The 69,460-nt window shown below is 33.6% G+C and overlaps 8 protein-coding genes and 1 pseudogene across 13 annotated transcripts; 5 read left to right on the forward strand and 4 right to left on the reverse strand.

Moving 5' to 3' along the window:
• Positions 1-725: 725 nt before the first annotated feature.
• On the forward strand, positions 726-1,992 carry LOC118052990 (calmodulin-binding protein 25). Its single transcript, XM_035064099.2, has one exon. The coding sequence runs from the start codon at positions 1,002-1,004 to the stop codon at positions 1,773-1,775; it is 774 nt and encodes a 257-aa protein (XP_034919990.1). The 5' UTR covers positions 726-1,001; the 3' UTR covers positions 1,776-1,992.
• Positions 1,993-8,579: 6,587 nt separating this feature from the next.
• Positions 8,580-15,786, reverse strand: LOC118052991 (protein sym-1). 4 transcript variants are annotated; one of them, XM_035064102.2, is made up of 8 exons: positions 15,128-15,786; positions 14,616-14,703; positions 13,793-13,887; positions 13,328-13,400; positions 13,136-13,228; positions 12,923-13,009; positions 12,414-12,494; positions 8,580-8,827 (listed from the first exon to the last, which is right to left on the reverse strand). In XM_035064102.2, exons 1-7 carry the CDS (start codon positions 15,499-15,501, stop codon positions 12,414-12,416), a joined length of 891 nt encoding a protein of 296 aa, XP_034919993.1. In that variant the 5' UTR covers positions 15,502-15,786; the 3' UTR covers positions 8,580-8,827. The 4 variants fall into 4 exon arrangements, with proteins under 4 accessions (XP_034919993.1, XP_034919992.1, XP_034919991.1 ...); XM_035064101.2 differs by lacking the exon at positions 8,580-8,827 and adding an exon at positions 11,349-11,614; XM_035064100.2 differs by lacking the exon at positions 8,580-8,827 and adding an exon at positions 11,349-11,840.
• A 2,765-nt stretch (positions 15,787-18,551) lies between these two features.
• LOC118052992 (syntaxin-52-like) lies at positions 18,552-21,303 on the forward strand. The gene is made up of 6 exons (XM_035064104.2): positions 18,552-18,798; positions 19,039-19,261; positions 20,158-20,366; positions 20,457-20,557; positions 20,680-20,724; positions 20,934-21,303. Exons 2-6 carry the CDS (start codon positions 19,044-19,046, stop codon positions 21,057-21,059), a joined length of 699 nt encoding a protein of 232 aa, XP_034919995.1. The 5' UTR covers positions 18,552-18,798; positions 19,039-19,043; the 3' UTR covers positions 21,060-21,303.
• Positions 21,304-22,577: 1,274 nt separating this feature from the next.
• Positions 22,578-25,064, forward strand: LOC118052993 (syntaxin-52-like). The gene is made up of 6 exons (XM_073409715.1): positions 22,578-22,790; positions 22,999-23,222; positions 23,911-24,116; positions 24,226-24,326; positions 24,450-24,494; positions 24,706-25,064. Exons 2-6 carry the CDS (start codon positions 23,005-23,007, stop codon positions 24,829-24,831), a joined length of 696 nt encoding a protein of 231 aa, XP_073265816.1. The 5' UTR covers positions 22,578-22,790; positions 22,999-23,004; the 3' UTR covers positions 24,832-25,064.
• An 8,465-nt stretch (positions 25,065-33,529) lies between these two features.
• On the forward strand, positions 33,530-35,578 carry LOC118052994 (probable LRR receptor-like serine/threonine-protein kinase At3g47570). Of its 2 annotated transcripts, XM_035064108.1 has the most exons (3): positions 33,530-34,712; positions 34,799-35,176; positions 35,265-35,578. In XM_035064108.1, the coding sequence occupies exons 1-2, from the start codon at positions 33,941-33,943 to the stop codon at positions 35,158-35,160; spliced, it is 1,134 nt and encodes a 377-aa protein (XP_034919999.1). In that variant the 5' UTR covers positions 33,530-33,940; the 3' UTR covers positions 35,161-35,176; positions 35,265-35,578. The 2 variants fall into 2 exon arrangements, with proteins under 2 accessions (XP_034919999.1, XP_034919998.1); XM_035064107.1 differs by having other exon boundaries at positions 34,799-35,578.
• Positions 35,579-42,376: 6,798 nt separating this feature from the next.
• LOC118052997 (cysteine proteinase inhibitor 6-like) lies at positions 42,377-43,978 on the forward strand (annotated as a pseudogene).
• On the reverse strand, positions 43,425-47,325 carry LOC118052995 (cytochrome P450 98A2). Of its 2 annotated transcripts, XR_012170145.1 has the most exons (4): positions 46,780-47,325; positions 45,438-45,835; positions 44,541-45,316; positions 43,425-44,464 (listed from the first exon to the last, which is right to left on the reverse strand). XR_012170145.1 is itself a non-coding variant. In XM_035064109.2 (3 exons), exons 1-3 carry the CDS (start codon positions 47,261-47,263, stop codon positions 44,672-44,674), a joined length of 1,527 nt encoding a protein of 508 aa, XP_034920000.1. In that variant the 5' UTR covers positions 47,264-47,325; the 3' UTR covers positions 44,456-44,671. The 2 variants fall into 2 exon arrangements, 1 of the variants encoding a protein (XP_034920000.1); XM_035064109.2 differs by having other exon boundaries at positions 44,456-45,316.
• Positions 47,326-49,705: 2,380 nt separating this feature from the next.
• LOC118052998 (70 kDa peptidyl-prolyl isomerase-like) lies at positions 49,706-53,452 on the reverse strand. The gene is made up of 12 exons (XM_035064110.2): positions 53,196-53,452; positions 52,918-53,004; positions 52,565-52,825; positions 52,365-52,442; positions 51,435-51,515; positions 51,118-51,312; positions 50,948-51,034; positions 50,687-50,850; positions 50,473-50,595; positions 50,231-50,377; positions 50,018-50,145; positions 49,706-49,938 (listed from the first exon to the last, which is right to left on the reverse strand). The coding sequence occupies exons 1-12, from the start codon at positions 53,350-53,352 to the stop codon at positions 49,839-49,841; spliced, it is 1,608 nt and encodes a 535-aa protein (XP_034920001.1). The 5' UTR covers positions 53,353-53,452; the 3' UTR covers positions 49,706-49,838.
• A 4,003-nt stretch (positions 53,453-57,455) lies between these two features.
• LOC118052999 (WAT1-related protein At5g07050) lies at positions 57,456-59,670 on the reverse strand. Its single transcript, XM_035064112.2, has 7 exons — positions 59,336-59,670; positions 59,172-59,234; positions 58,942-59,058; positions 58,559-58,811; positions 58,311-58,469; positions 58,054-58,205; positions 57,456-57,957 (listed from the first exon to the last, which is right to left on the reverse strand). Exons 1-7 carry the CDS (start codon positions 59,536-59,538, stop codon positions 57,684-57,686), a joined length of 1,221 nt encoding a protein of 406 aa, XP_034920003.1. The 5' UTR covers positions 59,539-59,670; the 3' UTR covers positions 57,456-57,683.
• Positions 59,671-69,460: the final 9,790 nt, after the last annotated feature.

The following is a 69,460-nucleotide window of genomic DNA, read 5'->3' on the forward strand; positions in this document are numbered from 1 at the left end:
GATTTTATTTTTATAAATATATACAAAACAAACTTTTTATATTTATAAACAAGTTAATTGATAATTTTTTTTTTTTTTAATCTTATCACATGCATTGTTTAGCAAGGATTACCATACCATCAACTTACTACTGATATCAAATCATATTATGTGCCACGACAGATAAAATCATGGAAATTTGATGATTTTTGTATTTTATTTTGTGTTTTTGTCAAGTAAAGAGTAGTCACCATTACGCTCATCATCAATTACAATTAGGATTGGCCTATTTATTTTTGTGTTTTAAAAATATTTTAAAAAAATTATTTTTTTTTTTTTTTTTTTTGTTTTTAAATTAATATTTTCAAGTAAAAAATACTCTTAAAATCACAAAATCCAATAGGATGTCAAGGTTGGTACTTGCATGACCCTAAAAGAAAAGAAAAAGTCGAAACATGCCCTTAAACTATAGAATTTTGTAAAACGTTTTAGACGGTGCCAATGAGAGAAAGGATAATATTGATAATAATTAAAAGTTATGGACCAAAATGAAACTTGTTTTATAGTTGAGCGACTGCCAGGTGAATTCCCCAACAGTAAATCTGCTAGCATAACCATGGTTAATCTTCAAGCTCCCTCAACACTCGAAAGAGTCTAACCTTCCGTACTTAACAATGGACGCGTGTCCCCCCTACCAACGCGGTTTCTCCTTCTCCACCGTCCTATTTATATCGCTCTACTCCCTGCGTTCTTACTCCCTCCCTCCCATCTCTCCAACATAACAAAAACTCTCTCCGCCTCACGACACAAAGACCTTGCTTCTCACGGTCACCGCTTCTTGGTTGCCGGCCAAACCAAATCCCTTCTTAACTGCGTTCCTCCCATCCCTTCTGTCAACCCAACAATAGATATTTACTTCTTGCTAAAAAATGTGTTGAAAACACCTCAAAGTTGGTTTCTTTTGCAAATTTACATTGTTTTCTTTAAAATTTAAGGTTTCTAAATTAGATACTGCTAGCAATATGGCATCATCAGAGAACTTGGCAAGTCTTGAACCATGGAATATGATGTTTAGGCCAAATTTTCCTGATTTTTGGCTTCCTGAAGCCTATGCTCGCGACACAGAAACTCTAACAAAAGCCCTTCAAAAATCCCTCTTTAACAACATAGATGACACTCCTACAGACACAAACACCGATGATAACAGCACTAACTCTTTCTCCATGAACGAAACTTTTTCTTCAAATTCATTCAACCCGTTTACCAGCCTAATCGAGACGGCACCCCCGACTCCGACGGCCTCGAACGTTTCTGGGTCGGACCCAGAAACGGCTGGAGCCACCAAACGCCAGAGAAACTTGGTCCCGGGTGCTACTGGGAAGGTTTCGAAACGGAAGACACGAGCTTCCAAAAGGTCTCAGACAACGTTTATAACAGCGGATCCGGCTAATTTTAGACAGATGGTGCAACAGGTTACCGGTGTTAGATTCGGCAACCCACAGGTTTCAATGGTTCCTGTTTTGAAACCTGAGCCACAGAGGCCTGGTGGCCGGTTGCTAGGGGGTAGCGGGTACTTGCCAACGCTTGATACGTCGGCGTTTTTGCTTGATCATCATCAACAACATCATGTGGTCACGGGGTCAACTTCTGGATCTAGTACCGGGCCTGAGTTTGGGCCTGGACCGATTTTGTTTACCCAGCCCATGGCGGGGGATGTTGGTGTTCGTTCTAGTAGTGGTTTAGATTTCGACGCTTTCTCTAGCTTTCCCACTCTAGAGTCATGGAAGGTTGTGTGATAATTAATAAATTTAGGGTTTTTGTTTCCCCCCACCTTTTTCTTGGTATGTTGGGAGGCAAGTAAGGTGAAGGATTATGTGTAGTATGTGTTTATAATTTTGGGACACCTTGGTTTAGACTATACTTCTTCATAGCCTTGTTTATTTTGTATTTCTGTTTATGTAATGTAAAACTTCATCCAATGCATTAGTATATAGTTATTAATGATTTATGCTACTTCATCCTCGCTTCATTTATGTCTTGAGATAATAAGGTGCCATTCAAGTGTTTTGGTAATGTTTCAGGAAAAAAAACCAGATATAAAAGAATAAAAATAAATATATATTTTGTTGAAGAAATAAATATAAAATGAAAGTGTAAACATGTTATTTCTATCTCTATTTTTATTTTTTTTATTAACATTTTTGTCTTGATTTTTATGATAACTTGAATGCCTTATTCTCCTTGCTAAAAAAAATAATAAATCTTTTAAAAAAGTTTAAATCAATTCTTCCTACCGCCCGACATGTCTGGCTAGTGGCCATATTTCTTACGTAAACTTACTTTCATCAAGAGGTAAGAACTTGGAACTCTTGCTGATCAATTTTTTATTTTATTTTATTACAAGCAGTAACTTGAACTCGAAACTTTTCAATATATCTATTGATTGTTTTCGGGTGGTTGTGTTAGGTGATTAGGTCTTATCAATTCGTAAAGTTTATTTAATTTTCCAAAGTTTTGCTAGTAGCCATAGGATTAGGTAACCCTAGCAAATCTTGGTGACAATTGTCGTTTTGCATACCTCAAGAATACTCGGATTACGCATGAGGGAGCAGCAAAGAGTCCCGGCTAGCTACATACAGGACAGCAATGCCTCTCCGATTCGGAGACAGGCGCAGCTAAATCATGAAACGGACATTGGAGAGTGTTTTTACGAAATAATTATATTTTACGAGCGATGGTGTTTTTGTTCTTGCTAATCAAAGCTTAATTTATCAAATATCAACACCAATAACGTCTCTATGGGAATAAGAATCAAGAATAGGGATTTTGAGGTGTTGGAGATAGTTGGCAAAATTTGGAGTTGAGAGAGAATCCTTGAGAGTGATCCAATATCTTGATCGTTATCAATTGAATTTCCCATCATGTTTTTGTCACTTTGAGGATCCACTTGACTTGGGTCTATTGCTCCACAGAAAAAATAAGATTCCTAAACCTGCCTTTCCTTCGAGATGAATCAAAGCCATATAGGTGATGTTGAACTTAGGTCGATGACAGAAATTTATGATGGGATAACAAAGTTCAATTTATTTTCATGGTTTTGTCACTTAAGAAATAAGGTAAGAAATTAAGTTGCGTTTGTTTTATGTCCCGAGTATTGTTTTAAGACCTTACTTAACCTGGCTGGTTCACTCGTGACCCAGAACTAAAACCAAACCAACATAAAATTTAGGGTTTTAAGATGATCCATAACATGACCGGCTTTCAAAAGACCCAATCAAAACCCATCAAATAATGTCATTTTATTTTTTCATAAAATATAAAAAAATAAATTAGTTTGGGTCAACCTGATTCGTGACTTGTAACTTGTATTGAGTTTAAAAACTATAATTTCAAGATAAAAAAATAGATATAAAAAGAATAAAAATGTGTTTAGTTATAAGGACTAGGACAAATATATAAAAATAAATATATCTATATAATAATTTTACAGTTAAATTCTTATCCTCCAAAACAAACAAACAAAAACATAGATTTCTCTTCACTAATTGTCTTTATCTATTTCAACCATGTAAGTTAACTTGGAGAAGGGATATCTTCCTTACCTTTTTATCCTATTTTTCTATTGAATTTAAATTCATATTATTTATAATATAAAAAAACAAATTTATTTATCCACCAAACTAAGCGATAAGAACAAGAGGATAATATAAAATCTTAACACCAAACTTTGCATGAAAGATTATTACGTCTAGAATCCAACCAAAACAATAAGATATTTAATTAACAAACTTCACTATTCATGCTCTTTGACGTTTTTGACAAGACAGTGAAAGCGACATCGTCTAAACCAATCAACCCATTATCCTCAAAAACTTTTATCAAGAAAGAAAGATTTAGGGTTATTTATAGTGTGTTTGATATTGCAGTAGCTGTTGTGGTTGTGGTTTAAAAAAAGTTGTTTTATAAAAAGTACTTTTAGTTGAGGTTGGTTTAAAAAAATAGGTGTTTGGTTAAAACTGTGGTTGAAATTGAGGTTGAAGAAAAAGTAGTTAAATGTGTTTGGTTATAATACTTTTGAAATTGAGGTTATAAAATAATTTTTTTAAAAATATATTAATATTGATGGTTTTAAATTTAAATATTGTAAAATTAATTACTCCTATTACATCATGAAAAAAATAATACTTTATATAAAATATTTTTTATTATTCCATTAAACTATTTATAATTTCATTACGTACAAAATTCATCCGATAAAAACTACAAAATTGATATTACTGTGCGAGTGAATTTAATTCACTCTATACTAGTTTTTCGAGAAAAAATTTCAAGAAAAAAAATATTGTTCACGTCACAAACGAATTTAATTCTGCAAACTAGTTTTTTTTTTTTTTTTTTTAAATATAATACAATTAACACATAAAAAAAAAAAAACCCTGCGGACAGTGCAAGTGAATTGCACTGTTCACATGAACAGTGCAATTCCTTGTGAAATTGCACTGTTCCTTAGTTTTTTTTATTAGCCGCAGAGAACGAAAAGCATGTTTATGTTGCTTTTCCGTTTCAGCGTTTTAAACGCAAAATTTATGTGGGTCCCATGCACAGTAAATCACTTTTATTTATTACTAAACGGCTGCGGACTGCGTTTTAAATAAAACGCAGCCGCGTAGACAAACGGACTCTTAACCTCGTCTCGTTAGATAAAGCTTTATTTTTAACAAAAAAAAAATTAAAAATATATTAGTGCAAACATTTACTCAAGTCAGAAGGTTCAATAAAATAAATAAACAGTCCACTATAACGTGTTAGGTAGCATCATAGGCTTGACTTGGGTCTTGTATTTTATTTTTTTTCCAAAATTAATTTCATTTAAAATATAATGAAGTTGTTCAGGTGATGCAACTTGTTGAGATACTTACTGAAATTTAGTTTATTAAACATATTTTTTTAAAAAATTATATTTCATTTTCCTTGTCACGTCAAATTAATCTAAAATTAGGACGAGGACTTGACATGATCAAACTCCTTAATAAATGGCTTAATCATCTAAGCAGATAGCGCTGCGAGAAGAGTGGAAATGGATTTGTTGTGTCACTCTCAGCTTGATAGAGAAGTTTAACCCATATATTTGGCATTTTAAGAATAACATAAATAATATTTTATTGAATTGAAATGATTTTTTAATATAATATCAAAGTCTTAATGATTAAATGATCATGAGTTCAAATCTCATCATTTTTATTTATTTGATAAAAATTAAGCACAAGGTAGTGCAAGTTTAAAGTTCAAATGACTTTCACTTGAGAGGGTGTGTTAGAGAATAATATAAATCATATAGGGTCTCATTTGTTAGAGAATAATATAAATCATATACTGGGATCTCACCTAACAGTTTAAGCTATTGGGTTTGAGTTGGTTCTTCGACATGATATCAGAGCTTTAATAACTAAACGGTCACGAGTTCGAATCTCACCATCCCCATTTATTTGATAAAATTAAGCACAAGATAATGTGGGTCTATGCAAGTTTCATGCCCAAAAGGCTTTCATTTGAGGGGGTGTGTTAGAGAATAATATAAATCATATCCTGAGACCTCACCTAACAGCTTAAGCTTTTGGGTTGAATTAGTTCTTTAACATCACCTAATATTTTAAATTATTAGATTGAGATAGTTTTTTAACATATATTTTATAATATCAATATCTAAATTTAATTAGTCTTGGTTAATTACAAGTTCTTATAAATGTATATAATTAAATTCGATGAGACAATCTCATGTTTTTTTTTTTTGTTCATTAGATTCTCACCCTCCTAATGGATTGAATCTCTCCACTATCCTTTTGCATGTTCCGGAGAAGTAAAATTTGGTCAAGAATTTCTCATTTTTATTTTTTTATTTAATACTTTTATTTTTATGTTTTAAAAATATTTTTTAAAAAAATTAATTTTTTATTTTATATTAATTTTTTTTAGTATTTTCATATCATTTTGATATGCTAATATCAAAAATATTATTTTAAAAAATAAAAAAAATATTATTTTAATATATTTTTAAATAAAAAATAATTACAACCATACTTTCAAAGAGGCTCTAAAACTTCTCTAAATTTAAAATTTTGAATTTAATAAGGTTGTGTTTATGTTTAGTAAGTATCACATAACACATTCATAAATAATAGAAATCGTGTTTGTTTGCAACAACGGATACAAAAATATAAAAATAAATATATTTCCAGGTGGCTTATAAATAGCAACCTAAATTTCCATGAGAAAACTCAGCCCAGTCAATCAAAATTAATTTCACAACATCTATCAATTTTGCCACGTCCCTCTTAGTTTCTAATTTAAGACTAAGAACTTATTAACAGGCCATTATCTTTTTTTCCTTCACTTGATATATTGGAAAAGTCATTAGATACCAATTCTTCTTTTCCTATAAAAATTTCCACTTAGATTTTTGATCTCCTGTCAACCCAAATATGTATAATTTACGCAATAGAACGAGGCACTATGACTCGAGAAACATGCTTAAACCATCTAACTTAAAAACTGGGTTAAAAAGAGGGAAAGATCCACTTTCCTGAGTTTTGCGTAGCTGGGTTTTTCGAAATCATAAAAATCTCTGGTTAGAAAGAGATTTCAACTCAAAACCTTTTAAAATGTCAAGAAAACATCATCTGTTATGTCGAGGACAAGAAATGAAAAGAGACCTGCAAGAAATCGAGAAGGATTATCAGTCACATAGATACAACGAAACAATCTGAGAGTAGCAGAAGAACCCAACAGCTTACCATGGAGGATTTGACTTGTTCCTTGCGCATCTGTGGAGGGGACTAATTTCAGAAAACAAACAACTCAATGACGTTGGCAATGGTGCAATATAGACTAGTGGTTATGGAGGCAAGCACTGTTGACATGTGTTTTGGGTCAATGTCAAGACGTTCAATGGAAACGAATAATTCCATTGCAGAGAAAGAATGAGATGATCCATGCTCTCACGTAAGCATTTGAAAGCTATTTTGGGCCATGTTTGATGGTATTTGTTTGATTTTTAGCGAAAAAGAAAATAAGATTTGGTATTCCGGGCTGAAAAAGGCAGATTTTATATTGCTTCACCCTTTTTTCTTTTTATGTTTCAGGAGTGTTTTTTTAAAAAATTAATTTTTTTTATTTTTTATTATTTTAAATTAATATTTTTTTATATTTTATAATCATTTTAATGTTCTGATGTTAAAAATAATTTTAAAAAATAAAAAAATATATTATTTTGATATATTTTTAAGTAAAAACTACTTTAAAAAATAACTATAACTACAGTCTCAAACAGTCGATTAACTATTCAAGAGAAGCCATTATGATTGTCTATTTTCTTTTTATTGGTTTTTATATAGTGGAATTGGCATATAAGGAAGCCTTTTTTATTGCCGTGGTTTCAAAGAAATTTAATTTTTTAAAATTTAATTTTTATCCCTTTAAGTTGTTTTGTCATGTTTGGTATTAAAAATAATTTTTTAAAAATAAAAAAATATATTATTTTAATATATTTTTAAACAAAAAACACTTTAAAATTTAATAATTATTACCTAAACTATTTGCAACATGCTCGATTAACATGCTTATCTTTTATTTTTAAAATTTGAATCAACATATATACTTCCTCTCCCACCTTAACATGGGTCTCAGTTAAAAAAAAAAAATGATTGTATAAGCAAATTGTTTGAGCCAATTAACTATAGTTCAATTATCATTCACATCTCCTTTCATTCTGAAAATAATAATTTAAATAGAAGATCCTTATTTCTTTTAAAGAAACAAGATTAATTAGTAGCTAAACCCTCGTTAGTCTTAGAAAGATTCCAATGTACAACAGTTGGTTTCCCTTTTGTTGATGCCGGAGATAGGAATTTTAGTTTGGAAGGTCAAATAATAATAATAATAAAAATCCTTGCAGAGCTCCGCCTCGCTAACCCCCCTATTTCTGCCTTTGAGTGAGCTTCTCAATCTTACAAGTTTTGTTTTTATTTTATTTTATTTTATAATATATATATTCGGATCAGTACTTTGATTAATTTTCCAAGCTCTAAAATTAATAATTATATAAAGTTTTCAGTAGCCTTGATGTTTATAAGACTCAAACGGGTAACCTCTTGAAAACAAACTTAGAGTTTGACCAGTTGAATTACATTCATTAGAATTATCTTACAAGTATTAAAATACAAGAACATAATTTCCAATTATTTGCTAACATTTCTATTATTATCATCATGAATTTGAAATTGATCATACATATGCTGTTGGAATTAGAAAATTTATAAAAAAATCTATGAATTAATCTAAAGTTTGAACCCTATAACATATACAAAGAGAGTATATTTTAAACCACAATTTCCAAGCTGATTTAGTGCCTGGATTATTATAGCGTCAGATCAATTTGTGGGTTATCATATCAATTTAAGTTAATTATTTTTATCCAATTTTTTTAATTTTTTTTTAAAGTTAATATAATCATATCTTGCATAAATTTAACCAAGTCATTAGTAAATCAGACTAAATATAACACCATAAAAATATGGTAGAGAACGGTCAGCAGTGGAGGGCTGTACTTGATTGTACAATCTTGTTCTTTTCTTCTTTGACTGCCATGATTATCCTCTACGTCCCCACCACATCAAAGACTCTTGACTCTTTTTGCCTTGTCGTATAAGTGGCCAACCACGTGTCCTCATCTTCACCTTCTAGCTAGTCCTCCACCGTCAGATGAAATCAAACCGTTGACAGATATTGTTGACCGGCACCTGGAATGAGGTACAGAGGATAGAGTTGTGCTGCCCTCATGGTCTGATGGGGGCTGCATTAATTACCAATGTAGAAATTAGAGATATTAATATTATATTTATTATTTATTCAGCAAGAGACTTAAATATAAAATATTATATTTTATTCATTAAATCTTTAGTGATTATTTTTATATTTAATATATAATATAAAATAACACATACTAGTAGACTATAATAACTATTAAAAAAACACACTTTATCATTTTAATTATGATAGCAAGAGGAGGCTAGTATCTTATTTACCAGGAATTTTAGCAGAATATTTATACTATATTTTTGTTTTATTTACAAAATAAGCTTGCATACTAATTAATATTAAATATTTTAAATTTTTTATCTGATGGATTAGTTTCTAAAAAAATTAAAATTAAATATATTTATGAAAATTGAAAATAATCTAGTCTATTCAAGAGAATAATTTCTCCTTTGAATAGCCTTGTTATTGTAACAGGAAAGAGGAGGAAGCAGGCAAGTGGGAGAAGTTGTTGACCAAAAAGCAGGAGTCACTTTTTATTGTTTACCAAAGACTGACGTGTCCGTTGACTTTGGTCTGTCCCTGTCAGTTTGCAGTGGTAATAAAATACAGGTGCATCTGTCTGTCTTTCCTTTTTATTAATTCATTGTTTCCTATTTTTTACTACTTCATCCCTTACCTCATGCTCGCCTCTGCATTTCGTCACACTTGTTTTTTACCACCAAATTTGGTTTGCTCTTCAAGATTTTTAGAGTTTGATTTCATCTGAGGTCTCAGTTGAGTTTGAACAAAAAAAACATACCTTATAAGTTTATAATGATTTAATTATCCTGGCAAATTAGATCAACACTAAAAATACATAAAAAATAAAACACTTGTTTTAATAAAAATAATTGATTATATATATAAGCAATTATTTTTATTAAAAGTTCTCTTGAACTTGGTGCCGACACTTTTCCATGATGGTGTACAATTTTTTTATACAAAAAATAATGTTCAAGTACCACAAGGGTTTTTATTTGTTTAAATAAAAATTCATGACTTGAATTATAAACTTAACTAGATCAAATAAATTGATTTTATCTTAGTAAGATAAAAAAGGCAATGACAATAGATTAATAATTTTTTTTTAAAATGATTGCAATAGCATGAGAAAAATATATATATTTTTAAAAATAATAAATAATATTACTCAATTCACAACCAACCCATTAACACATAAATGGATGAAATGGGGCAAAAAAAATAAAAAAACCTAAAAAAGATAGCCTTGGTCAACTTGAGTTGGCATGATATGCTTGTAATTCGGTAATCAGGTCAAGCTAACTCGATAAATCCAATCAAATCCGCGATCCAAACCATGATACTATAATAATTAAATAAAAAAAATAATGAGTTATAAAGCATAATTTTTTTTTTATAAAAATATTAATCTATATTAATCTTTTAAATTTGTAATTTATGTCATTAAACCAAAAAAACCTACCTAAAAAAACTATGAAACACAATTTCTAATTAATTATTTTGATTAAAAATGTTCTTGAATTTGGTGCTCATGCTCTTTCACGAGGCTAGATAATTTTTTCTGTATAAAAAAACATTACTACCCCTCCACTACGAGTTTGATGAATTTTGATTGAAGAATAATCAAGGTTATAAAATTGAAGAAAACACATATTCTCAATCATTATTTAATAACTAATCACTCGTGTGAAAGAAGACATTTGTTTTGTGCTCGGAAGGGCAGAGATGCCTTGCGACGATGAGTATGTATCTACTTGTTTTTCAAGCCACAATTAGCTTTGGTTAACAATAATAATAATAAATAAATAAATAAATAAGGGAATGTTGATGTGATTTTTGGTGCATCGAGCACCGTGCATGCTTAGGCCAAAGAAGAAGAAGAAGAAGAAGAAGAAGTGCGAGGATTTTTTATATCAGAAAGATGCATCCGCGATCACAAACTACAAATTTCACATGTGAGAGAAATTACATAGGTATATAATATTGTATAAGCGATATAGAGTTGGAATATTCGACAACATAGAATCATGTGATGAAACTATTCAGCTATTTTGGTTTTTTTTTAGTACCATTTTTCTTATATAATAATGTATGAGCGAGAGAGAGAGACTTGGAATATTCGGCAATATATATACACATATTATTTTGAATTATATAATAAGACCATTCAACTATTTTTATGTCAATACCATTTTTCTTATACATAACATTTTGAGCTATTTTTATGTTTTACTTATGCTAATGAAAACTTAATCTATTATAAAAAATAATTTTAATTTTTTTAGGTCAAGAAGCATTTTTTTTCCACAAATATTAAGTACTAACAAAATTACATAATTACAAAAAAAACAGAAAATAATTTGGATTGATCCCAAATTTTGTTAGGGGCTAAGAAAATTATACACAATTATCTACTTGGTTTTAGTATGATTCATAAAATAAAAAATCATACTTGCATGGTTGAATACACGACATCTGACCAGACTTAAAATTATATAAAATCATTATGACCTCGTTGGAGCCCCCAACAAATCTGAGATAATTCCAATTTGTTTTATATTCATAATTTATTGAATCTTTATTGTTCATAAAGTAAAATAAAAACTTTAATAATCAACGTAAACAAATGTGCTACTAGACGGGCCAAAATCACACATATATAGAAAAACAAAAGAAGGAAAAAGCATGAATAATGCGGGACTTCGGCTTAAAATGGAAGCAAAGAAACCCTTTGTTGTTTCCAATCCAGCACTTTATACCCCTTAGTGAAGATGGAGCTAAAGCCTAATGAGCATTCAATCTGAAACAAGGTTTTAACCAAAGTTCACAAATTTGCAAATCATAAATACACAAGGGGTAAGGGTAAAAGGGTTAGTGAAAAAGGTTTCATATTCCGGAACAGTTCAATGTAGCCACACTCTTGAACGAGGCAGATCTAAGCAAGAACTGTTCCCACATGTGTACAAGAATCCAAGACGTCTTCTTCAAATCCATTTCTAAAATCATTGCTTTAGTGATCATTTCACCTGAGAAGCAAACAAGCTCTGGTGTTTTAACACAACAAGGGAAATGGTTAGAGTACATGTTAACACAAAGGGTTCCTGAACCAGTATTATAGTTTTTATCTTGACGTATCTTATTGCCAGTCCTGGACTTGTAAAGTTGCGTACTCCTATTGCTTCCACACCAAACTATTCAAATGCAAATTTCCTGCTGTGCTTTCTAAGAATTAGAGAAAGAGTTTTTGTGGGGTTTCCTATTAAATTGGATAAGAAGTTAAAAGCGTCGAAGCTTCATTTGAAGGTAATAAAAACGTTCTTCCATGAAGATGAGGACCTAATGCACTGAAGGCACAGTTCGAGAATGTTGGGAATTAAATGCTGATCACTCCTGGTGATATCAATCTTATTCCTCTTCAAGAAACTCTAGTTAGAAACCCTTTAGATCTAAACAATACCGCAATCCTAAAATTTCATCTTCTAAATTCCTTGAATAATATCAAACCCCACAAAAAGACATCTTGATTGATTAGGTATAGAAAAAGCATGGGAAAACCAATATCCATAACAAGATTTGTGGTTTCTTTGAAAATAACGTACCTATTTCAGGAGAACCTCTTTGTGAGCTTTGAATGAGAGAATCACATTCCAGACTAAAGCGATGACATTAGCAGCAAGAACCTGAAATTGTTTTTTTTTATATATGAATGAACATGGGTGAAAATACAGTAGCCTAAACCACTAGCGAAAGGTAAGCTGAATGTCAACATAAATAATATGGCAAAGTGTGACAGCAAATCGACTCTCTATGAACAACCCTGGAGGTGAAAGTCACTGAACCTAAATATGGTCAGCACACAGCACCTACTGCACAGATAAAGGTGTGGTTCACTCTGCCACAACACAATCAGACAGATCAATTTGGGCACAATTTTAGCTCATTTCTGGTGTTGAATTAGATGTTAGAAGCAAGTGGGGAATGTGAAACTGTTCCTTTTGTGCTACTTGAAAGGTTTTTTTTGAACCAACACTTCAAAGGTATCTAACCAAGAAAGATATGTAACATGCAAAAAAACACAAATGCAAAGACAAATGATGCTCTTTCCAACCTGAAATGGCTGTGGGACAAAACGGAAGTTTAGAAACTGAAATGGTATCCAAAGTTGCCAATTTGCAAGAACAGCAGAAAACCACTCCTGCAGAAAAGAATGTTAAGAAAGTTTAATGCTAAATAGTCCTTCCAACTGGTTGTGTTCAATGGTTTACAGACATGTCAGCCACAGAAGGAACAGAAAGGGATGCCTCTAAGTCTAAAAAATTACCTGCTGAAGCTTAGGCAAGACTTCTGATGGCCTTCCCTCTAACGTCACCAATGTTGACAAGAAGACTCCAATGAATATAGGAGCAAATACAAACTGCAGTTATTTTAGAATACACAAAACAAATTTAGTCCAGCAGCATGGATGTTTAGTAATTAAAATTATGAAGATCAACTACAAAAAAATAGGTGTCACCTGATCAACTAAAAGGCGCAAGAATGCACCTGATGCTCCAGGCAATGTTACCAATTTACTCAAATATAAGTACCTAAGAAAAATCAAGTTGAGAAATGAAAAATTAGTAGGATCCCATAAAAACAGAGGTGTTTTCATAAATTTTTTTTTTTGAGAAAATTCCGCTTGACAAGACAAGAATATGCATTGGAGACCAGATGATGCCAAAACAATTTGGTAGTCAATGCAGCATTACTATTTAGTAACACAGATTGGATCATCCAAACTTCAGGCAAGCAAAAACATGGAGTCATTTTTCATTTGTAGAACTTTGACAGCAAAAACTGAGGCACAAATCTTTTAGGCCAGTCTTTTCATGAATGGCTCAATTTTAACTCTACTCTTCCACTGACCTTCTCTTTTTTCACAGGGAAATCACACATCCTGTTATTAACAAAACAAAATATGAAAAGTCTGAAGGATTACCAGAAATGCAACGTGGGACCCACCAGTACCAGCCCCAAGAAAGTAAATACGAATGTTCTTTTCAGGTCTAGGGATGGAGCTTGATCAATCACAAGCTGAGATAAAAGGCAAGATTTAGAAAAGTTATGATTAACACGGTCTTATAACAAGAACATGTAATAAAAAAAACAAACTTACAACAATTGAAAACTGCAAGGAGTTCTTAAGAAGATGCCATTGTGTAATCAGGACTATATATATATATATTTGGGATAACACAATAACACATAAATGCAAAAGTGGGCCTAGCAGTTCCTAATTCAAGGTGAGAACAATGGTGGTAAACTTGAGTTTGAATGCTCTGCAGTTCAAAAAAAAAAAAAAAAAAGCTTGGATGTTCTCACAAATACTTTAGGCCACCCTAAAGGTTAAATTTAGTATTTAACAGTCCGGGGGGGGGGGGGGGTTGGAAATTAGATGCTTTCTCAAACACTGCTGACACCTTGTTTGGAGGCATGAGGAAAAATAATAGGTCATACAAAAACCATGTATGCAAAATAAATGTTTCCCAAATTCCACAAATCAAAGAATTTTAAGACCATATAGATATCAGAGTTTATTGATCAATATTTAGACCAACAGTTTCAGCTCATGATGCATCCACTGGTCACTATACAAAGCAAAAACCACCCATGCTATGTAATCAAATGAATGGCAATCAATATGATTCACAAACACCCCATGACACATCTATGAACAGAGAAAAAAAAAACTAAAATAACTAAAAAAGTGAAAGAGGGACACATTTTGCTAACATCTATTTCCATAACCTGTAAAAAATTACCTGGCAGATCAAATCCCCCATAAGAGTCAATATTGCAGAAGTAACAGCTTTTGTCAGCATAGGGTACTTCGCTAGAAGATTTAAATACCTGCAATAATATAGAACTAAATTTGAGTTAAAGTGATCATGTTTCAAATCTAGATTATTAACAAAAAAGGATAATGACAGATTACAACACAAAAGGTGGGAAAAAAGGAGAGAGAAAAAGAAAAGATTCAGTGCAAACAAAGATAACAAATAGGGTAGAATATGTACATCCCATACGCCATACTTTCAGAGAGTTCCACTTTAGGAGTTCAGAAATATCAAATCAAACAGTTTTATTTCGTTCTCAAGCACTTTAGAGAAACTTGAAACAAGGGATTCAAACTTCCTACTTGACAACAAGAATTTTACTTACTACCAAACACCGAGGGGAAAAAAAGCTTGCTACGCAACATGAACCAAAAGAACTAAAATCACCAATAGCTTAAGAAATGAACAGAGTAGCAAAACTCAAAATTCACTATTACCATGAAAGGAAGGACCAGTTTCTATTTCCACCTGAACCAGAACCACCACTAGCACCACCACCTTGACCTCCTCCTCCACCAGAAGAGCCTCCAAGCACACCAGAGCCGCCACCAGAAACAGCCAAGACACGAAATTGATCAAAATCCAATTGCCTATATCCAGTTTTAGAACCACCCATGTCCTTAAACACAGCTCCATGACTAGAATTTGAAAACAGAGAAGAAGACGAACAGGCCCTGAATCCAGTTATCCGAGCAGGGTTTAGCGAAAGCTGAGTTCTTAGGCTAAAATGAGAAGTGGGTTTAGGTGAAAACCCTACGAAACGGTATAAGAGTGAAGCTTTGCGAGTGAAACATACTGGGTTTTGCACCATTTTTGCTTGGAATGAAAAAGATTGGGTTTTTTGTGGTTTTTCTTTTGAGGGTTTAAAGGTGGGGGTTTTTGGTTAGAGATTGGCTTTTCAAAAGGTAGGGTTTTTGGCTACTGATGAAGGTTTAAACAGTGGAGAAGAATTCAGCTAAAAAGACTTTGGCTTTGGAGTGAGAGGGTTACACACTTGCCGCTTCAACTCTGTTTTGTCTCTGCTTTTGTTTGTTTGTTTTGTTGACGTAGTGGAATTGGAAGGGTGTTAAAGATGATTCCTTTATTTTTTTTGTACGGAAGGAATTTCATTAGAAAGGCCTTGAGGTTTATAGTTGCCCTAAACATGGGCTATTCAAATTTCAAGCCCATCATATAGAAGAGCAGGTTGCTTTGATAAAACGGTTAGCAGACGGAAGGCTCAGTCTTGGGCTCCAAGAACTAGCGTGTGATCTTCTCATCTTCCACCCAGTTCTTGACAAATTTATGCTGTCATATAAATAATAAATAAATAAAGTTAAAAAATATTACTCCACGTGTTTTTTTTATTTTGACTTTTTTTTGAGCTATTAATATTTTTATATTTAATTCAGTTGATATATATTTACAGAGGTTCAGAGTTAATAATTTATTTTAATTTATTATTTTATATGGTTATTGCAGTATAAAAAAATATCTTGGTATTGGATTAAGATCAAAAACATATTCTAACATCACGATATAGTCTATTTTAAAACAAACTTAGTTAAATAAAAAATTATTTAAAAAAAAACTAGGCTAGTAAATTTTGTGAAGTCAATAACATGATTTGAGAGTTTGACGAGATAACTCTATTTGTCCTAATTTGCAGGTTTAGCAGGATATTTTTTTTTTAACTTGATTATATGATTATTTATTTTTTTATCACATAGTTTAAAAAATAGTTTGGAAAAAAATATATTATTAAATTTTATAAAGTTCATGAGCCTGTTAAGAGATGATAAATTTAATTTTTTTTATATAAATTAATTTAAAAAAAAACAAAAAAATTAAAAAAGATATTGAACAGCATTATCAAGTTCAATTCATTCTATTTCATATTCCCAGGGCCCAAAAAACAATTAATCCACGGTACAACGAAGCGAACCTTTTAAATTATTTTAAGAAACTAAATTGATTAGATAGTTCCTTTTCACCACCCAAATGAGGTTACAAAACATGCCTAATTTCTTCCACCTCGCTTGTTATGATTTGTACCGATCAATCTAATTATGTTTGGATTGTGATTATAATTATTTTTTTAAATATATTTTATTTAAAAATATATTAAAATAATATATATTTTTAATATCAGTATATCAAAATAATAAAAAAAAATATTAATTTAAAAAAAAAATTAATTTTTTTTTTAAAATATTTTTAAAATGCAAAAACAAACGGGGAGGACACAACACAACAATCATAATCACAACCATGCAGCACTGACCAAATTATTCATTAAAAATAAGATTATAAAGAATTTCCGGTTATAATAAACAAGTGAAAATACAAGAACTCATCTACTGTAATTTGTATACACATGGTGGAGTCATGATCAGCTATATATATATATATATATATGGTTTATCAATGACAGATTGAATTTATATTAGGCAGGATTTGCAGGCATCATATGTATATGAACTGTATCATAGGTTGCAGGTTAATGGCAGTGGGAAGATTTATTCTTATATCAACTGTAGCATAGCACCTTTCTACAGGTTTTCTCATTACGAGTCTCGTCGTCAGGATTTCCACCCTCAGACAAAAAGGATGCTTCTGCTTCATGTAAGGAATCCAACCTAAGACTTCCATCTCCGATACCACTTCTGCTCTCTAAAGGATTTCCACCCTCAATGATATTTTTTTTTATGCACAGACGGCCTTGTCATAAATTCTTAATGCTTTTACGCAATGCATTCTACGATGGATTCCATCGACATGATTTTTTATTTTGATTGAAAGGATCAAAATATTTTTTATTGTATTTAAATAAAAAGATTTAATACCCTTGGATAATAGTTTAAAAATATTTGATATGAAAGGTATTCAAGTTATTTTACTATTTAAAAAAATAAAAATCACTTATATTACTATTTAAAATAAAAATAAAAATCAGTTATTTTGCTGGGAGGGCACAATAACCATTGCATTTTAGCATGGATAATACATTTAAATTGTGTGAACAATGATTGGCATAGTGTTTTCTCCGAGGGTTTTAAGGTTTATGTTAATAAACAAAACATTACACACAAACAAATTTAAGCCACACTTTGAGTAATCACAAAACTTTCTATTTAAGTTGTGTTTGGAAAAGTAGTGTAAATTATATTTTTAAAAATTTTAATTTTTTTTTGTTTAAATTAATTTTGTCTATGTTTTTAAAATGTTTTGATATCAATAATGATTTTTTAAAAATAAAATTTTTTTATTTTAATATATTTTTAAGTAAAAAATATCTTGAACTGCTATTAAAACTATTGGCCTACCATAAATCCAAACAAGCTTTTAAGATTGTATCAAAATCTGAATTCCATTAACTTCAAAGTTTTCTATTGAAAAAAATATATAAACGCAAAACATTACAAATAAAACATAATGTGATTATGAAATTACGAGAGATCTATTTTTATTTGTCATTTCATGCCCATTTTATGTATCCATCGGTTATTAAATTTTACTTATCATATTAACTTGGAATCCAACTCTTAATAAAGTTTTAAATAAAAATAATTTAAAATTAATTCAGTTTGACTCTTGATTAAGTTAAAACTTGATTTTTTTTTTCTAAATAATTATTTTCTTCAAAATAATATTATTTTATTTTTAAAAAATAAAATTAAAACTACATTGTTTTGATTAATTTAAGTCTACAACTATGATAATCACATACATATGATAGTGAGTATTGATAACGATGAAAAATTATCATTCCTAATTTGCAGGGACAGGAAGTGTGGATAAGTTCTGGATTGAAAACAAAACTGAACAAATACAGAGACCAATGATAGGTTAAAAGTTAAACCTGTAATTATCAAACATTATTAACCAGAGAACGAACGGACTAACCAAGGCATTTTCTTAACAGTAGTGCTTAAATCCAGACAAGTTAATCGTCGTCCATGTGTCACGCATGGTTTATTAATTAGGAACCGGACAATAGCTTTCCTTCTCGTCTCGCTGTCTGCTTTTCGTCAACGTCAATTTTCTTTTCCTCAGAAGCCCAGGTTTTCTTCCCTTCATCAATCTATCCATCCATCAATACAAAGCTCATTAAAGCTTACAATTTAAGGTAAAGGTTCTCTTTTCCTCTTTTCCTCTTTTTTATGATTTAGCAATTTGGGGTAACTCTTGTTTGTTGATGGGAATTATGGGATTGTTTCAAGATTCAAACTTGGATTATAATTTTGTGACAATTGTTTTTTTTTTTTGTTTATACCCTTGATGGAGAATAGGGTTTGTACGATTTCTTAGGATTATAGGGAGAAAAGAAGAAGAAAAATTGTAACTTTTTTTGTTGTTGTTACTACAGGGGCAATGGCAACGCCATCGGGGTCATGGATGCAAGAATTCAATGAAGCATCAAAACTTGGTGATGAAATTAATGGCATGATTAATGGGAAGAATTCTTTGCCTCCATCAGGACCAGAAACACAAAGGCATCTTTCTGCAACTAGGAGAAAGATCGCTATTTTGAGAACTAAACTTGATATTTTGCAGTCCCTTTTGACAGCGCTTCCTAGCAAGCAGCCAATGTAAGTGCTTTTCTGTTCTTGTGAATTGTTGTTTAGTTAGTTGTTTCAATAAATTCATTCTTCCCATTAATCATGCCATCTGTGTTAGTAATAAACTTCCTAATGGTTCTATAATATGGTTATGGAATCCTATTTCATGTTTGTGGTTATCCTTTTTGGCGAATGTTATGGCGGGGACAGTTTTTCAAAGTTAATATCATTTTCTGGGAGCTGGAACAGTGTTGAATGAATGGAGTACTTGTCTTCGTGTTGGCTGCCTTGTAACGGCAATTCTTCGATTTTTTTTTACACTTTTGTTTTATAGAGAGTTGAGTTTTGATTATGTGGTTTGAGCGCTCCTTTATAGTTGCCAAGAAATCCCTTTCCATACTATTGTATCGTGTAGTAATCTATACATGAGGAATACAAAGTGTCAACATGTTGATCTTTCATTAGGTGTTACCAAAATCAAATGAATGACAGATTTATACCGAGACAAGCGATTCTTTGTTTCTTTCTTCTTTTTGTGTTATAGAAGTTCGTTTGCTATGTGGTTGTAGTGTTCCTCCAGAGTTACATTAAAAACCCTTTTCATGGGACGATCAAATTCTGAAGATAAGATGCTTGGTAATGCATGGTATTCTGCACATAAACAGGGGAATTCTTTCATATGTTGAGCTTTCAACAGATTTTTACCAAAATCAAATGAAGAAGAATTCATTGGTAGATTGAAGGGATAGGTAGATACGTATGATATGCCAAACTATGTGTTAGCTGTAGTTTCCCATCCTGACCTTGTTGAAAACCATACTTTAGGGAAACCATACTTAATCTATTGTGATATGCTAAACCATACCTTAGCCATAGTTTTCACCTGACCTTTGTTGACAGCCTTTGATTGATACTGTCATGAACAGAACAGGGAAAGAGATGAATCGGCTTCAAGACATGCTGAAAAATTTGAGCACTAAAGTTAACCAGATGGCTACTGCTCTCAATATGTCCAGTGCTGCTAACAGAGAGAACTTGCTTGGGCTTGATAAGAAGACAGATGATGATGTAGTGAATAGAGCATCTGGCTTGGACAACCATGGTCTTGTCGGCTTTCAACAGCAAATTATGAAAGGCATGTTAATACAACTTAGATGCTTTTGCTTTCACTGATTTCATAGTGATGTAACGCAGATTTTTAACTTGGTTTGCATAAAAAACACAGAACAAGATGAGGGCCTTGAAAAATTGGAGGAGACGGTGACGAGTGCTAAACACATCGCGCTGGCTGTCAACGAGGAACTCACCCTACACACTAAGCTTCTGGTGGGTGTTGTTGATTTATTCCCCATTTTCCTTTTTTACAATCTCCTTGCATTTTGACCCTCCTTTAACATTCTGGAGCTGTTTGCGACCTTAACAAAATATTGCCTTCCCTTTTAATGCAGGATGGCTTAGACGAGCATGTGGACGTAACAAATTCCCGTCTACAGGTTTATTTTCCGGTTTTTACCTTAGCTGTTCTTAATGACTGGTATTAATATGGAACTCACATGGGGTGAAACTGTGGATTTATTAGGGTTTTAAATTGTGTGAAAGTGTTTTTTCTTTCTGATCTCTTCATAATTTACTCAGATTTGTGTGTTTCAACCTCTAAGGTACCTGAATTATACTTAATGCTTATGCTGTAATTGTGCAACAGACTGTTCAAAGGAAACTGGCTCTTCTGAACAAACGCACTAAAGGCGGATGCTCTTGCTTGGTCTTACCGGTCATCGCCATTGTCATTCTAATTGTGGTAATCCGGGGGCTGTTTAAATATTTGTAACTTAGAGGATATCACCTTCTAAATTATGATGTATATTTTTTCCCTGCCTGTGGCCCTTCATGGAAGTGCCCGGCTACACTTTCACGGCAGGGGGACAATGTTTGTTGGTCTTGTGGTTATGTGTATAATTGTAATAAACTCATCGTAGAAATGCATCGATGATCAATATCAGCATGATTAACATGCATTTCAGAGTTTGTGTGCACCAGTCATGCATCAAATACAATCACTATCTTGATTTCCATCTTTGCTGTGTACTCTCCTTTTGCTAATCATGGTTTGTCAGTTCTTGTTCGGGTTCGACTCGGTTAAGGGTCCAAGCGGCCAGGTCATCGGGCAATCCTAAAATGACATGGTTTCCGTTTTTATTTTTCAACAAAACAATGTTGTTTTAAACAAAAATTAAAAAAAAACCTGAAATGATGTTAATTTAGATAAAAAATCAAAAGAAATTCTTGGAGTTCACCGTTTTAGATCTTATTTAGATTTGATTGGATAAATTAGGTTGCGAGTTCATCCGTTATCTATGATCGAAACTGATTTGAAAGGAAACTCACAGTCATGGAGCTGATTTGAGATCAACTGAGACGATAAGGTACTCAAGCACTGTTAGGCTCCATGTTTGAAAGTGTCCAGATGCTAAAAGTTAGGGTTTAGGACCAAACCGGTCCCGCAATGAAACCCCAGAACCTTCCCATGTTAGACTCTTTCTTTTTAACATTTGTACAAGCCTTTTCCCTACCTGCATTATCTTAATAGTAATGTATTAATTAATTCTTAAAAAAATATGTCTGAAATGCTAAAATAATTCCTTATTTTTAATCCTATTTTCCCAACATTTCCAGAACCTGCAGATAATTGTATCTCAATTGATCCAAAAGCTCATACCTCACTCAAAATAATCGGCTACTTAAAAATATTTATTGACATGAAATTTATTTTCATTGTCTTTATTTTTTTTAAAAAAATTCAATTAGTAAGATTAATATATAATTTATTATTATTATTATGAATACAATAAAATATATGCTCTTAAGATCATTTAAAAATATAATATAATTTTAATTAATATGCAAATTGATCTAATGTATTTATTTATAATAATAAATATAATATTATGTTGTTATTTAATATTATTATAAATGTGTAAATGATACATTTTAAATTTCATTAAGAGAACAGTAAAAATCATATAATTAATTAAATATCTTTCTACCAAATTCGATTTGAATATGGATTTAAAAAGGGATTTTGTCACTTAATTATTAATTAACGTTTTTATTAAAACAATAATGTTTTGTTATTTTTTTTTCTTTAACCGGTGATTTGATCAGGTAAAGACCGGGTTAAATTTAGTTAATCAAACCACTAAGAACCCAAATTAATGAACAAGTTTAGCTGGGTCAATGCCTTACTAAAGTAAACTAAAAATTTAATTTCGGGTCAACCTGTAGACCAGACCGACCGACCACATTTATAATATCAGTGAGATGTACGATCCCACCATAGCATTAATGCATGTAACAGCTCAAACAATTCTCATTATTTACATAATTGCCACTCTTCTTAGATTAGAAACCCCTTCGATCAATTTGTAGGTGTACAGCTACGCCCAGGCGAGCCAGCAGAAGAATTCTTCTCTTGATTTTCTCTACGCAAACAGAGCTTATGCACTAGATACATTTCTCAATTCTCAACAAATCATCAGTCCCTTCTCGTTTTCTTGCTAAGGTAAGTCGTAATCAAATAGCCATTCAATGTTTTTTTTGGTAGATTTTTTTAATTGCTTTATTGATTTAAAAATTAGCTACCAATTGAATTGAATTCTGATTGAAAGAAGAATTGGGAATCTTATTTAATGACTAATGGGAACTGTGAAAGTCTAGATCTTTCGTGAAAATTGCATCAGTTTTGATCAAATTGGAAGTTGTAACTGTAGGGGGAAATGGCGTCACCATCAGAATCATGGATGCAAGAATTCAATGAAGCATCTAAACTTGGTGATGAAATCAGTGCTATGATTTCTGGGAAGAACTCTTTGCCTCAATCAGGACCAGAAACACAACGGCAATTCTCTGCGGCTCGGAGAAAGGCCACTATTTTGAGGACCAAACTTGATATCTTGCAGTCCCTTTTGTCAGCACTTCCTAGCAAACAGCCATTGTAAGTGTTTCTGGTATATGTAAAGGGTTCTTTGGTACGGTAATGGAATCTTGTTTTTTATTCGTGGGTGGCTGATTTTTTGGTGAGTGTTGAGGTGTGTGCTGTTTTTGGAAATTAATGTTCATCTTAAGGAGCCAGGAAAGTTCTAAATGAGCGAAGCACTTGTGTTAGCTTGGATGAAAATTTAACAGCAATTGATTTTTCCTTACTTCTAAAGTTTGGCGAGTGTTAGGGTGTGGGCTGTTTTTCAAATTTACTGTTTAAGGAGCTAGGACAGTGCTAAATAAGTGGAGTATTTGTGTTACTTCAGATGATAATTTGACAGAAAGTGTATGCTCGTTTTTTCCATTTTGTTTTATAGAAAGCTTTGGTTGTTATTTATGTGGTTGTGGTGTTCAATGCTCATCCTCATTTGTGTAGAAAACCCTTTTCATAGGAGGATAAAAAATCGAAGTACATACTAAGTAACGTGTAGCATTCTACAGTTGAGAGTGATTTTTTGTTTTTGTTTTTTATCTTTCAACAGATATTTTACAAAAACAAGATGAATGAGTCATTTGTAGACAGGTATATTGGGTGAGGAGGGAGGGGTAGAGTAGCTTTGTCTGTAAGATATGCTAAGCAATAAATTTGCTGGTGCTTCCTTGCTGACCTTGATGGAAATCTCTGATTACTATTTCATGATCAGATCAGGGAAAGAGATGAATCGGCGTCAAGAAATGCTGAAAAATTTGAGTACAAAAGTTAACCAGATGGCTGGTGCTCTCAATATGTTCAGTGCTGCTAACAGAGAGAACTTGCTTGGGCCTGATAGCAAGACAGATGATGTTATTAATAGAGCATCTAGCTTCGACAACCAGGGTCTTGTTGGTTTTCAAAGGCAAATCATGAGAGGCATGTTATCAAAACTTTTGCTTTTTTTTTTTTTGGCTTCCTGTGTTTTTCTAATTATGCAATGAGATTATAAATGCAGATTCATAACTTGTTTTGCATAAAAAAACAGAACAAGATGAAGGCCTAGAAAAATTAGAGGAGACGGTGGTAAGTACAAAACACATTGCGTTGGCTGTCAATGAGGAACTTACCTTACACACTAGGCTTCTGGTGGGTGGTGTTGATTTATTCCCCATTTATCGTATTTATAATCTCCTGGCATTTTCACCATCCTATAACATGTTGGACTTGATTGCAACTCTAACTCAATATTCCCATCTCTTCTTTATGTAGGATGACTTGGACGAGCATGTGGATGTAACAAATTCCCGTTTACAGGTTTGTTTTCTAGTTTCGATTCACGGTTTGCAATTGATTGGTATGGATTCTTATTTCAATAGAAATAAAACTATGGATTGATTTAGGGCTTTTAGTATTTGAAGGAGATGAACTTTCACCTTCTTTTGATAATTTTATGCTTAAATTTATGGTTGCATGAATGGTAACTATCACATTCACCTGATGCTTATGTTTGTTATATTTGGAACAGAGGGTTCAAAAGAATCTGGCTATCCTGAACAAACGCACCAAAGGTGGCTGTGCTTGCTGGGTCTTTCTGGCCATTGCAATTGTGATTCTAATTGTTGTCGTGTGGCTTTTGATTAAATATTTGTAATGTTAAGGATATTAAGCTCAACGTTCTGATTTTGTTTTGGCATTGTGTGCAATTGCTTGGCAGAAACAGACAATGTTTGTTGTTGGTCTTGTGGTTATGATTTAAGTGTGTGCTTAACTCGTGTATAGAGAGGTATCGGTGACTGTCAACTGGGATGATAAATGGATCGTAATGATGTGTTTTTTGAGCATTTTTAACAGATTTGACGGTTGGATTAAGGGTTTCTCAGATTATTTTGGTTTTCGACTAATATGATAGCCAAGTCGTGGGCCATTTATCAAGGCATCTTGCTGGCTCAAAAGTTGGGCTGTTTTCGTCTGGAGTTGGAATCAGATTCCATGGAAGCAATTAGGCACATTTGGAAACTCCTAGCTCTTATTACCCTCATTTGTCAATCATTCTCGACATTCAAGCTCTTCAGTAAATGGATGGTCCATAGAAGCTCATGCATGTTCTCCGGGAAGGTAATCATCATGCCAACTATGTATATGCTCATCTGGGTTATGGTTTTGATACTGCAATGCAGGAATAGGAATCGCCCCCTCCCCTCCTGGTCGCGCATGGTTTTTGCTAGCTGATAAGATGGGAAGTGGTCTTCTCTGTAGGTGGTCTTTCTTTTTCACTCTATTGTACCCAAAAAAAAAATAAAAAATGCATCAGAAGTTATTCCATCAAACAGAATCAAGTTCTTGAGGTGTTGTACTTGTGAATTGCCAATCAAAAGCTGTAATGCTAATGTTCTGTTCCAGCACAGTAGAGGAAAATGCTGTGGCCTCTGCTTGGACTCCCAATTGATTTGAGTACAAATTTCAAGATCTTTCACAATCCTAGCCCCTGGGTCATGGTCTAAACCCTTTTCCTTTCGATAGCAAAATCCAAGTTATCTTGCAAATTTCAAATTTTGGTTCTTGTAAAGGTCTCTAACATGAGCTAAGCTTGTCTGTTTTGTCATGAACCGCAGGCTTAAACAATTAACAAGGGATTTAAGATTAAAACTTGAGATATAGGAGATATTTTTAGATTCAAATCTTGAAAGGGATAGAGTGGAATTCAAGGATGGAGGAAGGCTCTCCTCATTATGCAGTCTGTCCAAGTCCACCATGAAAATAAGAATAAAAATGCAAGCTACTGTAAAATGCTTCAGATCTTGGCAAGAAATGAAATAGTAAAACAAAGAAAAATGCTTTTGTCAAACGGAAGGTATTCATTTTATTATTATTGAATAAAAATAATCTCATAGGTATCATTTGATCACCTTCATTAAGGCTAACATTTACCATGCCAAGTTTTTGAAGTATTTCACGTACAATTTCATCTACAATCCTCAACATCTCTTCCTTGAAAGTCATTTCTCTCACGTTAAACAACTTCCTTGACATATTATCATACTGCCTCCGGACTGACTCAAGCTTGTGTCACTGATTTGTTAGGTTAATTCTAGTTAATTTTTAAAAATATTGTTTAATTTTATTAATAAAATGATATTGTATTGGATAGAAAACAAAAAATATCATTGAAATTGATTTGATCATTTTTATCCATGTTTTGCTAAGTCAACGAGGTTTGATTAGATCAACCTTCAAACCATTTCAAAATAAAACCTAGCCTAACCCAGTTTTATAGTTAGCGAACTACCAAGTTGACTTGTCAAACTAAACTGGGATCGTTTGGCACATCGATTGCACCACTGTTTTGCTAATTCTTGAATTTTTTTTTCTTTAAATTATTTTTTGGGGTGTTTTTGAATCATTTTTCCATGCTAATATTAAAAAATAAAATAATATTTTAAGATATTTCCAAACAAAAAATATTTTAAAAAATAATTTTTAATACTATTCTAAACATCCTCTAAACCAAGCTTAATAACTATACTATTTTGGAAGTCTTTCAAAAAATACAAGCCCATTTATTATAAAGAAATTAAAAAAAAAAGAATTATAATTATAATTTTATTGTTTCTATGATGTCCTGTTGAATGCCTTTGGATCTTAGCTAAACAATCATTTGATTAATTAAAAAAGGAGTATAAACGATGTGAACTTTTAGATCTTTCTAAAGCAACTTTAATTAAAAAGGAGTATAAACAATCATTTGATTAATTCAAAAGGCATGGGTTGGTATTCAATTCAAGCTATGATATTAAAAAAAACAAACCGGACCAGGCCAGGCTCCAGACAGGTCACTGGTGATCCGTCAAGCTAGGCTCTGGGGTGGCGGGGATCTGGCTGGCTGGACCGGGTTTTATAATACTGTATAGAACAACATCCAAATTTACTGATATAAATTAAAATAATAATTCCTGTAAACCAAAAAAAGAAGAAAAAGAACAGTCCTTCACCCGCTAATCATCATCCATCTGCTCTATATCAGGTCATATTCCATCAGCTATATTCAACATCTCTTCTTTACAACTACTTTATCTTGACGCCAACAAACTATCCGGTGGTCTCCCAACGGACATATGCAACCACCTCCCTTTACTTGAAGAGCTGGTGCTTCAAGGAAACCAGCTCAGTGGTCAGATTCCGCCATGTTTATGCAAATGTCGACAGCTTCGTTCATTATCAATGCTCGGCAATAATTTTGACGGAAACTTAACAAGAGATATTGGAAACCTGTCAATGTTTACAGAGATGCTTTTTGGTAGGCAACATGTTAGAGGGATCGCTGCCACCCTCAAATGGTAATTTATCCAGGTTAGAAGTGCTTGACTGGTCATCCAACAGACTGACCGGTCATATTGTGCAAGAATTTGGAAACTTGAGAGCGCTGCGAGTCCTCATTTTGCATTCCAATTCGTTTACCAATGATCCTTCCAGTCAGCTACTTAACTTCATCACTTCTTTGACAAACTGTAGGGAGATACAAACATTGAACACGGGGAAGAACCCTTTGAATGGCATGCTTCCAAATTCGGTAGGGAATCTCTTCAGCTCTCTACATATTTTTATGTAAACGACTGCAAACTCAACGGCAACATCCCAAGTGAGACTGGCAACTTGAGTAACCTAATTGGCTTAGCCTTGACAAAACATAATTTTGCTGGATCTATTCCATCAACAATGGAAGGGTTAAGGAACATTCAACTGTTGGATCTTTCTAGGAACAAGCTTAATGGTTCTATTCTGCCTTTTCTATGTCTTGCAAGGAGCTTGGCTAGCAGCAGACGAAAATCAGTTGAGGGGATCGATACCTAACTGCATAGGGAATCTTACTTCATTAAGACTCCTATATCTAGATTACAATGCATTGAGTGTTAGCATTATGGAGACAAACAAACCCCACCATGTGCAAGTGGAATTATAGTCTCCCACTTAGCACATGGTGGAGGACACCCCCCACTCCCACCTTGTATAATTATGTGTGTTCTGTGTAGTGTAGTGAGTGAACTGAAGCTGCGAGAGAAACACAGAGAGAGTTGTGTGAAACACAGAGAGAAGAGAGAGCTTGAGTGTAGAGTTGAGTTGAGAACATTCTCCTCCTCTTGTTGTTGTATTATTTCTTTGTAAGCTTGATTAATACAACTAGTAGCTCCGTGGAGTAGGCAAGTTGCCGAACCACGTAAATTGTGCGTGTTTGAGTTCTGGATATAACCCAACAACTGGTATCAGAGCTTGTTCTTGACAAAGAGGGTGTTTGATCCAAACTCAAAAATCAATGTTCTCAAAACGTGTTTTTGCCCATACCACCGTGTAGAGGACAACCGGACTAATCCACTGGTGAAACTCCGGCGAAGAACCGACGTCGTGCATTCCCACACGCGCCCACACGCACCACCGCACAGACTGTCCACGCGCATCAACGCGCCTCACGCGCGACACGCTCCTTCTTCACCCGTTTCTCTGCAAAACGGGTCGGGTCTGACCCGCCACGTCAGCAAAGTCAGCCGGTCAGCGTCCACGTCACCTGCCACGTCACCTGCCACGTCATCCATCTGGGTTTTGATCCGGTGCATCTCAGACGCCAATCGTCTGACACGTGGATACATCATCACCGTTTAGAGTTTTGATCCAGTGCTCCTCATGCCCTAATCTGTTGACACGTGGCTTAATCAGGACCGCTACTGAGTTCTGATCCAGTGCTCCTCAGACCCTATCTGCGGACACGTGGCTTAATCTGCACCGTTACTGAGTTTTGATCCGGTGCGACGCAGGCTGTAATCTGCTGACACGTGTCTTCATCAGAACTGCTGCTGAGTTTTTATCTGGTGTGACGCAGGCGGTACTCTGGCTGACACGCGGCTGCATCTGAACCGTCTGTTAATCCAAAACTTTGATTGCTGAAATCTGAGCCATCCGAAGTCCGATTGGGGTGATCTCAGTGTCATTTCCAAGGTTTTTGGCCGTTCCGGACACATCGGTAAGGTCAGATTTAGAAAATTCGAATCGGAGAATTCGTAAAAATGGCAGATGAAATAAAGGCTGCTGGAATTGAAAAATTTGACGGAACAGATTTTGGATACTGGAAAATGCAAATTGAGGATTATTTATATGGGAAGAAACTTCATCTTCCCTTATTGGGAAGCAAACCAGAAAAGATGGAAGCAGAAGAATGGCAACTTCTTGATAGACAAGTTCTGGGCATTATCCGGCTATCGTTATCAAGAAGAGTTGCTCACAATGTTACGAAAGAAAAATCCACTGCAAAATTGATGGAAGCCTTGTCTGGGATGTATGAGAAGCCATCAGCAAATAATAAAGTGCACCTGATGAAAAAGTTGTTCAACTTGAAGATGGTTGAAAACACTTCTGTGACACAACACCTCAACAACTTTAATACCATCACAAATCAATTGTCATCTGTTGAAATTGAGTTTGATGATGAGATTCGTGCACTCATCTTGCTAGCTTCACTTCCAAGCAGTTGGGAAGGCATGAGGACAGCCGTGAGCAATTCAGCTGGAAAATCCAAACTGAAGTATGATGACATTCGAGACTTGATTTTAGCTGAAGAAGTGCGAAGGAAAGACTCGGGTGAAAGTTCAAGCTCAGGATCAGCTCTCAACATCAACACTCGAGGGAGGAGACACGATAGAGGCTCATCCAGAGGCAGATCAAAATCCAGATACAGAAGTAAGAGCAAGTTTGGATCCAGAAAGCAGGTTGAATGTTGGAATTGTGGCAAACCTGGTCATTTCAGTAGGAATTGCACAAAACCGAAGAAACCTGAAGCTGACTCTGCAAACGCTACCACAGATGAGGTGCAAGATGCTTTAATTCTTGCTGTGCAAAGTCAAATTGATGAGTGGATTCTTGATTCTGGTGCTTCATTCCACTGTACGCCACACAATGAAATGCTGCAAAATTATGTTGGAGGAGATCATGGTGTAGTCTACCTGGCCGATGGAACACCACTGAAGATTGTGGGTATAGGAGATGTGCAAATCAAGACTATGAATGGATCTATATGGACCTTGCAGAATGTAAGGCATGTTCCTGAATTGAAGAAAAAGTTGATCTCTGTCGGACAACTTGATGATAGTGGTCATTCAATACTTTTTGCTGGAGGAATGTGGAAAGTATCAAAGGGAGCAATGGTTTTAGCTCGTGGAAAGAAAACCGGCACCCTGTATATGACCACAAGATTTGCAGACATCATTGCCTCAACTGAAGCAGAAAATCAAGCACATCTATGACATTGTAGACTTGGCCATATGAGTCAAAAGGGGATGAAGATACTTCAGTCGAAGGGAAAGCTGCCAGAGTTAAAAAATGTCGATCTAGACATTTGTGAAAGCTGTGTTCTTGGAAAACAGAAGAAGGTCAGTTTCTTGAAGGTTGGCAGGACCTTAAGACCAAGCAAGCTAGAACTGGTACACACAGATTTATGGGGACCGTCTCCAGTAGCATCTCTTGGAGGTTCTCGATATTATGTGACTTTTATTGATGATTTCAGCAGGAAGGTATGGGTTTACTTTCTGAAAAATAAATCTGATGTGTTTGAAACATTCAAGAAATGGAAGGCTATGGTTGAGACTGAATCAGGTCTAAAGTTGAAATGCTTGAGATCTGATAATGGAGGAGAATACATTGATGGAGGTTTCAAGGAGTATTGTGCTGTCAATGGTATCAGAATGGAGAAGACCGTTCCAGGCACACCGCAACAGAATGGCGTTGCTGAACGGATGAACAGGACCATCAATGAACGAGCTAGAAGCATGAGGTTGCATTCTGGGTTACCTCAAACATTCTGGGCTGATGCAGTTCATACCGCAGTTTACTTGATCAACCGTGGACCATCAGTTCCTTTGGAATTCAGACTGCCCGAGGAAGTATGGAGAGGAAAAGAGGTACAACTCTCTCATTTGAAGGTCTTTGGGTGTGTTTCCTATGTTCACATAGATTCTGATGCTCGCAACAAGTTAGATGCCAAATCCAAGAAATGTTTCTTCATTGGCTATGGAGATGAAGAATTTGGATTTCGGTTCTGGGATGATCAGAACAGAAAGATTATTAGAAGCAGGAATGTGATCTTCAATGAGAAAGTTATGTACAAAGACAGATCAAGTGGAGAAACAGAGATGGCTGATTCAGATACAAGTCCACCAAGATCTGAATTCATAAGATTAGAAGGACTTCCCGATGTTACTAAGGAGAACAACAATCAAGAGTCTTTACAAGAAGATTCAAGCACATCTGTGCCCACTTCCACACAAGAAGATGCTGAGCAACTTGAACCAGCTGTTCGCAGGTCTTCAAGGACGATAAAGCCCCCGCAACGGTTCACACTTTTACTGAATTATATTTTGCTGACAGATGGTGGTGAACCGTTATCTTATGAAGAATCCTTAGAAGATGGAAACTCAAGCAAGTGGGAGTTAGCCATGAAGGAGGAGATGAGTTCGTTGCTGAAGAACAAGACTTGGGAGCTAACAACATTACCTGAAGGAAAGAAGGCCTTGCAAAATAAGTGGGTCTACAGAGTGAAGACTGAGCATGACGGAAGCAAACGGTTCAAGGCAAGACTTGTTGTCAAAGGGTTTCAACAGAAGAAAGGCATTGATTACTCTGAGATTTTTTCTCCAGTTGTGAAGCTCACAACAATCAGAGTTGTTCTGGGGATAGTAGCTGCAGAAAATTTACATCTGGAACAGTTAGATGTAAAAACAGCATTCCTTCATGGTGACTTGGAGGAAGATATTTACATGCAACAGCCAGAGGGGTTTGCAATGCAAGGAAAGGAGAATCAAGTCTGCAAGCTACAGAAAAGCCTATACGGTTTGAAGCAAGCTCCAAGACAGTGGTACAAGAAGTTTGACAACTTCATGTGCAGTTCCGGGTATACAAGATGCCAAGCTGATCATTGTTGCTATGTCAAACATTTTGACAACTCCTACATCATTCTACTATTATATGTAGATGATATGTTGATTGCAGGATCCAGCATTGAGGAGATTGATAAGCTGAAACAGCAGTTGTCGAAACAGTTTGAAATGAAGGATCTGGGAGCTGCTAAACAAATACTTGGCATGAGAATCATCAGAGATAAAGACAAAGGCATACTAAAGCTCTCACAAACAGAGTATGTCAAGAAGGTTCTCAGCAGGTTTAGTATGGATAATGCTAAACCAGTAAGTACACCACTTGGGAATCATTTCAAGCTCAGCAAAGATCAGTCACCAAAAACTGAGCTAGAAAGTGGATACATGGATAAGATTCCATACGCCTCAGCTATCGGCTCTTTGATGTATGCTATGGTCTGTACCAGACCAGACATTGCCCATGCAGTGGGAGTTGTAAGCCGATATATGAGCAATCCTGGAAAGCAGCATTGGGAGGCGGTGAAATGGATCATGAGGTACTTAAAAGGTTCATCGGAAACCTGTCTTAGTTTCACAGCTGGTGGTTTAAAACTTGAAGGTTTTGTAGATGCTGATCTAGCAGGAGATATTGATAGTAGAAAGAGCACTACAGGATATGTATACACTCTAGGAGGCACTGCTGTTTCCTGGAGTTCTACCTTGCAAAAGATCGTCGCTCTTTCAACAACAGAAGCTGAATATGTTGCAGTCTCGGAATCTGCAAAAGAGATAGTATGGTTGCAGAGTTTCTTGAAAGAATTGGGCAAGTTGAATGGAAAAGGTACTTTGTATAGCGACAGTCAGAGTGCAATCTTCCTTGCCAAGAATCCAGCATTTCACTCGAGGACGAAGCATATTCAGATCAAATATCACTTCATCCGACAACTACTGGACGACGAGCAACTAATGCTAGAAAAGATCTGTGGAAGCAAGAATCCAGCTGACATGTTAACCAAAGGAGTTACACTTGAGAAACTGAAGTTGTGCAAAACTTCAGTTGGTCTTCAAGGATAAAAAGGATTTCATTGTTTGTCTCCAAGTGGGAGATTGTTAGCATTATGGAGACAAACAAACCCCACCATGTGCAAGTGGAATTATAGTCTCCCACTTAGCACATGGTGGAGGACACCCCCCACTCCCACCTTGTATAATTATGTGTGTTCTGTGTAGTGTAGTGAGTGAACTGAAGCTGCGAGAGAAACACAGAGAGAGTTGTGTGAAACACAGAGAGAAGAGAGAGCTTGAGTGTAGAGTTGAGTTGAGAACATTCTCCTCCTCTTGTTGTTGTATTATTTCTTTGTAAGCTTGATTAATACAACTAGTAGCTCCGTGGAGTAGGCAAGTTGCCGAACCACGTAAATTGTGCGTGTTTGAGTTCTGGATATAACCCAACATTGAGTTCTACCATCCCTTTAACATTATGGAGCCTCAAGGACCTCTTGCAATTGACTGAGTTCAAATTCTCTGAGCGGGCCTCTTTCTTTACAAGTTGGAGGAATGAAGGCTGCGATAGTTATTGATTTGTCAGGGAATCAATTGTCTGGTAATATTCCAAGTACAATAGGTTCACTCAAGAAGTTCATAAGCATTTCATTATCCGGAAACAGCTTTCAAGGGTCCATCCCAGAATCATTTGGTGATTTGGTAGCCCTGGAACTCTTAAATCTGTCTCAAAATAACTTGTCTGGTTAAATTCCCAAGTCACTTGAGGATCTTAGATATTTGAAGTATTTGAATGTGTCTTTCAATGGTCTCCAAGGAGAAATTCTAAGTGGAGGTTCATTTCCCAACTTCACTGCTCAGTCTTTTATGGGGAATAAGGCTCTTTGTGGCCCTGCCTGCCTGCAGGTCCCACCATGCCACAGTAAATCTGGTCAACCTTCAAACACCAAATCCAGACTTCTAAGGTTCATCTTACCTGCTGTCGCATCTGCACTGCTTGTGGTTGCTTTCGTTTTTCTTCTTGTACGATGTCCACGAAGGCGCCGAAAAACTCCTATTCCAGAAGCCCTTCCATTGACAGCAATCCAGAGAAGCGTTTCTTTCCTAGAACTTCTACGAGCAACAAATGAGTTTCATGAAAGTAATCTGCTGGGTGTTTGGAGTTTTGGCTCTGTATATCATGGGGTGCTTCCTGACGGGCTAAATATAGCTGTGAAGATTTTTAATCTGCAAGTGCAAGGAGGGCTAAGAAGTTTTGACACAGAATGCGAAATCATGCGCAACATGAGACACCGCAACCTTGTGAAGATTATTTGCAGTTGCTGTAATCTTGATGTCAAGGGCCTGGTCCTGGAGTACATGCCTAAAGGAAGCTTGGAGAAATGGTTATACTCTTACAACTATTTCTTAGATATCATTCAAAGAGTGAACATTATGATAGATGTCGCATCTGCCATTGAGTATCTCCATCACGGTTATTCAACACCTGTGGTGCATTGTGATTTGAAACCGAGCAATGTGTTGCTAGATGAAGACATGGTTGCGCATGTATGCGACTTTGGCATTGCAAGACTCTTGGGTGAAGGTGAGTCCGTTGCACAAACCAAGACCCTTGCCACAATAGGGTACATGGTACCAGGTAATCTGTAGTGTCGAATGCGTGGCTTGCTTCCTATTACATATTTGTCAAATCACAACCTATAACATTTTAGCTGTCATTTGCAGAGTATGGACTGGACGGACTTGTGTCCACCGGGATTGACGTCTACAGCTTTGGAATCATGTTGATGGAAATATTCACGCGAAAAAGGCCTACCGATGAAATGTTCGAGGGAGAGATGAGCTTGAAACGATTGGTCGAAGAATCGCTGCCTGATTCAGTGATTGACCTGGTGGATAGTAATTTGCTGAACAGGGGAGATGGCCACTCCTTAAACAAGGAGCATCGTGTCACATCTGTAATGGAGTTGGCTCTGCAACGTGCTAACGAATCACCTGAAGAGAGGATCAACATGGTCGAAATCCTGGCAAGGCTGAAAAACATCAAAGGGGAATTCTTGACAGAACGAGAGAGGCGTAGGCCTTAAGATAAACCAACTTATAGTACTTCACAGCTTAATTTTCCAGTTTTTCTGTGTGCAAGTTAGATTTTCTGGTCAATAATCTTAACCTTTTGCTTTATCATGTGTAGCGACTTGGTTTTCTCAAGCTGAAGAATCCATATCCCCCCAGGAAAAGCTGTTTTCATTGGTCCTTATCTGCTTGGACTTCATCCTGCATACTGCTTTCTTCAAGTCAAGTTTAGGCAGCTCTTTGATGAACTTCATTAATACAAAATGGGTTCAAATTGGTTGTTATTGCCTTGCTTGTCCTCCACACTTAGAAGATTGCTTGGTTTCTGCTTTGATTTTGTGTTGTTCTGAAGTTACTGATCAATCCATAAATTTACCGTTTGTTTTTGGTAACTGCCTTGTATCTTCCAAGAATAATGTCCCCAGGGGACAATCCTACCAATAAGATGTGATATTTCTATTTGTTTTAGTGTTTATAAAGTGATTTTGAAAAAAAAATAATATATTTTTAATTTTTTTTACTTTAAATTGTTTTTAAATCGTTTTGATATGCTATGTTAAAAATAATTTTTTAAAAATAAAAAAATATTAATACATTTTTGAATAAAAAATATTTTAAAAAATAATAAATATTACACTTTTAAACATCACCTTAAATATCATGAAAGAATATCTCAAGACATATTTGCTACTTTTGACTGAAAATAAATAAATAAAGAAACTTTATAAACTACATTATGTGTCAATTATATATCAATTATCTCTCTCTCTCTCTCTATTTTCCTTAGCCTTTTTTCCTTTTTATTCTTTCCACCTCATCTCTATTTAAGGAAACAAAATGAACAGCTAAGAAATTCTTAAGAAATTATTTTGGTCTAGAAAATAGGTTAATCCCCTTTTTCTATATATAATTTTCCAATCATTTATTAACCATATGAAACACTAAATAGCATAAAATAATTTTTTTAACCACCCCTAACCTTTGTAGTGTATTATTAAAGTTTCATTTTGCCTCTGGAAACTGTAAAAATGCTTGAAAACAAGCCCAAAAAACCAATAATATTATGAGCTAAATCATGCAGGAGAGAGCAAACATGAGAGTTTTGCTCACAAACCTCAAAATGGAGGTGTTAAAAGAAGGTTATATGCTATGCAGTTGATCTTGAGGCAATTGGATGTAAGGTATGATGACATTAGAGAGATGATGAAGACAAACTCAAGAAAGCAAAAATACAGCCACCATTAAGCAGAGGCCTTAATTGAAAGCATTGAAGAAGAAATAATAATTTTTTTTTTTTGAGTATCCTGATAGTTTGTGTATATTTTAATTAATCCCACAAGTTTTAAAATTAACAATTATGTAAGCTTTCAGTAACTATAAGAGGACTAAAACTCGTAATCATTAAAGAGTAAATACAAAGTTTGACCAATTGTATTTAAAATATTAAATGTTTTTTACTATTAATATTATATGTTTAAGTTGTATTTAAAATAATGCATTACAATTTCCCATTAAAACCAATTGTGCAATAAGTTTTAGGCCGTAAAAGTGGAGACATCAAGAACATGTTTCTTCTATACTTATGGTTTAAAAAGTATATAAATTCACAAATTTATTTTATGTTTTTAAATGTCTTTTTAACAAAAACACGTTTGTGTGTCTTTTTTGTCCCAAAAATAAAATAAAATAAACACTGCCTTGAATCTCCTCTCATCCTTTACAGGATTTTTATCAAAACCTTAAGTGAAAAAATACAAATTTCCAAGTCAAATTTTCTATTAATATACAAATTAAAACCTAATTTCACCCGGATTGTGATTTGAACTACTCACAAAGTCCTGAATAGGGTTGGATTCCTTAACCAACACAGCTCAAAGAAATAGCCGACTTACCTCTCTTTATAAAGACACATGCACTTCTCCTTTCTCAATCAATCAACCAAGGGAAAAAAAAAAAAACCAAAGCTTTTCTCTTACTGTATTTCAAAACCAGAATGCAAAAGGGAACTCTCGCACCCCCTTCTACTGGTCGTAGAGATAAGACATCGAAAAAAAGGAAGAGGGTGGTTCCTAAAGTTGCTCGACGCGTCACGTCTGAACCTATGATGGTGCTTGCTCGAGAACCGAAAACGGGGTTTGAAGTTTGCACTGCTAAAGGTACTTCTGACAATGGTGATGCGGTAGACATTATTGAAAAGGAGGGTGAGGAGGTTCGCAATGCTGGAGATGTTTGCAACAATGAGGCAGCAGCAACAACCTTTACTGATTTGGATGCCATCTTGCGTCCCCTTGCTGCTGTTGGGGATGGCAACGCCAGGGTTGACGGTGGTTCTTGCAATGTAGTATTAGCACTGTGTGCGGTACCGGTTATGGGGACTCACTTGAATGAAGGCTTGGCTTCTGATCCATTGAGCTCTGATAGTGAAGGTGACAACGACTATCCCACTGACTATTGGACGGATACTTTTCCTAAGTTGTTGTTGCAAGGAATCCCAGAGAATTCCCTTCAAGAAGAAGAGATTGAGATGATTCCTAATCGCTTCTATTTCGATTATTTACTCTGAAGATACCAAGCATCAGTGATTGATGATGAACTTATTTTTCTTTTCAGTTTAGGAGCATGATCAACTGTTCTAGCTTGTTTTTTCTTAAGATAGTTAGCACGTCAGGAAGTTGTAAAATACAAATTGGAATAATAGTAATTTATATTGCTAAAATATGATCTGTTTTATGATTTATGACCTAGTAAGCCTTTACAATCTTGATGATTGCCAAGATTCTTCTTCACAACAAACCCTCCTCAAAGAAACCTCCATTGTTGGTTTTGTTATGGCCAATATCATAGTGAGTCAACACTTGTACTTGAACCAGGAAAGCCTGATGATCAGAATTCTGCTATAAAGGTTTTGAGCGCTTATTATCTTGAACTGGGCTATCTTGATAGGTCAGTTGCTACTGTTTTATCTCTTTTTGATTGATAATAAAATTATCAATGTTGAAGGTATGGTGCCTGGATCAAGAACTAGCAGCAATAAGTTCGTTCCTTGTCAAGTTAGTATATCTGCAGAGGGCAAAAGCGGTTCAGCAACCATGAGCCTCTCTGTTTGCACGCTCAAGAACCGGATATTATTGGAAACCAGAAAGGAGTTTGCCTTACTGAACATACTTTTGAGCTTGAACCAGCAAACATCAATGTCAAACCTGCCTCGGAAGGGGAGCCTGGGTAATTAAAGCTCATCGCCATTGTCACAGTAGTGCATGATAAGGTCAGTGTTGAAGGTGCTTGTACTAGCAGGTCATGGCCTGGAGCACGGGTTGGATAAGCAGTGGAGACGCATCGAAGGTGCTGTGTGTTGATAAAACTGATTTTATTGATGGTAATGTTGTCAGAGAATTCTTAATAGTTTTAGAGTTCTAATCATTCGATATATGTAGATAACAATATAATTTCTTTTAAGTTGAATTTTAAAATGTGGAAAAATAAGAGGAAAAGAAAAGGAAAATTCTACCCAAAGCGCGCGGATTTTGGAATTAAAAATATATTTAAATAAAATTGAAAATCAGGTGACAGAAAGAAAGTGTCACGACAGTCCAATTGTTATGGTGGCCATGAGAGAATCGCGACACCAATGTTGCGTCGCTAAATCAACTCACAATTCAGTATATTACTTTCCGATACAAAATTGTGTCATTAAAAATATTCCAACATATTTTCTGCTTTACAACACTTAAGGGAACTAGAAACATGAATAAAAAGGTAGGTGCTAATGGCGGTACATGGCATGGTGACTGTAGCGACAACCGAATCATGGTGGTTGGATAATGCTGCAGTATGGTTCATAATGTATTTCTGAATACACCGTGATCTCTCAACTCAAGGAAAAGGAATCGGAAAAAAGGAAGCCGATGGATTATTCAGAAATTGCTGAAGATGATGGTATAATCCAGATCAGTCAAAGATTTAAAAAGCATCCATAATCAACTCAGAACCTATAAGGTCACAAGCTCAAGAACCCCGGCAGATTATTCAGAATCAGGAGATGTACTGGCTTAAGGCAGCAACGGTTTCAATGGAGGATATCGGAGGTCGATCAACTGAAGGTACTTTCAATACTATGCAGAAGATGGAGCTTGAGTCATCGGCAATCGTCAACTCGGGAACTAAATAAGCACAAGCTCAAGAACTGCAGCTGATTACTGAAAAGTTTGAGATGGGGATTGAGGCGGTTACTGATTCATAATGCCGTGTAACGTCATAAGACTCTTCCGTTTTTTTTTTTTGTTGGTTGTTTTATAAAATTTTAGAAAAAGTAAAATTTTATTAATCACCATGGAAGGAAATTAGAAATCTCAAATTACACATCAGTTCCAGAAATTCAGTACTAGATTAGTTATAAATAAAAAAATTGACATCAGCCTCTTTAGAAAAGAAGGCTTGTCAATTATTTAGAAATGCTAATAAGACATTTTGTTAATTTAAAAAAATCAAAATCGGTCTTTAAAATAAAAAGGCTTGTCAATTATAAAAATACTGAAATTAATTCCTAATAAGAGGATGTAAGCCCCCGGTCTAAAAATCAATAAATCAATCTTAAATAAGATAGTTTTTAATTGAAATATGATAAGTTAGGAGGAATGTAAACCGTGAGAAATAATAATAATAATGTATGTGAAAAATATTTACAATCAGTTTTGATAGAAAGAAACATATATGACATCTAATGTTAAAATACATATTTATATAGACATGATGCTTGCTAAGAGATTAGTGTGGCTAAGTGGTTTGTGACACTAACTTAAGGTTTGGCTGGCAAAGATAAAAATTAAAACATGAATCAAACCGCAGACAAGACATTAATGAGGGGCAATTTTGTAACTTGCTGAAAATTCTCTTTCTTTCTTCCTATTTGAAGCCGACGGTACAACTGGAAAAAAAGAGGGAAGACACATTTTGAGAGAGAGAGATTTGATTGGTAGGACATTTTCTATAATCTTTTTCTTTGTTTTAGTAGTTTTAGGTGTAAGAAGAAGAAAATCCCAAAAATTCAGTTATTAGGGTTTATGTACATTTTTAGAGGAATGATTGTTTTGAGAAATTGTTAGTTGTTTGATAGGAGAATGATATGGATGATAACAAATTTAAGTAGAAACTTGATTAAAAATCATGTTAGGTGTTTTAGAAGAATTGAGAATTTGAATAGCTTGGGTTGGTTTTATTGTTTTAATAATGTTTTGAAATTCTTAAGTTTGTGTTTGAATGCAAATTAAAAAAAGTTAGTAAGAGGAAAATATAGAAAAAAGTTGTAAGATTGAGAAATGTGAGTGTTTTAATGATGTAGCTATGTCTAAATTCTATTATTATGATTATGAGAATGAGAATAAAAAAATTAAAACAAATCATTGGGAAATTAGTTTACCTAAGACCGACTAAGAAAGAAATTGGGGAGAATGAAGAATTAGGTAGCGATTTTGTGAAATTGTATGTTAGTTTGATATATATATATATATATAAAAGAAATAAGAGGTGGAATAAGTGTTTGCTCCTAGTAGCTGTAAAACCCTAATTCTAGTTGAAGATAATTGCTGAGATAAGAATTTTAGGTCAATTAAACTAGAAAAAAAAGTTGAGAAGACACAGCTTTTGCTAAACCAAAAGTAGATTTGTGAGTCAGCGTTGCTTTATTTTTTTTTTCAAGGCAAGAAAAATAAGAAAAACCTTATTATTAGAAGATTGAAAAAAAGAATTAACTATACCATTAGATATCTCAATTTTTAACTCGCAATCATAATTTAATTTGGTCAGAATAATTAAGACATCTTTGTAAGGTTCTAGTTAAAAAAATTTGCTTATATTCAGGATTTTAGATCAATTAATTGAAAACATGAGTTGTTGAGATGACAGGAACTCTATCAGTAAAAAGTTGCACTAGAAAATATAAATATAAAAATATAATTCTCCTAGTAACTACAAGATTTTGGTTTTGATTAAAGATAATTGTTAGATTAGGATTTTAAATCAACCAAGTTGAAGATAGATTTTGATTCTAGTTAAAGGGATAACTAGATTGAGATCTCAAGTTAACAAAGCTAAAGATATATTTTGATTTTAGTTGAAAATGATTGTTAAATTAGGATTTTAAGTTAATCGAGTTATAAACAAAGTCTTTAATTCTAATTAAGAAGGATAGTTAGATTAAAATTTCAGGTTAACTAAGCTAAAAATAAAGATTTTAATTTTGGTTAAATAGTATCTTCGGATTGAGAATAAAATCTTAAGTAAAGCGAGCTGAGGATACAGATTTTGGTTCTTTTGACCCAATTAAGTAAAGCTCTTTGAATTGCTTCCAGGAGTAGAAGTCAATTGAGAATATAGAGGATGTTGTCGCCAATAAGCGAGTGCAAAGAAAAAGAGGGCTGAAGATGGAAATTGACGCTGGCCAGGGTAAGAGTGATTGATATTATTTTTTAATTATTGCTTTTTTTTTTTTTGTTTAAAAATATATTAAAACAATATATATATATATTTTTTATTTTTAAAATTTTAATTTTAATTAACATATTAAAACAATTCAAAAATATTAAAAAATTTAATTTTAAAAAAATCAAAATTTAATACAAAAATATATTCAAACTTATTTTCCTACATGATCTTAAACTTGCCATCACAATTTTAAAATTATAATTTTACATGATTTCATCTTAATTTTATTACTTTTCAAGTTTTTAGGCCAATTTAATACATTAACAATATGCTAATTCATAAAATTATATTATTTTATAAATTAACTTGTGATTTTAACAGTGTTGGTACTAGAAGTTTGCTAGTTAAATAATTTTTTAAATTTATACACTACATAAAATCTTAAATATAAATTTTATTTAAATAAATTATCATAATTTTTAAATAAATTAACTATGTATTTTTTTATTAATTTATACCAGTCCAATTACAGGATAATAAAATTCTGGATTTATCTAGCAGTCTGTAGGAGTTTTAAAACGATAATTTAAATATGAATCCCTATGCTACTTTCGGCCTTTTAGTCTCTAAGCCCATTCATATCTGGGGTGGTTTGCATTCAACGTGGACTCTTTCCAAATCTTGACTCTTGAGCTTAGCCCTTTAAACCCAATCCTTAGGAGCGAAGGAAGTGACCACCTCACTTTCAAAAAACACCACCACAAATCACGTAGCTGTCGGCGAAAATTTATCCTTGGACAAACAGGCACGGAGAATCGAATAAATCTCTTTTGTTTGACGAAGACGACGACGAATAAATTCTCCTTACTAATCTTGAGTGTGTTGGTTTTGCTTTGTGGGTGTTATACTGAACTTGGTCTTTGTAGACAAGACAACTTCTTGAAGATGAAGCTTGGTGGTGTTCATGATTGTAAGGGTTCTCAAAACAGTGGAGAGATTGATAGCCTCGCTCGATTTGCTGTCCAAGAACATAACACGAAAGAGGTCTTTTCTTCTCTTGATCTTTTTCTTCATTTTTTATTGCTGAAATTCTTGATTTTCTTCTGTGAAACGCTCGTGCATAAGCTGTGTTCTCGAGTCCTTTCTTCTGTGTGCGAAACGGGTTCAATTTTGAAAATTAAAAGAATTCTCAGAAAATAACAGTGATAATTTACTCATCTTCCTGTTTATTGTATTTGATCTGTCTTTTTCGGTAAGGTCCTAGCATTTTTAGTATTTACCTTGGATATTGTCTACAGAATGCTCTTCTTGAGTTTGTGAGGGTGGTGAAGGCCAAAGAGCAGGTGGTTGCTGGTAAGCTATACCACCTTACTCTAGAGGCGAATGATGTTGGTAATAAGAAGATATATGAAGTTAAAGTCTGGGTGAAGCCATGGATGAACTTCAAGCAGTTGCAGGAATTCAAGCATGTTGAAGGGGGTACATCCTCTGACCTCAGCGTTAAACAAGGTAACGAGTCCTTTTATGTATAAGCAATTGGTTGTGCTTGAATTTTTTCTGTTGATGGTTGTAATGAGACTGGAATTGGCATATGAGGTTTTCTTATTATGTTTTCATTTTTCAGTATGATGTTTTTAGGTCTACGTCGGTCTCTAAAACTAGGAGACCAACGTAGACCTAACAGATGCTATCCTTTCATTTTAGATTGGCCAATTCTTCTTTACACAGGATTGGCTCTGTCCAATCTCAGTGAAATGCAGAGTCCCTTGTTTTATTTTTGCTCAAAAGTGTGTTACTAAGTGGTAGTTAGTTTAGTTGCAAAAAATAGTGATTAATCAGGCGCATTACACTAATCAGATGATCATGGATCAGGATGGAAAATGGTGTCAACAAATGATGTCGAGGTAAAAAATGCAGCAAATCATGCTGTTAAGTCCATTCAGGAGAGATCTAACTCATTGTATCCATATGAACTCTTAGAGATCCTTCTGGCGAAAGCCAAGGTTGGAACTTTACAATGTTGCGACTCGCAACTTTAGCCTTCATTTTCCTTACTTGGATTGATCTTTCCCATCTTTGCACACTTTGGTTTGCAAATGTGGAAGCTGTCCAGCTGATTTTTCCTTGGTTTGGTGATGGTGCAGGTCATTGAAGATTCTGCCAAATTCAATCTGCTTCTGAAATTGAGGAGGGGGATCAAAGAAGAGAATATCAAGGTTGAAGTAATTAAAAACATAGAAGGGAAGTTTTATGTAAATTTGATGCCATAATATGCAAAAGCCTTATGTGCCTTGGTGCTGCTACCTACAGTATAGTATAGAGCAATAAACACACCACTCTGGCAATTATGCTTTTATGTTTGAATCTGTATACATTTATGCTTTATGACATAGATATGGATTTTATGAGTAACCTCCTCAATCATATATATATATATATATAGAAATGCTTGAGTTGTCAACACATATACAATATTGCAGGTCTTTATTCCTTATTTTACACTTGGTGATAAAGAGAGTTTTGCATTGAATCTCAACCCCATCTAAACTCTCACCCTTCCCCAGCTCAGGAACTGATATAATCCAAGGAAAACATGGCAGCAAAGTGCAAATCACAAGTCTGAAGCCATACGTTTGTGCAAGTGTCAGAGTAGGCGAGGAATAGCCACTGCTTGTAATGGAATCATCATATTTGGGATTAAGTTGCATGGTTGTATGTATCAAAATTAAATTTATTACCTCCTTGATTGAAAATAGATTATTAATACTGATCGAGATTAAGGAATTTGTGAGAGATATTTCTCATAGCTGATCTTGGAGCCTACCCCAATTAACAAAGTGAAGGTTGGAGCAAGCCTTCAAGGTTGATGATGATGATGATTGAAGGAGATTCAAAAACCTTGCAAGAACATTGAAATTGATAGAAGAAGTGTTACAATTGTTCATATCCAACACAAGGACAAAACATTGTGTACCTTAATAAAACATAGTGCTTTTATATGGTCCTCGGTCCTCACTTTTGACAAAGAGATTCCTTGACATTTTCCAACTCTTTTGTAGTTCACAATCCAAAGCCTAATCAGAAAATTGACATCAAATTGCCAAATTAAATATCAACAGCAACACGTTTGTACAAATGTGAAGGCAACCGAGGAGTGGCCACTGCTTGTAATGGAGTCCTCATGTAAGTGACCAGTCCAGGATTTTCCGACATGTCAATTTCCTCTGGTTTCACTCCTTCAGGAGGGGTCCAACAAAAATGGTGCAGCAAGTGACCCAGCATAGATGTGACCAAGTTGATACCAAGTTGTGCACCAGGGCACACTCTCCGTCCTGCACCAAATGGAAGTAGCCTGAAATCATGACCCTTCATGTCAACATCCTCCTCCAGGAACCTCTCTGGCCGGAACACTAAGGGGTTCTTCCAGGCGGCTGGATCGCGAGCTACGGCCCACACATTGACGTGAACATTTGATCCCTTGGGAATGTCGTAGCCACCAACTTTCACATTGGCATTGGCACGGTGCGGGAGCATAAGTGGTGTTGGGGGGTGCAACCTTAGCGCCTCCTTGGCTACACATTGTAAGTAAGGAAGGCCTGAGAAGTCAGCCTCGGTCATGACACGTTCAAATCCAACAACACTGTCCAACTCTTCCTGAGCCTTCTGTTGCACCCTTGGGTTCTTGATTAGCTCTGCCATTGCCCATTCTACTGAGATTGCAGTTGTGTCCATGCCCGCAGTGATCATGTCCTGCGCATGGTGTGCCATACAAAATTAATACCTTAGAAACCTACCATATATCACAAAAACAAAAACAAAAACAAAAAATATTTTACTTTAACAAAAGTAGAAACTATAGAATGTTACATACCCAAAGGAGTCCAATGATTGTGTCTTCACTAAGGTCATACTTCTCCTGCAATGTAAGCAATGCATCAACAAAATGCTGCTTGGCACCGCCACTCGTCTGCCGGGCAAGGGTATGTTCATCCATAATAGCTCTAGTGAGTCGGTCCCGACGAGCCCCATGCTTGGCAAATGCATCTTCCTCTAACGGAAACATCCAACGAAGCCATGGAATGTGCTCTGCCATTGCAAGTGATGCCCCCAACTTAAGTCCGTTGGATACAATTGCCTTGAATTCTAGCCCTTGCTCATCCATAACGCCTTCGGCATTCTCGAATCGCTTCCCAAATGCTAGCCTTGTAATGTTGTTGAACGCAACTGCCCCCAAATATTTCTTCACCATCAAGGTTTTTCCATTGTTTTCTGCAGGTCAATGTTTTTCTTTTAGAAAATAGTATAGCAAAGTAAAAAACAACAACAACGCAGTTTTAATAAAAATAATTGCTCCATGTTAACTCGGTGATCAACGAATTAACCCCAGGACCCAACGAGCTAGATCATTTTTCAAACCAGAGCCTGTAACCATGAAAAAAGAAAAAAGAAAAAAGAAAAACTTGAAGCTGATTAACATTAAAGACGCCGACGACAACAACAAAGCCCAAAACAAAAGGCCTGTTTTTTGTTTTTGGGATCAGCAAAACGTGAAACGAAGCACAAAGTGGAAGTGGGTGAGAGTTGAAGAATATTAAATACGAATAGATCTCAGTCAACGACTGATTACACGACAAAAACTTGACATGCAGAGAACATCCCGTGCGTTCTGCTGACCCAACCATAAGTATTTACAAGACAAAAAGATGATACCAAGTCAAAGAAAGCCAGCAAAAATTCAATACTTGTTTATACAAATATATATAGATCGTTCTAATTGGACAAAATGTTTGACAGTGAAAATAGAAGATGAAAATCCACAACTACTTGTGTGACTTTTCAACAACCTTACAAAGATGTTCGATTAATGGAACTACAAGAACTGATAATGCAGAGAGCAAATATAAATGTCATAATTATATGATTGTCATTTTTAATGAATCCAGTCGCGTGGATCCAACTACTCCGTTGGCTAGATGGGTTGAATCAAAATCTAGCCTGAAATTTTAAAAAAACTTGGTGAGAGTTAATTCGATACAATCTGAGTTGTCTACCTACCCAGTTTAATTTTTGTCTTAATTTAAAAAACAAACAACCTGGATTATGGGCTAGCTGTAATAATTTTGTTATTATGCCTAAAATAATAAATCATCAGGAAAAACAAATGCTAATTCCAAAAACACAAGTCGAAGAAATAGGGACTAAGAAAAGCTTACCAGGATGAGTGCAGTCATTGAAAATTGATTCAACCATGGCAGTAACCTCATCTTCTCTGATAGGCCTCAAAGCTTCAAGTCTTTTGGGAGAGAAAAGCTCAAGGGTGCAAACCTTTCGAACCTTAACATAGTGAGGTCCATAATCAGCCCATATAAGGTCTTTACCGTCTCTGCTAAACTTTGCAGCTGATCGACTCCTATGTCTATCAGCCAACTGTTGATCATTTTCCTTGAGCACTTCCTTTGCCAATTCTGTATTGGAAACAATCACGTTAAGAGTCGAACCAAACCAAACTGAGATGATAGGACCATATGCCTGAGCCCACTCTGCAAAGCACCGGAACCTCACCGGCTTGACGTCGTAAAGGTTGCCTACTATTGGCCATGGTCTTGGCCCTGGTGGGAGCTTGAAGCGTAGACGTTGGTAGATTTTGTATGTCAAGAGAATGGTGATGAAAGATATCGGAATCAGAAGGAGATTCATTGTGGAGACAAAAAATAAAAATTGGAAGAGAAAGGGTCTAATTTTTCTGAAGGGCCTGGCAGAATATAAATTGTAGGATAGGAGTTGGTCTTTACGAGGAGGGGGGTTGGTGAGTGGATTTTGTTTCTTGTTAAAAATCATTTCATGGTCCCTTTAATTTCGAAAAATTATCAACTCAATCCCTCACTTTAAATTGGGTCAAATAAACCCTTTTTACTTTCATACAAATCCAATTTCAGATGTTCATTAAAGTTATTTAATTAATAATTGAGTTGTTTCACGAGGTGAGAATACATTTCATTGAGATTAAAGTAGTGAGTTTGATCTAATTTAAAGAAGAGGGTCTAACATGAATAAATTTAAGAAGTTGAGGGACGATGTTCGTTTCTTAGCTTCTGCTGCTTATAGTGGCTATCATAGGAGAGGGAGGTGAAAAAAGTGCCACTTGTCAATGCCCATTGTGGGGAAACATTGACCAATTAAAATGTCCCACGTGGTCATTAACGGTGGCGCGTGACTTCACTCTCGCTGAAGAGATAGCAGAGAGGGTTTTTTTTTTTTTTTTTTTTTTTTTAATTTTTATCAGTATCTGGTGGTTGGTGAAGTGAGACTTTAACAAGTAAAGAAGGAGGAATCAAAAGTTGGTGAAGTGGGAGACCATTCTTTTCATTTCTCACAGCCCACAGTTTAGTAATTAATAGAATAGGATAAGTTAAAGGGTTTTTAATAATTGAGAGGGAAATTGCAATAGATATTTATAATTACGGGGCACATAATGTTACCTACTACTATTATATAATTTTAATGTTGCTTTTAATGGCGGGACTGCGTACGATTTATGGTCTGGAAATGTGGTTCCATATTTTTTATTTACAATATATTAAAATAATATATATTTTTTTTTATTTTTAAAAATTATTTTTAAGATCAGCACATTAAAATGATGTAAAAACATAACAACAATAATTTTTAACAAAATTTATTTTTTAAAATTTAAAAAAACATAATTTCAACAGCGTTCCCAAAATTTTTTTTAAAATCTAGCTTGGATTAGATTTGTTTTCAAATCATTTTGTATATTAAATTTAGGTAATTTGATAAGTCAAACTTAAATAAGAAATAATCGAATTAGTTTTATTTTTTAAAAAATTTATATTTAAAATAATTTTATTTAAAAAAACCCATCTAAAATATTACTTTAAAATTAACTCAATAACCAATAAATTAACCGAATAATCTAAAGTCTAAACCCTCAGCAAGATTGGACTCTAAGGTGGTCTCAAATCCACCAAGAAAAAACAGAAATACAAAAGATTTAATATATGATATTTGGATTAGGTTTAATATATAATATTTAATATATAATATTTTTTTAAAATTTAAAGAAACTCATATCGTGTTTTTAAACGGACTCTTAAACCCTAGCTTAGATTAGATTGGCTTTCAAGGTTTTTTTATATTAAATTTAGGTAATTTGATAAGTCAAACTATCAGTTTTTAATTTATATTTAAAATAATATTATTTAAAAAAGAGTCTAAAATATTAATTTAAAAATTAATCCACAGATTAACTCGAAAATCTAAACCCTCAGCACGATTGGACTCTAACGTGGTCTCAAATCCACCAACTAGTAAAAAACAGAAATACAAAAGATTTAATATATGACATTTGGATGGTGAATTTGGTATAAAATGGGTGAGGAAGGTAAAGGGTCAAGGCCTCGAGGGACCCAGCTTGTTTGGTGGTGGGTTGGTAGGCCAGAATTTTCTTGAGAAGCTGGCAACTATCATGCATCGTTATCAAACCATTGATCATGACATTAACAAAAAAAAAAAAAAAAAAAACAAAAAAAAATCATAGCTTAAAAGAGGAAGGAAAGGAAAAAAATAAAAAATAAAAAAAAATCAGAGGAGAGATAAGGACCACGGTGGCCCGCCGGAAGTACCTAACACCATCCACCATTTTAAAATGACGACTGGATGACCCTAATAATAACATTTATTTATTATTAGTCAAGGCGGTTTTTTTTTTTTTTAAAGCTCCCAATAATAACATAAATAAAATAAATATCAGTTCTCCTTTAAGAAAAAACTCCCAATGATAACATAAATAATATAAATAGCAGTTTTCCTTTTTTTATATAAATAATAGCAGTTTTCCTTTTTAAAAAAATTCCTAATATTAACACGAATAGAATTTTTTTATTTTTTTGTGTAATAATGTTGAATAAATTGACACATATTAAAAAAATATAAATTTTTATTCTTTTACGAAATAAGGAAAAAAGAGAGGCCACATTTCCATTGAATGCGTCAAGCCCATCTGGAGGCTGGTGGACCTAAGCCCAGATGGGTAGATTCCCATGGCCCCTTCATGGATTCCGCTATTGGCATTTCACTTTTTGCTTATTAAACACAATATATTATAGCATCTCCTATAAATTAAATAAAAAAAAAAGTATTAAATTGAGCAAAAATACGATTCATGGATATCTCTTTGTTTGTACATTTTTTTTTTATATTAATCAAATAAAAAAAATATTTATATCATTACACAGTATAACTTGAAGTTTGATCAACCCATCCTTGAAACCATGGTGCTGAAAAGCTCAGCTTGATATTTCTCATACTCTCTTTGCTTATCTTTCAGCTCCTTGTACTCCAGTTTCACTTCTCTGTTATCACAAGGAGAAAGATGATTATAAAAAGAAAAAAAAAAAGAAAAAAACTAAATATGTTGGCTTGTACACTTGCCTATTATTTGGATCAACGGCGAGAGCTTTCTTTATATCTGCCTCAGCTTTCTCTAATTCAGATGTTTTCAAGTATGCTTGCGATCGTCTGAACAGAGCTTTGACATTGAGTGGATCAAGTTCTAAAACCTGTAGTGGATTAAACATGGTTTTTATGGAGGAAAAAAGATAGCTAAATGGGGTTTTTTAGCTAATTAATTTGAGGAAAATAAACCTTCGTGCATAGCCTTGAAGCTTCAAGGAACTCCCCTGATTTAAGCTTACAGGCTGCGTTATTCAGGTAACATGATAGCCTCAAGCTTTTTGCCTGGCACATTTCCTCATCAGTGAAAGAGTGGTCGAACTCGACGTATTTTGCAGCCTGGAATTTGTAGTTCAGAAAATTCTGCAGTTTAAATACTGAAAATGATACTAAAATCTTAAAGGGGTGATGTATTTTTCTCAGTTTGGACTTGCCTTGTCGTATTTCTTAGAGGCACGCCAGAATTTTCCTGCCTTGAATAGCACATTGCCATCTTGCTTCTTCCTCTCACTTGCTTCTAGTTTCTCGTGTGTATCCATTTTCCAGAATGGTTTCTCCTGCGCAGAGGTCAGAGTTGTGACAACATCTTCTTTGAGCATTTGCCAGAAAGCCGAGACTTAAACAAGTTTAAGCAGTTCGAACAATAACCTTAATAAAATCAAGCAGCTCAACTTCATAATGAAGCATCGAATTTGCAGGAAGCATTCCTGATATGTCATGGCCATGGAGATATTTGGCATCCACGGTCACTGTGGCGTGCTCTCCTTTCTTCATAGTCATAATGGCCCTGTCTAGACCCTCATTTACTTGTTCTGGAATCGTGAAGAGCAAAAATGTATTGATTTTACACAAAATTGTTGCTTATAACTCATTTCTGCAAGAGCTAGGGATGCGTAAATTGCAAAATACCTTCCAAAGTTATGAATTCAAAGGGCTCTCCATTAGTCCCTTTCCTGTCAAAAACTGTTCCATCTTCAAGTTTGCCAACATATGTCACTGCAAACACAGGCAGGTCAAACGAAATTACACCATTGTTGTGACCTTCTAATCTGAAATATAATAGTCATGTGGGGGATTACCTTTCACATGGGATCCCTCGGTCGGACGATCGAATCCTTCACCGGCTTTTACAATTTTTTTAAGGACCTTCTTATCTCCGGTGACATCGGTGACACTTCTCCATGATACAAGCTCAAGTTGGATGGTTAAATTAGAATAAGGTGGAATGTTACTTTCAATGTCAGGAGCTAAATTTCCTTTTTCAATGAAGCCATCTGACGAAAAATGATCTTAGATTAATTAATGAGCACAGCAGAAAGAAGAAGATACCAAAAGAAAGGAAATCGTCCAGGAACAAGGAAAATTATCTAGCTAGGAAAAAAGTGAACAAACTTACAAGAAAGTCTTACTGCTAGCTCTGCTTTCTCACCCTTTCTCATTGTCTTCACTGCTCTGCTCAAGGCAGGACATAGATAGTCTAAACGAAAGCAGCAAAAAAAGAATAAAAAAATCAGTTTGTGTTTGTTTTTGTAATTTTTTTTAATTTTAAATTAATATTTTTTTTAGTGTTTTTAAATATTTTGTACTGATGTTAAAAATAATTTTTAAAAAATAAAAATATATTATTTTGATGATTTTTCCAAATAAAAAAAAATACTTAAAAATTAATTATAACTACACTTCTAAAAATTCTTAAAATCTTTAAATTATAGTTATTAAACCTTGGTTCGGTAGGTTGAACATGATAAGTATACAACTTTAAATTTGATTAAATTGAGTTTTAATTAGAAAAAAAAACTCGTCATAATAACATAAATAATATAAATAGCAGTTTTCCTTTAAAAAAAAAACTTATAATATTAACATAAATAGCATTTTTATTTTTTATTGGCATTTTATTTTTGCTAATGACATTCCCACTAACTCTAAACGCTCTATTTATTTATTTTAATACAAATATCAAGGAGGCATTTTGTTATAATATTTTGGCTTGTATTAATAAGAAAATATATTTTTAAGATAAAGTAAAATATATAACAAAAAAAAAAAATTATACCCTGGAGGGCCTGGACAATTGCATTCCAAAATAACATTTGAAGATATGTTTATAAATGGATTAATTATTGAGAAAAGTAAAGTATTTATTTTATTTTTATACTCTAATTTAAAAATAAACACTAAATAACATCGTTTTTTCAATAAAGATATAAATTTATGTTTACTTGATAATCTAACGACCTAAAAACCCTTTTTCGAATCAACAACTTATGTTTCAAATCTCAAGAAATTTAACATGGGAAAAATGTTATCAACACAATACACTTACCATCTCCTACATGAAACTCAGCACCTTCCTCGGATTTGGAGACAAGCATTCCAGTCTCAATCCTTGCCTCATACTTCACTGCAGAGATGGAAATGCATTATATTTTGCTGATAAACCACTCATTATAAAAGTCAAACTGTGCTCATGATTTAGAGTTGATTATACAGCAGAAGTTTATGATTACAAGAGCAGAAGTTTACCTAAAACTTCATCTCCATCTCTTGGTGTAGCCCATCCTTCACCCTCCTTCATCATCTTCTTCAATATTCCTCCATCGCCTGTTAAATCCCTGATGCTACTCCAAGAGAGCATCTCAATATCAAAAACAAGAGTTGCATTGGGAGGAATCAGTGGTGGAGAACCAGCCTCCCCGTAGGCCAAGTTTGGCGGTACCGTAAAAATTGCTCTTTCTCCATTCTTCATGGTGGCAACCCCTTCATCCCATCCTTTGATTACTTCACCTACAACCCAAACACCAAACAAAAACTTATCATCAATGTAGCCAACAGTGTAGACATACCGCCATTGATATGGATTGATTAGCACTACTTACCCTGGCCTAATTTGAACTTAAAGGGAACCCCTTTATCACGACTTGACTCAAGACTTGCCCCACCTTCGATATATCCATTGAAATGAACTGCAACAATAGTTTGCATTCCCAGGAAAACTCATGTAAGCCTTCTCGATGAATCTCTAAAACCACAGTTCTTGAAGTCTAAAGCTACTCCGTCAAGTGACAAACATTGAAACAAACTGACCCTTGTCCTGTAAATCTAAAAAGAAGAAGAAAAAAGGCATAGACAATGATTCGATGGCTTGTTTATGTACCTTCCACTTCATCTCCAGGAAATGGAGTTTGCCATGAAATTCCCTTCTTCACTATCTTTTTCCTTAGCCCTTGGCTTCCGATTGTTTTCTCGGGCAATCCAGAATTGTCGGTTTGGATTTCATCTTGCAAAGAGGAACTCAACGACAAGTGTTCCATTTGAATTAAGAGATATAGATAGATAAGAGTGTGTGTGTGTTTGTGCGCTGGAGTTGAAGATAAGCCGTTGTTGGTTTCCCTCCTTTTATTGCCACTCTCAGTTAAGATTTCTCTGTTAGGAAAAGTAAGTGTTCTATTTAAAAAATAAATTAAAACGACATTTATTTTTTTATATTTTTTTGAAGTTAAATGGGTTTCGTCCTAAGCCATTTCCTTCCAAGCCCATCTACGTAAATGCCGATTTTCTTAATTATAAAAACCGTAATTATAATATTAAAATAATGATATAAATTTTATATTGGTTTACTTTTCCAAGTCAGCAATCGGTCTCGAAGTACATTTTTTGCTAAACTAGTCTGGACAAAGAATGCCAAGCCCACTGGCTTGAATTGATCTAGAAAAGTTTCCTTTCTTTAAATGGTCTGGTAGTCCAAAGCTAAAAAACAAGCCCATTTTACCTTACGGGGCTTGCAAAAGCCTAGCCAATCTCCTTTCTTAAGGAAAAGTTAGGCTCCAAGTCCAGCCCAACACAGCCCAATTTTGGGACATTGATTTATTAGATGTCAATGAAATTGGGTATGCCTAATAGTGAAATTGGCTCCAATTTTATAATTAATTTTAGCCTAACCCAATTTTATCTCCATGTTCAGCTCATGATGCAAGAAAAAAAAAGAAAAAAAAGAGAAGCAAATCTAAATTTATTCATTCAAGGGAAAAACATTGGGTATTGTTTGAAATTGAGGTTAAACCTATTTCTTGTTAAAACTTATTTATTTTTGCTTGAAATTAAATTTTTAAATGATTTTGTATCATTTTAATATATTAATGTTAAAATAATTTTTTTAAAAATAAACTTAGCCAGGACTCTTAGATGATGCAATGAAGTTAGATATATCTAATAATTATTAGCCAAAAAGTGGCTCCCATCACCTTTGTCTCTTTCCCAAAAAGCAAGACATCAAATTGTGTTTTTTTTTTTTTAATAATAATTTTTTTCCCTGTCCATGTATTTTTTCCACAATATTGCTGTGCATATTGATTAGTCAAACTTGCACTAAAACCATCTTAGTCTTTATAAGAATCAATTGCAATCAATTCTTATTAAATAGTGGATGCTCTTGTCGTCATGAATATTTAATTGTGAATCTGCATAATTAATGGAATTGGATAAAAAGCTGAAGCACACGACGTGATGAAAGCAAGCATTATATGAAAATAATTGCACTAAAGAAAACTATATAATAAAACTTAGTGGGGGTTGATATTTCATATAAGAATATTGATTTTGAGCCTTGTCTTGAGTGTCCCCTTGCTAGAGGGCAAATCAACTCGGAAGAGTGCAACAAAAAATATGTGGAGAACCGATGTTGCATGATCATTTTCAATGCTAGTGATTTCCATGCAACATACACACTTCTTTCTAGCTAGCTAGTGGTATTTATCAATATTGCTCTAGTCAAATTCATCCAAATTGGAAAAATCTGCTTTTTTTTTTTTTTTTTTAACCAATCCAAGCTTAATTAGAGAGTCTAAACCTCTCGCCAAAAGGAAAATATTTTTTTTTTCATAGATAGCATGTTTGCAATTTTTGGATTGAATTCAATTTTTTTTTTTTTTTGTATAGAATCTCATGTTTAAAATAATTTTAAATGCTAAAAATTAAATTCTAAATATAATTTAATCTTTAAAAATAACACAAAAGTAAATCAAAGGTCAACTTCTTTTATGTATTACACTAAAAGATGAGAAAGTTTGGAACCATTAATTCCTTTTTTTCCTAGTGGATTTTGGCATAGCATCAAAATTCACAAGTTGAAGGTTCTGTACTAATTATCTAATTAATGAAAGTCTAGATTAAGCTGGATCGGAATGTTCTGTCCTTAATTAATCATCCATTGATACCCACCTAATCTTCCACCAACATTATTTTTCTAATGGAGAAATCTACAATTAGTGGCTCTTCAGCCCTTTCGGAGATTTTTAATAAATAAATAGGGAAAAATTGACTAATATACCCAGTTTATCTAAATTTGCACTACTTTCCAATCTTTTTTTTTTTAAAAAATAAAAAAAATAATAAATATTCATGGAGTCCCGTGATTGTCTCGTTGGTTTAGAAAATGATTGAAATTGCAGCATGAGATTCCAACGCAACTTTTCAATGTTAATATTCCATATACAGGCTTTGAGCAAATCCCAGAAGACATTATCAGCGCATAGCCTAGGATCGATATACCATCTCAATCTAATAATTTAAATTATTAGATATCAGGATATAATTTATATTATTTTCTAACATATTTTTTTAAGTGAAAATTCTTTTGAAACTTGTTCAGACCCATATTATCTTGTGTTTAATTTTTATCAAATAATTAAATGGAGATGGTGAGATTCGAACTCGTGATCGCTTGATTATCAAGGCTCTGATACCATGTTAAAGAACCATCTCAATCCAATAACTTAAGTTATTAGGTAAAGTCTCGGGATATGATTTATACTATTTTCTAACCAGAATCAACCTTCTATCGATGTGAACAGGATGGCGACAACAGGAGATTGTGAGAGGTTAGAGGAGGAGATCAAGGTGGAAGGGAGAGGTGCGCATGGCACTGATAATACTATCCTAACAAGCGAGAGATTACTGATCAGCACAGCAACCAGACCACTTATGGCGCTCGAAATAGAAATTAGGAATCAGAACATTAATTGTACGTGGAAGAGGCATGTCTGTGTTCACTGGATTCCAGACTTATTTTAAGTCATTGTTTGCATCACTACTGGGTGTGATCTGATCATCACTTTGCATGGTGCAAGGTGTCAACATTATATTCCCTCCTGGGTTATTCGACGAAAGATCTGATGGATTGAAAACCTAGAAGAATTGACGATGGAATCACTGTTATTAAATTAATTTTTGTTTGGGAGCTCACTCGAGAATCACGTCATAGATACAGTGAGGCCACTAGTGGAGCGGAGCTGGAAATTGGTTTCTAGGTGACAAAATTACAGACTTCATTTCAAGAATTACTGATGAACACCGTCGGGGCTACATGATCTGATCAAGGCATGTGGCTTTTATGTTTTTGCTTTCACTTTAATTTGTAGCTTTTTAGGAGATGGGCAGTTGCATGGGTTATTAAAACTGGGCGTTGATCTGGTACCTAACTAGGCCAAGTTCAAAAAATAGACTGGGTTGTGTTTAATACCTTCAATAAATAGAATTGTTTTTTTGCATCTCAGGTGATTCGGCAGGGAAATTTACAACTTCATTAAAATTTGGTTTAAAATAATATTATTTTTATTTTTTTATTTTAAAAATTAAAATAATATTATTTCAGATTAACTTTTTTTTTTTTATCTCATAATTTAAATCTTGAGATGGATCATGATTGTGTTTGATAACTTTAAAAAATAGTTTATACACACAAACACTTGATTTCTCCAAATCAAATCATTCAAGGTAGAAATTAACTAGACACTAGTCACATGACAATAGGATTCTCATATTAATGAATGAATAAAAATGTTATTTCCTTTAAAAAAATGCAAATATAAATTGGTAGTTAATTTAATACTAAAACAAAATCTATATTAATTGCACCATCCCATTTGAAGAGAATAATCAATATTTGAACTAACACATTCAAGTCTCAAGATAAGATGAGTGTTTCCATCATTACTTGATTTGTGAATAATAGTGATGACAAAAACGACGTATAGCATGCAATGGTTAAAAAATAAAATAAAATGAAGGGTGATTAAAGAGTGTTTGAAAATGAAGTCAACTCATGTTTCAAGAAAATTAAATTTTTTTTTATTAAAAATTAATTTTTTTTATATGTTTTAAATCACTTTAATATTAATTTTAAAAAATAATTTTTAAAAAATAAAAAATATTATTTTAATATAAAAATTACTTTAAAAATAACCACACTCACAACTACACATGCACAATCACAGCATAATATATAAAAAGTCCATCGTATTCGTAAGAGGTGACATGATGGGAAAAAAAAAGAAAAAAAAAAACGAAGGCAGCCACACGCTGAGTGGAATCTGCCTTTGGAGTTTGGAGCTCAAGCTTTTGACAGGACACACAATAATGATAGAAGCCATGAAAGAAGATTATGCATTTTCTCATTTCCATAATTTTATCTCCCACAAAAAAGAAAATAAAAACAAAGGCAAAGCCGCCACCCCCCCCCCCAAAAAAAAAAAAAAAAAAGGTAAAAATACTAAAGTTGAAATTGCAGAAGAGAAAAAGAAGCTTGATTTTCCTGAATTTAGCCCTCTATTATTTCTCTCTTTATCTCATCTTTTTCCTACACTAATTAAGCTCTTGGTGCTTCCTTGGCTATCATGGGAGGCTGTGAAATTGGAAGAGTAATAGCCAGGGCTTGCAAGGTCACATTGTTAGCTTGATTTGATTGCCTCTCAATGTCATTGTTAGCTTCAATATCCTGAATCATTCCTTCTGTGTGACCATTCTCTCCATTCTCTTTGATTGGTTCAGGGATCGTTTCTGCTTCTTTTTCCTTGTGTTCCTTGTACTTTCCCCATAGAACCGCATAGAGTCCAGCTACGATTAATATAGCACCAAGAACACTGTAAAACCAAACAAAAAAAAGTTATCGGTGAGTGTGTCAAATCCGAAAGTAAAAATGGCAGACTAGTTTTTTTTGGGAGGGAGTAAGAACTTACCCTCCAACATAAATGTTCTCAGCCAAGATGAAAGAGCCCATGATTGCAACTATGATCATCATCAAAGGACTAAAAGCAGTGACAAAGACAGGCCCTCGTTTTTGCATGACAAGTCCTTGAACATAGTATGCAATGCTTGAAGACACAATTCCCTGAAAATGGAAAATTACACTTATTAGTACCTTTACTATCAACAGATAGAGAGATAGAGATAGAGAGAGAGAGAGAGAGAGAGAGAGAGAGAGAGAGAGTCTCACAGCATAGGCAGCAGCAAGAAGATTCATGTCCCAGCCAATGGTCCAAGCAGAAGGTTTGTGTTCCATCACAAAAGTGACAGCTATGGACTGTAGAGTACCCAAAAAGCACACAATGGTTGTAAGAGAAAGCTGAGCTGAGTACCTTCTAAGTGTCACTGCCTGTAAGAAACAAAGCAACAGAAAGTTAAAGTCTTGAGTTGTTTTTTAAAAAATCACAAACAAAAATTTGTATTATTCATTCTATTTACCTGGAGAATGAAGAATGATGCCCAGGCAAGTGTAGCGATGATGAGGAGAATGGAACCCATAAGCCAATCTTTGTCAGCTGATCCAGTTGTGGCAGTAGCAGAAGATGTCTGAGTGCTGACATGCTTAGACGACCACATCAAATTGATAGCCTGACCTTTGTACAATGTCATGAACATGGCTCCAGCCACGGTTACTATGGTTCCAATCACCTTTGCTTGGCATCTAACTTTCTTTATGTCCACGACCTCCATCCTTTATGTTTTTAGCACAGGCCCATCAAAGCAAAAGTATATCAGTTGTCACTCAGACCAAAGCTACAAAGGAGAAGTACAGACTACAGGGAAAGAAAATAGAGTTTGAAACAGAGAAATTATTACAGTACCTGCAAAGAACTGCCATGACAAATGTCATCGCAGGCAGCATGTTACTCATGGCACAAGAAAAGGTTGGAGAAGTGAATTTCAGCCCAGCATAGTAAAAGTTTTGATCAATCACAGGCCTGTTCGAATAAGAAAGGACAAAAGGAACAAGTTATGATTGACTGTCTTTTTAACTTCAAAATCTTCCAGAAGTTTTGAACCATGTAATGCCAAGGAGAAAAAAAACACTAACCCAAGAAGACCAAGCACAAACATTTGCATGAAGATGGGAAATGTAATCTTTGGCCGTACTTTCCTGTACATAAATAATAAGAAAACATGGTGAATAAATTTATTTTTCTACTAAAGATTGGTAAGCTTTAGCACTCTCTTAATCATGGTAACCTATTTGTATACCTCTCAAGAATAATAGCAAAAGGAGCAATAACAGCAGTAGCAAAGGCATGCCTATAGACCACTAGCACATAATGACTCATCCCTCGATTAAGAGAAACCTTGGTGATGATGTTCATGCCAGCATAGCCAAATTGCAAAGATATCATGGCTATGTAGGGCTTGCATCTTTGAAAAAAACTTCCTAAACAACCATTCCCCTCCATTTTTTTTCGTTGATTTCTAGTTTAAGGTTTGGTAATTAATGAGAAGATCAAGAGAAGGAGAAGAGGGGAAAAAAAGAGAGGAAGACTACTCGAAGCTCAAGTTGCTTGTATGCGTCTCCTAAGTATAAATGGCTAATGAGACCACTATATATATATAGGCAGTTGGGGTGTGAAATGTGAAGGCTTCTATCCAAAATAATGATGTAATAAAATGGAGATTTTCAAGAATGCGAGAATCTCACTCTCTCACACGTGTACTGAGAGTGTGAGATTGATCCTTGGTGTGCTGCATTTACTAGGAAGGTGGGTCAATTTGAATATTCTGATTTCTATATTGATCCTTGTATGGCTGTTTTGGGTTCCAAGTGGCAGCCAATACATAATCTAATAATTATGCTAAGTGGGATCCACATTGGTTTGTCTTAGTGGCAAACGATTTGAGAGCTAAACAATACATAATCTAATAATTTGGTGCATGCTTATGTCAATGGAAGCGGATGTGCAATATGGCGGGGAGCGGTGGCCCCTTCATGCTTGATCGGCTTATGTATGCCGCATTGCGAGGCATTCATCCCCATCCGTGAGTCCTTAATCTCTTGCCAAATTAAGATCTTTCTGTGAGTTCTTAATCTCTTGCCAAAAGTATATATTCATGATATCTTATTCTGTTAAAGAATAATATAAATTATATCTTAGATTTTATCTAATAGTTTAAATTATTGGGTTAAGTTGTTTTTTTAACATGGTATCAGATCCTTGATAATCAAGCGGTCACGAGTTCGAATATCATCATTCCTATTTATTTGATAAAAATTAAACACAAGGTAATGTGAACCTTACCTAACAACTTAAGTTCAAATGGCTTTTCACTTGAAGGAATGTATTAGAGAATAATATAAATTATATCTTGGACCTTACCTGACAATTTAAATTATTGGATTGAGTTGATTCGTTGACATGTTCTAATATATATAGTCAATAGTTTATATATATATATCATGAATAAAGCATATATATATACACAAGGAGAAAGTGGGATAAAATTGGATTGTTTTGATGATTCAATTATTCATGCAATTAACTATGCTTTGATAATTGTTTTACATTGGAACAACCTCAATGGGATTTCTGTTGAGTTTCCATTATCATTTGCAATTAAGGTCTTGTTATTATTTGTTGATGGTATTTCATGTGGGACGTCACAACTCACTTTGTAAAGTTGGACGTTTGTGTTTCTTATAATTTGATGAATAAAAAAAAAAACAAAAAGAGTTGGGCATTCATATTGTTCCCTCATATTAATTATACGTACGTGGAGAGTATTTTATGGATTGCTTATCAAAAAAGAAGATGCATGTATGGCTAAAGAACATGAAAGACGGGTTTTTTTCTAGAATGTTTGAGACTTGCACACCGTCGGTTCGAGTCTTTTTCATAAACGAATCAAGAATTTTACCTAAAGCAAGCTGATAATTTTTAGTACATAAATTTTTTTTTATAAGCTTTTGCTCACTGATCATGAAACGCATACGTCCCTTCATTTGTCGTTCAAATATAAAATTATTTTACATATTTTAAATGTAAACTTTTGGAATGAGATATTTCTTTAGATATTATATCGAAAAGCAATTTGAATTTTGATTTTCATCATCTTTTATGTATTTAATTAAATTAAAAATGATATACAAATGAATTTATATAGATTTTAAGCTCAAATAAATTTTAATACGTTAAAGAGTAATATAAAATAATTTTTAAAATGAAAATGAAGTCTCATCATGGAATCTAGTATATATTATTGGATTAAATTAACGTTCCATAAGTGATAGGTTATATATATGACATGGTTGAAGATTCCTAATCGTACATGATTATACACACACACACAGCATATATGTACCATTCAGAGAAGAGAATTAAAGGCCCTATAAGAAAATTAAAAGATGTTTTTCTTCTCTCTCTCTTCTTTTCGGCTGTGAATTGTGGAAGAACATGTGCGATTATGATCATATAGGGAATCTCAACCTAGAATTCCAAAAATTGTGCGATAATTTAATTAAACATAGATATATATTCCAACATTTTTAAAATAGTTAATTCTGATATATTTTATTGGCATTTTTAGGGAAGAGCTTGGTTGCAGCATATTAAAGATTCGAAGATCGATGGAATGCTTCGAATATAATGACAACATCAATAACCCCTTAAAAATTATTATAGTGTATAATTAGGAATAAATAATACCCCCTTAATATTATTACTCTTTCAAGAAAAATAAATAAATAAACGAGGTGAGAAAACAGTTGGCTGATGATCGGAATAAACCCCATTTTTGTATTAAGCGTCGCTAGAAGTCTGTACATCGTAGAGTAATCTTAGCAATTCTCTTGAGTTGATTAGCATCCTGATTTTCCCTTAATTAATTGTAGTAGTTTTTGAAGTTTAAATGATGTTTAAGAAACTTGAAGCAATACAATTGTAATTATGTTCCGTTATCGTTAATTTGTAATCGCCGCTAAAAGCTTAGTGAATGTTGCTAAAGGCTAACTGAGCTCCGTGTATCAATCTTGTCCAGCTTTTATGATAAGATCGGAATTTTATGCAAAGTGGCCGTATAATACAACTGATCATCTGCTTTATCACTATCCTTTGTCTTGTGGATTCGCCGAAAAAAAGACCGGCAGGGGCAATGATGGTGCTGGCAAGGCTAGAAATTTATGAGACTGGCTCGCCATTATCATCTACTCATTGCAATATCTTTGATCAGTATCGAATGGCCTTACAGTGGACAAATTGTCTACCATAAATCAATGACGAAGTTCAGAAAGAAGCAAGCAGTGCACCTTGCAGCAAGGATTTATCAAAAAATTGGAGGATAAATACAGAAAAGAGTAAGATAATCTTGGATTTAGCCATATTACATAGATCAGGATTTAATCGGACGGAAGAGTTTTGATCAACTTGGACATGATAGAACCAATCACAGGCCATTGATGATCACGAGTAAGATTGTCCCCTTCACTTTTAGCCCCTTGTTGGTTTTATGGGGGGCTAGCAGGGCCAAGGCAACGGAGACCACAATTTTGAGCAGTATCGTTTCAGCGTTGAACACCACAAAATCAAGGGCTCCTCCACAACCAATTTTTCTACACATGACACAAGCAAGTCCCGGCAGCCCATGAGCCATAGCTAGCGTGGAGCTAGCAATGATCAATGAGGTTAAGTGGAGCACCAAGTGACCTAAATGGGCATCTAATCACCACCCAATCATAGCACAGACGCTGTGTCACGTCCTGCACCGTCGGACCGACAAGAATTGGTGCAAACAAATTGCAATGATCGATCGACAAGAGTGGTCTTATCATGATTGTGGTTAATTTGAGGGAGCTCTTGCAGATGGCCTGGGCAATGACAGGGAAGTAACTTTGACTGGGAGATGAGTAGGGTTGCTATTCACTGAGTCAGCGCACGAGTGTCCTACAATATTGGGATCAAAAGAAACCAGACACTCAAGGCTGTGACTGCTAAATATAGAGCCTTTTGTAATTATTGGTCTTGATCTTATTCACGTCGGCTTCAATTGAAATTAATTATATCGGCACTCATGAGGTAAGTTTTAATTTTTTTTACTTTTAATTAATTAATATCTTGTTCCGAAAAGGAGTAACATTTAGTTAATTCCCTTTGAAATCGAATTATTAAAGAAAATAATTTCCTACAGCATTGTTACTCTTAATCACTAAATCAGTTTTTTTTTTTTTAATCGCTCTAAGGTAGCCTTTTATTAGTACTGGGCAGAATAGACAATATAAATATAGAAAACACGTCTTCCTATACTTCTTGTTTTGAAAATAAAATAAATTTAAAATTATCTTGGAGACATTTATATAAAGTCTATTAAAGGTGTTTGATAAACAAGATAAATGACTGAGATTATCCTTGTCTTTTGAAAATTGAAAATTCCATAAAGTTATACGATCGATTAGCCTATTGCTTAATAGCTTGAGGCGTTTTGTACAATGCTTTAAGAAAATTCCAAAAAGAATTGGTATTTTACAACGTCCAAATAGTTTCCCTTCTTTTAAGAACAGATGCGATATTTTCAAAATATCTTAATTGATAGTCATAGCTAATTAAACTATGACTGGACCATTCAATCTAAGGGATTTTAGACTACAGCTAGATTTCACAAGTAATTAATTAAATTGTGACTGAACCAATTATATATTACATAATGACACACTCAATATATGTAAACACCTTAGATTGATCCTAATAGTTTGGTTCTTAAGTTTCATAGAGGTTTTTGTTGGGCATCTAGCTAAGCTATCGAGAGATGGATTCCACCATGGAAGAAAAGAGCTTCAACTTGGTGATGGCGTTGGCGAGCTAGAGGGCCAAGTTGTGGTCTATAAAGTCCCCACCCCAGTACATGCATGCTTGCTTTTGTGCTGATCATATCCGTTTTTGTCCCTTTCTCAGGTGAAGTTGGGTTTGGTTGGAAATATTATGGAATATGAGTGACTTTTTTTAATAATCGAGTGTATATATTGAAAAGGCTATTAAAACTAAAGTAAAATAGAGGGACAATACAAAAAATAAAAAAGAAAACAAAAGGGTCATATTAGGGTTAGAACGGTGCGGTTGAATACTGGCCATAACTTTAAAGGCTGTATGTATGATTTATATTGTTTAAACCTGTTTTTCATTTTAAATTGTGATAAGAACTTGAGTTTGAAAAAGCTTATAATATATAGCTTTTAATTACTCTTAAACCGCAACCTTCAATGCTAATCAAACACTAATAAGGCAACAACATACACCATTTATCAAAATCAAGCTGAGATTTCTACAGTAAAAGCAACGTATAGCATTAAATTATTTGCTTGAATCCGTGCACTTTTGCCTTCTATTGACTTGCAATCAACTGATGCATTTCATTGGTTAAATTAATTGGATCCAATCTTTCATTGATGATATTTTTGCTTTAATGCAAGGCGGGGAACCGTTATTTTTCTCTCGTTCTCTTTTGAATTAATTAATGAATCTTAAAGTACATGAAAACTTTGAAATTGATTAATTATATATGGGAAAAGGGAAAAAAGAAAAAGAAAAAAGAAAAAAGAAAAAGAGAGACTTGTATGATCAGAAGGAATATTATAATCGAATAGTTTAGGTTATTATGTTTAAACTAGCCTTCATTATTATTGTGTCTAAACTCTCATACATAGGATTATATATGAAGAAATATCCCGAAATTCCCAAGTACAATTTTTGCAACTAGTAACATAAAATCTTCATGCATGTTACCAAGTTTAATTAAGAGCTAATTACCTTCAGCATGCTTGCTCTGTCCTGGACACCATTATTTTTTTTACACCTTTTGTTTTATTTCCATTATAAGATTAGCAAAATCAACTTTTATGTCTGAAATTTTTAAAAATTCAAAATTATTTGTGTTTAAGAAAAGATAGAAAGTATTAGATTTTCAATTTATCGATTACACTCCCTTTTTTGAAAGAAAAGCATATGTTTTATGAAATTCATAAAACTAAAGTTATCATTTAAAAACAAAATCTTAAAGAAATACAAGTGATTTATAGGAGAAATTCATATTTTTTATTATTTATTTTATAATCCTCATAATACAAGACAAATAGTCTATTATAAAAGAAAATAAAATAAAATTATTAAAGGATAGTAGAAAACCCAAATATCATTGAAAACTAAAAGACTAAATATTTCTAGAGTCAAAAAATCTAATGGGCATTCAAAATATATATATATATATAACAATCTTGAAAAAAAAGTAGAAATATATACAAGCATAAGTTAGGTTTTTTTTTTTTTTCAATTGTTTTATGACCTATTTTTAGGAAAATTGATTAAAAACCAGGTACGTATAAAGGGTCTGTTTAAGAAATACGATTGTAATTGTTTTTCAAGGTATTTTTCGTGCCGAAATGCATCAAAATTAATAATTTTTTTTATTTTTTTAAAAAATTAATTTTGAGATTAACGCATCAAAACGATCCAAAATATACATAAAAATTAATTTTTTTAAAAAAAAATTTATGAAATGCAATTTACACCAAATTTCCAAGCATTCACTGATTAGTCTCTTTGAGCACAGCTATTGCTTAAACTATGCATCACACCTGTTCGACTTGCGAAATTAATCCATAACATCTTAATTCCATTAAAATTAATGAGCTTCTGTAATCGAAAACAAATTTAAATCGTCAACTCTAATCCCATGCTAATTTCTCATGTTCGTATGTTACGAAAATCCAAACTACTATTAGATCTAGTTTGAGTGTATCTGACAATAATATTCTGTTTAATAATCTCTATTTGATGTCATTTTCAATATATTTTTAAGAAACTTATCTATTACAAAGTCTGTTATTTTCAAAGACAACAGCGATATGAAGATGGTTTAGTTTCTTCTTTTTACGTAACATTACTCTTCCATATATATCCTAATTTTATGACAAATGAACCAAACAAGAACCATAGCGTCTCCCGCAACAGAGCTGTTCTTTAAACGAGAAGATAATCTTCCAGCTTAATAAACCATCTTCTTCGAGAGAAAAAACAAAAAGGTCTTCCCATAATTGGATGTGAAGTTATCTAATTCAATAAGCTTTGAAAAAGACAACTGTAATTGCAAAAGAAATTGAAATCATCTACTCGAAAATGCCCTGGTCAAAGATTCATTGTTCCCAAACTTTTGATATGAATTTTTATGCATTGAATAGCCAATAAGGCAGTGCTTTGCAGATAATCAATTGAAATCATTCACCAAAGACACGAAAAACTTTGTATTTATGCTCTCACTTTCATGGAAAGCAAAATGTTCAATTGAAAAACACAGAAAATTATCCATATATAATATGTTAATATTTTTCATATGATAGCTGATTGATTCCTGTGAGGGCTGCCATTGATTGATGATCTTTTTTTTTTTCGTAGACAACTAGCTAGTAGAGACATTGAAGAACACTATAAAAGAAATGACAAGGACAAAAAGTGATTTTCTTTTTATCATCTTGATCGAGTCAAAAATGCATGTTGAGACAGACAGACAGACAGACTTCGTTCTTTTTATGTTCTCTCTACACGAATGGAGTTTCTTTCCCAAAAGATGGAAGAAAGGCAAAACTTTGGGAAGTTGGACCAAAATAGTGTAACGTTTTAACGTTAATTAGCATTATTAACTTATATTAAACGTACTTGTCATTTTACTGTAGTAATAAATAGTAAAATGCTTTAGCCTTTTTCAATTTGATTCTTAAGAATTTCTTTTTTTAACTTTAATTTTTAATATTGAGTTTAATAGTTATTAAACTTTATAATTTATTTTTATTTATTTTTTATGGAGCTATTTTAATTTTATAATCCAGATTTGACGGCTTAATCTGGAAATTGTTTTATTTTTTTAATTGAATTTTTTTCTCAACTTTATCCTTTAACTTTTAGTTAACTGAGAATTAAATTTTATATTTTTATTTTTTTTATTTTTTATAGGGTTATCATGGTCTCAGGACTCTAGTTATGAGTTTTATGGGTTAGCTAGATTTATTCAAGTTTTTTTGGATTCCTTTTTAAGGAAAGTTGAAAGTGAATTCCGGGGAAAATTTTTTTTAATTTTTCATTCAACATGAGGTTGATTGAGAATTAAAATGACTTCATAATTTTTTTTATATTATTTCTTTTGGAGTGATCAATCAGTCTCATGACCTGAGTTTGACAGGTTAACCCAGGTTTTACTTTGGATATATATTTTTTTGTTTTTTAATTGTTTTTTTTTGAATTTTCCTGAATCTTTCAACGTTGAGTTGATTGAAAATTGAGTTTTATATTTTTTTTTATTTGCTTTTGATGATGTTATCGCGATCTCAAGAATCGGATCATGGGTTAGCTCAGTTGGTGATTTTAGACCAATAAATTAAAGATCAAACAACTCATATTGTTATTGGTTATGAACAACTCGGTGCTAAGAAGGTTAAACTCCACCAATTGGTAATAGAGATGAGATCATAAATGGATAGTACATGTACTCCCTCTATTCGCCTCATCGTCCAGGCAAAGACTTGTCTCCTTCTTTAGAATCTCTATTAATTATAAATTAAAGGCTATGTTTGTTTTTCGAAAAGTGATTTTTGAAAAACCACTTTCCAAACTTTCCTGTGTTTGTTTGCCATTAGGAAAGTTGGTCAACGAAAAACACTTTCCAATCAAAGAAAATTTAGCTTGGTTTCCAGGAAAGTGTTTTTCCTGAAAAATTTGGACGGAAAACACTTTCCGGAAATTGTGAAAAATTTGAAGATATCATATTATTTGCTGATTATATCAAATTTGGTCCTCAAACTTTTAATTGTTATATATATATATATATATTGTTTTGAATATTTATTTTTCAATTTCATCTCTTAAAATTTATTTTTTATATTAACTTTAGTCTTTATTTTTATAATTGTTATTTGCTTTTTCCTTATCATTTTTTTATTGAAATTTTTTATCTATCAAATTTGGTCCTCATTCTTTTGATTGTTACTTATTTTATTTAAAATAATTTATGAAATGTTAATTATTATTATTTTAATTTCTTCATCTTTCATTTTTTTTATTTTTTAGGTTTAATCTCTATTATTTTGATTATTATTTATTTTATTTGAGATAATTTATGAAATTATATATTTTTTTCAATTTCATTCTCATTCAACTTTTTAATTTGTAAGATTTGTTCCTCATTATTTTAATAAACTTGAGAAAAATAAAACATTAATAAGTTATTTTCCAGCTCATTTTCCATAACATAACCAAACACTGGAAAGTGTTTTTCAATTTATTTTTCATTACACTACCCAACACCGAAAAATAATTTACTTTCTGGAATTCACTTTCCAAAAAGAAACTACTTCCAGTAAACAAACGAGACTTAATTGTATTTGAACTTATAAATTTTTAAAATTGTAATAAATATTTTAATTTTATATTAAATTTTTTATTTTCTATCACTCTTTAATAGATTTTTTAAAAATATATATATTTTTAAATTATTACTGAGGGCTTACCGACGGACCAGAGAGTTGAAAAAAAATTACTGCAAATATCACTGCCACTATTTATTTATTAGTGGAATAACAAATGATTTGTTTGATGATTATATGTTAAATTCACCGATGAATGAAAAAGAATCACTGATGGAATAATATATAATTTTTTTTGTTAATGATATAATATATTCATCAATATAAATACCGATGTAATGATGTGGATAAAGTTTTTTTGGCATGCTTTGTCCGCCAGTAAATTTATCTATAAAATTATTACTGATGAACTCACCAGAAAATCACAAATCATCGATGAGAGTTTTTTCAACGGATTATTTTTACCCGTGAGCCTACTAGTAAGTTTCATGCTGATACACTGAATATAAATACTAATAAAAAATTTTATCAATAAATCTAAAAATTCTGATAGTGTTCCTCAGTGACGGAACATTTCCTAAAGTATAATGTGATCACTTAATTTGTATAGTTTTTTTTTTTTTTTTTCACATAGTTTTCTTTACCAAGTAATACGATGAAGCCTCCTGTGCTCATCAACTTTTTCCATTCAATAAACATAAGTTGGAGGGATTTTTCTTCCCTCTAATTTATACCAATCGATCGACGTTTTCAACATTACATTCTCAAGTAAAATGATTATTGAGAGATTAATTGAATGCCCATCTTGAACAAATGTTCCTTATGTGCTTAGGAATTGAAACTAGAGATGATGATATATATTTCTTTTTTGATAAATCAAACTCAATCCAAATTGATAACAAATTTGTTTACAATTATTAAATATTATATTGTATAGGTGCTTGGTAACCAGGCCAATTGTGATAGTTGCCGTAAGAACAGAGAAA

Source organism: Populus alba, chromosome 6, assembly GCF_005239225.2.
Source record: "Populus alba chromosome 6, ASM523922v2, whole genome shotgun sequence".
NCBI lineage: Eukaryota > Viridiplantae > Streptophyta > Magnoliopsida > Malpighiales > Salicaceae > Populus > Populus alba.

What these genes read in the sequence shown, in the direction of transcription:
- LOC118052993 (XM_073409715.1), top strand. Translation starts at nt 23,005, where the DNA reads ATGGCGTCACCATCAGAATCATGGATGCAAGAATTCAATGAAGCATCT. An exon ending in CTTCCTAGCAAACAGCCATT is followed by an intron (nt 23,223 to 23,910) that starts GTAAGTGTTTCT and finishes TTTCATGATCAG; the next exon opens with ATCAGGGAAAGAGATGAATC. An exon ending in TAACAAATTCCCGTTTACAG is followed by an intron (nt 24,495 to 24,705) that starts GTTTGTTTTCTA and finishes TATTTGGAACAG; the next exon opens with AGGGTTCAAAAGAATCTGGC.
- LOC118052994 (XM_035064107.1), top strand. Translation starts at nt 33,941, where the DNA reads ATGGGGAATAAGGCTCTTTGTGGCCCTGCCTGCCTGCAGGTCCCACCA. An exon ending in AATAGGGTACATGGTACCAG is followed by an intron (nt 34,713 to 34,798) that starts GTAATCTGTAGT and finishes TGTCATTTGCAG; the next exon opens with AGTATGGACTGGACGGACTT.
- LOC118052990 (XM_035064099.2), top strand. Translation starts at nt 1,002, where the DNA reads ATGGCATCATCAGAGAACTTGGCAAGTCTTGAACCATGGAATATGATG.
- LOC118052991 (XM_035064102.2), bottom strand. Translation starts at nt 15,501, where the DNA reads ATGGTGCAAAACCCAGTATGTTTCACTCGCAAAGCTTCACTCTTATAC. An exon ending in TGGGGGATTTGATCTGCCAG is followed by an intron (nt 13,888 to 14,615) that starts GTAATTTTTTAC and finishes CTTTTATCTCAG; the next exon opens with CTTGTGATTGATCAAGCTCC. An exon ending in TCTTGCCTAAGCTTCAGCAG is followed by an intron (nt 13,010 to 13,135) that starts GTAATTTTTTAG and finishes TCTTTTCTGCAG; the next exon opens with GAGTGGTTTTCTGCTGTTCT.
- LOC118052998 (XM_035064110.2), bottom strand. Translation starts at nt 53,352, where the DNA reads ATGGAACACTTGTCGTTGAGTTCCTCTTTGCAAGATGAAATCCAAACC. An exon ending in TAAGTTCAAATTAGGCCAGG is followed by an intron (nt 52,826 to 52,917) that starts GTAAGTAGTGCT and finishes TTTGGGTTGTAG; the next exon opens with GTGAAGTAATCAAAGGATGG. An exon ending in CCTCTAAGAAATACGACAAG is followed by an intron (nt 50,378 to 50,472) that starts GCAAGTCCAAAC and finishes TACAAATTCCAG; the next exon opens with GCTGCAAAATACGTCGAGTT.
- LOC118052995 (XM_035064109.2), bottom strand. Translation starts at nt 47,263, where the DNA reads ATGAATCTCCTTCTGATTCCGATATCTTTCATCACCATTCTCTTGACA. An exon ending in CAATGACTGCACTCATCCTG is followed by an intron (nt 45,836 to 46,779) that starts GTAAGCTTTTCT and finishes ATTGACCTGCAG; the next exon opens with AAAACAATGGAAAAACCTTG. An exon ending in CAATCATTGGACTCCTTTGG is followed by an intron (nt 45,317 to 45,437) that starts GTATGTAACATT and finishes CACCATGCGCAG; the next exon opens with GACATGATCACTGCGGGCAT.
- LOC118052992 (XM_035064104.2), top strand. Translation starts at nt 19,044, where the DNA reads ATGGCAACGCCATCGGGGTCATGGATGCAAGAATTCAATGAAGCATCA. An exon ending in CCCTACACACTAAGCTTCTG is followed by an intron (nt 20,558 to 20,679) that starts GTGGGTGTTGTT and finishes CTTTTAATGCAG; the next exon opens with GATGGCTTAGACGAGCATGT. An exon ending in TAACAAATTCCCGTCTACAG is followed by an intron (nt 20,725 to 20,933) that starts GTTTATTTTCCG and finishes ATTGTGCAACAG; the next exon opens with ACTGTTCAAAGGAAACTGGC.
- LOC118052999 (XM_035064112.2), bottom strand. Translation starts at nt 59,538, where the DNA reads ATGGAGGGGAATGGTTGTTTAGGAAGTTTTTTTCAAAGATGCAAGCCC. An exon ending in TTTGTGCTTGGTCTTCTTGG is followed by an intron (nt 59,059 to 59,171) that starts GTTAGTGTTTTT and finishes TTATTCGAACAG; the next exon opens with GCCTGTGATTGATCAAAACT. An exon ending in GAGAACATTTATGTTGGAGG is followed by an intron (nt 57,958 to 58,053) that starts GTAAGTTCTTAC and finishes TTGGTTTTACAG; the next exon opens with TGTTCTTGGTGCTATATTAA.